The 72,089-nt window shown below is 35.9% G+C and overlaps 2 protein-coding genes and 1 long non-coding RNA gene across 3 annotated transcripts; all 3 read left to right on the forward strand.

Annotated features, from left to right (window-relative positions):
* The first annotated feature begins 22,435 nt into the window (after positions 1–22,435).
* Positions 22,436–23,730, forward strand: LOC145821235 (uncharacterized). The gene is made up of 2 exons (XR_014363264.1): positions 22,436–22,774; positions 23,444–23,730. It is a non-coding gene; the product is annotated as an uncharacterized LOC145821235 (long non-coding RNA).
* A 2,025-nt stretch (positions 23,731–25,755) lies between these two features.
* On the forward strand, positions 25,756–27,791 carry LOC145822131 (cytosolic invertase 1-like). Its single transcript, XM_082918730.1, has 3 exons — positions 25,756–25,863; positions 26,516–26,587; positions 27,447–27,791. Exons 1-3 carry the CDS (start codon positions 25,756–25,758, stop codon positions 27,657–27,659), a joined length of 393 nt encoding a protein of 130 aa, XP_082774856.1. The 3' UTR covers positions 27,660–27,791.
* A 6,434-nt stretch (positions 27,792–34,225) lies between these two features.
* Positions 34,226–36,399, forward strand: LOC114263443 (transcription factor bHLH93). The gene is made up of 4 exons (XM_028203985.2): positions 34,226–35,004; positions 35,088–35,258; positions 35,359–35,526; positions 36,087–36,399. Exons 1-4 carry the CDS (start codon positions 34,420–34,422, stop codon positions 36,171–36,173), a joined length of 1,011 nt encoding a protein of 336 aa, XP_028059786.1. The 5' UTR covers positions 34,226–34,419; the 3' UTR covers positions 36,174–36,399.
* The last annotated feature ends 35,690 nt before the right edge of the window (positions 36,400–72,089 follow it).

Genomic DNA, 72,089 nt, shown 5'->3' on the forward strand with positions numbered 1-72,089 from the left:
ATTTTAGTGATTTTGGTACTTGGGAGGAATTTTGGATTGTCACATCCCAAACCCACCTCTATGGATTAAGGGTCGTAACCGGCCAGTAATCTGTGATCACCAAAGGCCTTCCTATACAAATCAAAAAATTAGTCAAGGCTAGTGGAAACAATATTCAAAAACACCAATAGTCCAATGAGCTGTGCATCTATATGAACAAATATTTACAAGCAAAAATGTTAATTTACCTACATTCAGTACATAACTTATAACTTAACATCTTATACATAACATATGCACATAACAAAAGTGTACTTCACAATCAAAAGCTTGACAACGGCCTTCTAGGCCTAGCCTCAACTCCGAGGCACTCAAAACCACGCGGTAGGCTTCAAAATGATGGCTCAGCTGAAGACTCCTTCTAGACTTGTCCTCTAGAACGCTCACCTATACATATATATATATATATATATATATAAATAGTGAGCTAAAACACAGTGAATAACATTAAAGTAAAGAAGTAAGTGAACAAATTCCACATTGTAATGGATACAGAAAACCATACCATACATATCAATCATATCAGTCTCAGATCAAAACAAAATAATGGTACATCCAATAGAACATATCACATATCGTCTTACGACTAGAGTAATCGGTTCCGGATACCGATTAAACACATATTACCACAATGATGTGGCTAATAAGATCTCGTATCACATATACGTCATGGACCCGCATTTACATGTTGTCCCCCATGACTCAGGACTATCTGTGGATGCCATAATAGAGCAAAATAAGACATTCATTCACGTATCAAAATAACATTTCAGAAACCATAGCTTATCAAATAACAGTTTAAACATATACCTTACAAACATATCTTTGCAGAAATGTTACTCACAGTAGGCTTCTAGAACGGTTGGTCAAGCAGTCCTTGACTCGTCACCTACAATCACAAATATGCATAGCACGATACACAATCATCTTAAACATATTTAGTTCACTTAAGCTTTTAAATGTGGATAACTAGAATTATGAATTAATTAGATTATTAATTTCCTTTAACTTCTAATTAAAACATGTTTAGCCATGTATTAACCAAACTAATTAAATATAAAGACTCTAATCATATACAAACCCTTATTAAGTTCACTAGTTACACAATTAAACTTAAATTAGGCTCATACACATTAAATTACAATTATTCAGTCATGTTTAAATTACTGAATCAGAAACTCATAAACATATAAATTTCGCAATTCAACTTCAATTTCAAGCAAATCAGGGCCCAAAACCTTCCATAAACATGTTGAATTTACCATCTGTAGCTTCCAACAAACTCATAACTTTAAATTGAAGCTTAATTCCATGGGAAAAGATCAAACCCTTGAATTTCAAGGCAAAAACATAATTCATGCACCTTAGAGTTCCAATCTTTGAAATTCATGGAGTTTATTCTTCCAATTTCAAGAACCATGCAAGAAAAACAATTGTATGAACATATTTTCATGAATCAATGCCATGCGTGTAGATAGATAAGCTCAAAGTCTACAACTTCTTCCTTAATTACTCAAGAACAACTCTAAACATGCAAGGTTTCTTCTTGATTAAATTTAAATCCTCAAAATCCATGATATTTCCTTCAATTTTGAAAACCAATGCATGAATTGCAAAGTATATAAATAAATCTTCATGAAATCATCCATGCATGATAAGTTTAAAAACTAATTTATCTTATTCCTTCAATTTGAGACATATTCATGTTAAACTCTAATTCTCATAGCCAAAACTTCTATCTAATACATGAAGTCATCTCAATTCAACCTATATTTTAGAAGATGAGGAGTAGATTTACCTTAATTTCAAGAATTTGGAATGAAAACTCACCTTAATTTGATGATTAATGAGCTATCTTCTAGTTCTCCCTAAGGTCTTCTTCAATTCTCTTTCGTTGAGTTCAACCCAAGAACTCTCTCTTTTCTTCCCTCTCTTTACGTGTGGGTTGTGTAATAGCTTCACCAAACCAAGTACTCTCTCTCTCATTTGTTGTTTATTAGGGAGATAAAAGGATGAGTAGGAGTTTCATGTAATTACCATTTAATATTAAACTTAATTTATCCAAAATTAATAAATTATTTCTAATTAAATTAAATTAATCGTCATCACAATAAAGTCTCAATTACACTAAATTAATTTATGCTAATGTGTATTAAGCTCTAATTCCTATTCAATTATTTAATTCTAACTTATTAAAATTAGCGAATCAGACGGAATCAATTTTTAATTGAACTTCCTGGATAACTCTAAAAATTCCAATTAACATATCCTTATACTCAATTTTGATTTCTAAACCCATTTATGTCGTCAATTTTAGTTTCAAAGCCGAGCTCACAACGGATAGTTTCTCAATTTAAACAGATATTTACAACGAATCAAATTAGATAATTCACAATTAATCACTTCGCACATGTCATAATTAAAATTCAATACATAATTAATCACTTATAATTACAATTAACATTTTGGGGTCGTCACATGGATGAAAATGAGGTTTTGCCCTAAAACTTCTTGAATAATTATTTTGCATAAATAATGAAATTGGTATGGGAAACATGAAATTGGAGGAATGTTTATATAAATGGTGGAGTTGAACATGCATTACCTCTCACCTATGAAAATTTGGATAATTTATCTATTTTAGAGATTGTATATCTGTTTAGAAATATCTATTTTGAGCTATTGGTGGAGGATAGCCATGATTGTTGTAGAAATTGCATGAGGATTAGGTAAATTGAAACTAATCTCTTATTGGTTGTCATTGAATATGACTGTGTTTTAATACATTGTATATGGATGATGTTTGAGAGGAGAAAAGGGATGTACTCCATGTTTAGGATAAGAAATGGGATGGACTCCATTAAACTAAGTTGGCCTGTGCATCCAAGGTGAAGGTCCCAAAAACATTACGTATAGATGGGTGCCGATTCCCGCAGACGAAATTTTCATAAAATGGCAAATAGAAGCATTTATGTGATAACTATATTGAATTGAGAACCTTTGAGTTGTATCCTTAGTTTGGTTGTTTGTAATAAATGGAAGTAACCTATGAACTGAGATAAAATGAGTTGTGATATAAAACTTGGCATGACATAGTTTGCAAAAAAGTGGTAAATAATTTTGTTACCGATATTGTATATACACATCACATTTATGTCTTTGTTAAGATTTATATATTGTGTTAGATTGTTTCTACTAAGCTTTGGCTTACCCTATTTAGAAAAACCATTTTCAAGTGTTGGAGATATGCCTCCGCCTCGTAAATGTATATTAAACTTTGATGAAGGAAAGTATGTCGTTTCATTTATACTACTGATTATGAGATGGGTTGATTGTAGTTATTTTAGGACGTTACAATTCGTTTTATATTCAATCGCACAAACCATCTAGTTATGCTATTACAACAGTGAAAGATGCCCTTCTCCCAAGGTCCAACAGTTGGAATGTACCAGCCCTTAAGTCTACAGCATCTAAGGAGAAACTTGAGCAAATCACTGTCATTTCTATGTTGGTATGCAACAAGGAGGACTGCCTCGTATGGCATCATGATTCTAAAAGATAATACATTGTAAAATCAGGTTATCATGTGGCCATTAAATCTCAATTTTTGAACTCTGATATCCCTTTGCCCTCTTTACACGTCCCAGCAGATGTTTGGAAACTGATTTGGTCTTTGTCCATTCCTCCGAAGTTGAAGCACTTTTGGTGGAGGGTATGTAATAACTACCTTGCCACAAAACAAAATTTGTTTCGCCAGAGGTGCTCTACTGATCCCACATGCTCAATTTGCCTCAAAGAAACTGAAACAACAAAACATATATTGTTTGACTATGTATGGGCCCAAGTTGTTTGGTTTGGTGGCCCAGGGCCAAAGATCGAGGCTGGTGATATTACTTTGGTCATCCCCTGGATGTGCAAACTTGAGTAATGCCCTAAAGAGGACCAACGAGATCGCCTTGGACTTATTGTTTGGTATGCTTGGCATATTTGAAAATAGCGGAATGGATTTGTCTTTAACCATATCCTTGTGGACCCACACTCGGCCATCTTCAAAGCTGTAAAGGACCGAAATGAATTTGCAAAGGTCTTTTTCTCCACCTACACCCAGTTCAACTGTGAGCCTCCTACGTTGGCTGCTACAGGATGGACACCTCCTCCTTATAGCTGCCACAAAGCAAACGTTGATGTTGTCATGCAATCTGGCTCCTCAATTGTATTTGTTGCTATTCTAATAAGGGATTAGGAAGGCTCTTTGGTTTTTGGAGTAGCCCGTCGGGTGAAGGCTAGCTCAGCTTTGCAAGGAGAATGTCTAGCAATTAGATGGGCATGCCTTATGGCCCAGGCTCTCAACCTCTCATAAGTAAAAATTATTAGGGATAACAAAATGGCCATTACACTTTGTGTCTCTAAAACTAATCCCTCTTGGGCTTGTGCTTCTATTATACATGATATTCATTTTTTAGCTCGACATTTTGACCTATCCTTTTGTTGGTTTCCTAGATCTGTGAATGAGGCAGCCTATTGGACTATTAGAACGTCCCTAAAGGGTTTTTTGCCTTCCAATTGCGTCTAATGTCCCCCTATAGCCTTGCAAAGGGCTTTGTCCATAAGTTCTTAATACAAATTTTCTTATTGTTCAAGAATAAATAAATAAATATATAATTCTATTCAACTTTTTAATCTATGTTATCAATTGCATTAAATTGACATAATATAAATTATTAATGACAAAATTAATATAATTAAGACTTTAAGAATCAAATAAATTGATACAAAAAACAAATTATATACACCATACATATAATTTATATAGTTTTTTTTTAAACAATTGATAGGAGAAAAATAGAAAAACGGGAAATTCCATCGTGAAACTCAACCATCACCCCTCATAGAAAAGCAATTCACCCATTATACTAACCTCTTACTAGTATTATATATATATATATATATATGTTGTGTTTTGATTTATCTGAGATCCAAATTCTAATTTTAAATTTGAGATTCAAATACTAACTTAATAAATTGAGATCTTTCTTCTTCTTGTCAATGAATGTGTCTTTCTAATCATTTCACTTAAATCGAAACAAAGTCTTAATAAATTGAGAATGTTGGTAAAAATACCAGAATAATTATATTTTATTGATAAATAATGCAAAAAGAAAATGAGATACAAATAAATCAAGCTGAGGTACGAATATCTCATTTTCTTTAAGCAGATCAAGTCCACTGCGGTAGGAAGAACCCAAATACCAATGCAGCAGTCACGAAACTATGACTTGTCTCTTTCAAGATACAATAGGCCAACCACTTGTCGTATGGTTCAAGCCAACTCTGCACAAGATGGTGAATCCAAAGTTCCACCAAGAAAAACACCCTGCTTTGGCTAGTAATCTCTCAAGTGTAAAAAATAGTTGGTATACAAAAGAGTAAAAGAGAGGAACAATTTATAAGCCACTAGGACCTTACAAATTACACCAAAAAAATAATGGCCATTAAACCACCACCAACCCCATCATGACCTTCAAATATCTCTATTCATGAACAAAACAAAAGGTCACCAAAAACAAATGAATCCCTATTCACCAAACAAAATGAGATTCATGAACAAGACAAAATGTCATATTAAAAAAATAAATAAAAGATATTAAAATGGTCCAACAATCCCCCACTCATTTTAATATCAACAAAGACAAGAGAGATTACCAAATAAAGATAGACTAGTATGCATCATAAAGGTGTGCTCTGCATTGAACTTTCATTAGTGAAACAGCAACATCTACTCCAAAGTCAGTAGTACTCTCAAACTTGAACTATGACTACTTAGGGGAAATAAAGTATTACTACTCACACATAACAATCTAGGTGTTGACATGAGCTTTTAATAGACAGCACATTACGGCCTTGTGCTTATCCCAGTTTTCATGAGCATATTTGAGAATAAGCCTTATTCTCATAGAAAGCGGCCTAACTTTTATTCTCACATAGGTGAAATCTATCAAGGATGGTCCTGTAATTTACACACCCCACTCAACAAGAGCTACATAATTTCATTAAGAGTATAAAAACTCAACCCTCCAACATTACAGGACAAATACACTTACATCATAGGGGTGGACAACAAAATATTAAGGAGTGCATTTTTTACAACCACCATATGATTCGTTCTTCCCATTGAACCTAGTTACAGGATCTCTGGTCCCTAGGTTGGGCGTCTTCATACATGGTTTATGATTTTATAGGTTTCAAACCCATCTCGCTCGATGTATTCCAGACCCTATCTCTCACCAAGGCCTTGGTTAACGGATTCGTAAAATTATCACAAGATTTTACATAATTCACAGTTATGATGTCATTACTCAAATAGGATCTCACATAACTATGCTTCCTTCTAATAGGTTTGGATTTACCATGATAAAAATGGTTGTTCACTCTACCAATAGTAACAGTGCTATCACAATGAATTAACACAAGAGGAATTGGTTTTTCCTAAAAAGGGATTTCATATAACAAATCTCTCAACGAATTCGCTTTCTCACATGCTGAAGCTAACGCTATAAGTTCAACTTTCATTGTAGAATTAGCAATTATAGTTTGTTTTTTAGATTTCCAATATATAGCACCACCACCTAAGGTAAAAATAAAACCCAAGGTAGAGAGAGAATCACCTGACAAAGTATTCTAATCAGCATCACCATATCCCTCAAGTATCGTAGGATAGTTGTTATAAAACAAACCATAGTTTTTATACCGGATAAATATCTCATAATTCTTCCTATTGCTATCCAATGATCTCGACTTGGCTTGCTAGTAAATCTGCTAAGTACGCATATGCAATGTCAGATCTAGTATAGTCAGTAGCATATCTCAAACTACCATTCATGCTAGCATATTCCTTTTGATTAATCACTTCCTTTTCCTTTGTTACAACAGATAAATGTATACTTGCGTCAAAAGGAGTAGCAACATGTTTCCTTTAAAATTTTCTCAACATAATGCGACTGATCAAGAAAAATGCCATCATTAGTCTTGGTAATTTTAATTCCCAAAATAAAATTGGCTTCACCAAGATCGTTCATATCGAAGTGGCAATTAAACATATTTTTAATCTCATTTATAATATACAAATTAGAGCCAAAGATAAATTAGATTATCCACATATAGGCTAATAATCATATGTGCATTCTCACAAGTTTTATAATATGCACTTATCACATTCATTAGTCTTATAGCCATTCTCAATGTAACAACCCTCACCACTGTTTACCGATAAACTACCGACTACTGCTAAACTGAAACTGATTATGAAAAGTAATTGAACTGATTGAAATACTGAACTAACTGACTGAAATCTGAAACTGATTGATTGACTGTATCTGTTTAAATGCATTATCTATCTGTTTGACTGTTTGATTATCTGTTCATGTCTTTGTGTTTAAATTGCGAATTGAAGGCCTTATCGGCGGCCGAACCAGAAATGGATTAGTGTTTTACGATCATCATAATTTATGTGATTTTATGGTGTATTTATCTGAAATTCGATTTGGTATGGTTAAATTAGATTAAATAACATTGTATTACAAAGTACTTGAATTTACCAACTTGCCATCCTTGGTGGCCCACTACCTCAACATATTGAGCCTTGTACACACTTAGACAAACATTTTCTTCAGACATTTTGAGAGTTCTTGCCGACTAAGAGAGAGAGAGGGAGAGAATTGAGTTCCTTCTTGTGATTGCTTTGAGAACCTAAATAATTTGAAGGTTGATTTCAAAATTGTGCTTCCATTCTTGAACTACAAGACCTAAGGTAGTGTGATTACCCTCTTGTTTATGAATTGAGCTTGTTCTTACATGATTCATGTTGAAGTTAGTGGATTGAGTCTTGAAATAGCTTCATATGTTGATTTGAGTTAGAATTCATGCATGCATGTGTTTATCCTTGCATTGTGAGGTTTGATTTCATGGAAATCTTGCATGCATGTTCATATATTTACAATGGACCATGTTTTCATCTTGTTTTTGGAACAATTGGCTCATTAGAGCAAGTGTTTAAAGCTTGAAAGTGGTTTAAATTCATGCATGTTGCATTGAAGTTAAGTTCATGAAAATTGGTTTTAATTTGGGTTGAATTAATCTTCCCTTGGGCTTTGATTTTACAAATTGAGCTTTGAACCATGTTATACTATGTATTTGCAAATGTTTTCCAAGAAATGAGCCCAAGAGGATGGAATTTATTGCTTTGAAAGTTGAATTTGAGCTCGAGGTTCAAATCTGGGAATTCCAGATTTTGAACTCACGCTCGAGCGGGGTGACTGGCGCTCGAGCGTGGAAATCGTGCTCCCAGTATTTTGTTCTGTTTTTAAGTCAGCTCGAGCGAGGTAATTTACTCTCGAGCGAGATCTTGTGTCTTACGCTCGAGCGGATGTCGAGCGTCCAATCGAGCGTGATTTTCACCTATCTAGCACTTTTGACTGTTTTGCAGTACGCTCGAGCGTCCAAGTCTGAGCTCGAGCGGAGACCTTTGTCTGCATTTCCGCTCGAGCGGAGTAATCGACGCTTGAGCTGAAACTCTGTTTTCTGAAAATGCTTTTGAAGTGCATCTTTGCATCCTCATTTCATCCTAGGCATTCTTAGGCCTAGTTTAAGGTATCTTAATGAGAATATAGATGTAGAACCACACCGAGTCAAGGTAAGGATTAAATTATTATCTTTCCCAACTGTGTAGCTTAGTGTGTGTTCAATCTGTAAACTGTGTAGGGTTGGCGACTGGGGACGCGCTCTAGCCTAACTGTAGCCCAGAACTCTGTGAGTAACAACTGTGTAAAGATATGTTCAAAAATGATTATCTTCTGAACAATTGAACTGTACGGTTTCTGAATTGATACTGTTAATAGAATGAATGTATGTCCTCTATTCTGAACTGTATTGTGGCATCCTTAGCAACTACTGTTACTGACTGTTACTGTTACAGAGATCTCTGTCGGTTCCCTTGTTGGAACCACTACTATTTACTGATTGATGGCCATCATTGACTGTTCGGTCTTTCAAGACCTACTGTTTACTGTACTGTTATGCTAATGGATGTACCACATATGACTGTACTGACTGAACGACTGAAATACTGACTTAATGAACTGTTTTCATTACTGTAAGGACATTCATTCTAAACCTCTTTACGCATTATGTTATTCACTAGACTTTAGCTCACTGTTCATATATATATGTAGGTGTACAGGCACCAGACCGCGGCTAGAAGCGTCGGGGTAAGCTCCAGTTTTGTCAAGCCAACCACTGTGCCTCACTGCGAGGTTCCGAGCCTGTCAAGCTATGGCTTAGGGGTGTTTTAATTTCCCCCGTCTGTCTCTGTATCTGTTTTGTAGACTGTATAGACTGTTACTGTACTGTTTAATAGGGATTAGGTCCCTGATCTGGATGATTATAAATGTTGTACATACTGTTCTGCACTGTGCATTTGTATATATGAAAAGTCTTTTTGGCATTCAGACTGTCACAACTCATTGGACATTGTTTATTTACTGTGTTGGCTTCCGCCAGGCCCCTGTACTTTGTTTTACTGTATTATTGTTAAGCAGGCCTTCGGTAATCTCGGATTACTGGCTGGTTACGGTGCTAAACCCATAGGGGCGGGTTTGGGTCGTGACACTCAAGCATGCAAGAATCAAATTTCTCATGCCACTGTTTAGGAGCTTATTTTAAACCACAAAGGGATTTAGTTAGCTAACGCTCTTTGCTTTCTTGGCCAGGCTCCACAAAGCCCTCAGATTGGTCCGTGTAAATCTCCCCATCTAGATCTCCATTTAAAAATGTTATTTTCACATCCATTTGATGAATTTTTAAATCATGAATTGCAGCCACTGCTATTAACAGTCTAATGGATGTAACTCTAATAACCGGAGAAAAAGTATCAAAGAAATCAAGATCAACTTGTTTCTTAAAACCTTTAGCGACAAGCCTCGCTTTTTATTTATCTATAGTTCTATCCGGTTTAAGTTTTTTACGAAGGACCCATTTACACCCAATAGTTTTACAACCTGGAGGTAAATCCACTAGCTTTCATGTTTTATTTGAAAGTAGTGAATTTATCTCATCATTTACATCCTCTCTCCAAAAAATAGCATCAGCTGATGATAAAACTTCTTACACCGTAAGAGAAATTTCTTCCACATTGTAAAGATAATAGTCAAGGCCAAAAAAAATTCCAACTCTAGCTCGTTTACTCCTCCTTGATTAGATTTGAGAATTTTCTTGTTCTTGAAAAATTTGAGATAAAGTAGAAGAGCTAGGCATGGATAAAATATTTTCAGAAATTATTTTACCCTCTCTGTTTCTAGATTTGAAAGGAAATTTATTTTTATAAAAATAGCATCACCTGATTCAAAAATAATATTATTTTCCATATCAAAAAATTTATAAGTTGTACTGTGCAACGCATACCCAAGAAAAGCACGGGTGGTAACTCGTTCACCCAATTTAGGTCATTTAGGATCTGCAAGCCTTATAAAAGCTAAATAACCCCAAACCCTCAAATAACCTAGATTTGCTTTATGCCCCTGCCACAACTCATAAGATAGAATTTTAGTCTTTTTGTGTGACACTCTATTTATCACATGACAAGCTGTCAAAATAGCCTCGCCCCAAAGATTTGAGGGAGCACCTGAATCAATAAGCATAGCATTCGTCAAGTCAATTAACGTTTTATTTTTTCTTTCAGCTTCGCCATTAGATGAAGGTGAATATGGTGGAATAGTCTCACGAATAATTCCCAATGATTGAACAAAATAGTTAAATCCAAGAAATTCATACTCGCAGCCTCTATCACTTCTAATTCTCTTAATCTTTTTACCGAATTGATTTTCCACTTCAAAAAGGAATTCTTTAAATTTCTCAAAAGCATCACTTTTATTTTTTAATAAATATACGTCTGTGTATTTTGAAAAATCATCAATAAAAGTGATAAAATATCGATTACCACCCCGAGTTAAAATTCCTTCAAACTCACACAAATCAGTATGAAATAATTCTAGCAATTCGGTATTTTTCTCAACACTTTTATGAGGCCTCTTGGTAATTTTTGCTTTACTGCAAATTTCACATTTCTCAAAATTTTTTGTCACTTTAGAAATTAATCCTAAACTACTCATGATTCTCACATATTTACTATTAATATGACACAAGCGAAGCAAGCATGTCAAAAATTAATAGAAGACAATATATAAATGAAACAAAGTTTACCTTCGTAGTGGAATTGTCATTACCCTCTTGTGTTGTTAATGCATCTTGGCCTCTAGCCTCCTCTTCGACTTAGATGCGAGTGATCAACGCCTCTAAGGAAGTCTCCTTTTGTTTATGACGCATGCGCTTTTGGAATTCTCTCCAAGATGGCGGTAAGTTATCAACAAGTCCTACAACTACTAAGTTGTCACCAATCTTGATGCTTTCAAATCTTACTTCTGCAACTATCATTTAGAAATCTTGTGTTTGCTCCACAACAGATTTGCCATCCACTATTTGAAAGTGAAAAAAACGCCTAGCTGCATACTTTTTTGCTTTTGCCCCTTCAGTATCATACTTAGTCTGTAAAACTTTCCAAATTTTCTTTGTGGAAGTGTAAGTGGTGTCATAGTAATCATAAAACTGATCAGTAAGGTAATTTAAGAGATAAAAATGACATTTATACTAATCTGTATTGTATGAAGCCACTTTTGCTTCATGTGCCTTGTAGTTTTCATTATTGATCTCTTTAAAATTGTTGGCAAAAATACCAGAAAAATTGTATTTTATTGATAAATAATGCAAATAAAATGAGATACAAATAGATCAGACTGAAGTATAGATATTTCGTTTTCTTTAAGGAGATCAAACCCACTACGGTAGAAAAAATCCAAATACCGATGCAGCAACCACGAAACTATAATTTGTTCACTCCAGGATACAACAGTCCGACCACTTGTCGTATGATTCAAGCCAACTCTACACAAGATGGTGAATCTAAAGCTCTACTAAGAAAAACACTCTCCTTTGGCTAGCAATCTCTCAAGTGTAAAAAGTAGTTAGTGTACAAAAGAGTGGAAGAGAAGAACAATTTATAGGCCACCAGGACCTTACAAATTACATCAAAAAAATAATGACCATTAAACCACTACCAACCCCATCATGACCTTCTAATATCTTCATTCATGAACAAAACAAAAGGTTACCAAAAACAAACGTCCGTTCACCAAACAAAATGAGATTCATAAATAAGATAAAATAATATTCATAAATAAGACAAAAAGTCATATTAAAAAATAAATAAATAAATATAAGATATTAAAATGATCCAAAAGAGAATTTCTTCTCCTTGTCAAAGAATGGGTGTTTCTAATCATTTCACACTTAAAAAAAACATTATATATATATATATATATATATATTTCTCTAGCTTCCCTTTGTCATATTCACAAGTTTAATTAGAACAGGAATCAAATTATTCCTCCTATAATATTTTAAGAATAAGCTAAGTTTTCGACAAGATGAAAACAAAACAACAATGATAGCCCCCTCTCCAAGTTAATTAAAATTATGATAATGAAAATGATGATAGTTACAAAGAGTGGTGGTTTATTATGCTGTGAAATCAATTGCATAAACCATCGTGGATACTCTAATCTTATCTTCATTTGGTTTTTTAGGTTAATTATACTTTATTCCTTTCAATTATAAATTATTAAATATTATTTTACTCTCTTAATTTTAAAATTATATATTTAGACATCTTAACTATCAAATTTATTTCATTTCATTCCTTCCAAAAGGGAGGTTTTTATTCTGTTTTTGATAGTTGAAGGGTCTGAATGTATGATTTTAAATTTGAAAATGATAAGGTTTATACTCAGTGATAGTTAAGAAAGGTAAAGTGCAATTAATCATTTTTTGAAATAAAGTGATATTCAATAATAGTTAAGGGAGATAAAATGTAATTAATAATTTTTTTTTAATTATAAAAAAGTATGTATTTGAGCAAAGTTTGATTTTTTTACTGTGAGTTGAATTTAATTGATGTCTTGAGTTCTGACACTGAACCGAAAATTATAATTTAAATTCCATCAATTTGAAAGAAAAAGAAAAAAAAAAAAAACTATTGACTGCATTCACAATTAAAACAATAATATTATGTAATTACATTTATCTATCGTATTTTATTTACTATTCATGTATAATCACTGCATTATTTACTTGACATATCAGTTCACATAATAAATCGTAATTTTCAGGGGTTCATAAATGAATTTTAATGTATATGATTAACATACCGTCAACCAAATATACACCATATGCAATGATATGGACATGGCTCTATGTTGCAACCATCTAGTCATGGTTTTTTATTGGGTAAATTACAAATATACTTTCTGAGATTTACTTAAATTATAGATTTGTCTCTTATAGTTTGAAAAATTACAACTACCTCATTGTTAGTATTTTTTATTTAACAGAATTAACTAAAAAAATGAAATTCATAATTGTTCTCCTATACAATAATAAAATTACCTAAATTATTAATTGAAACATATTTCTAATATCATTAAAAATTATTAATTGACTTGATAATTTATTAATAAAAATGACGATTTGTTATGAAATTATAAACCTCAGAGAGTGGAATGTAATTTCCAAAACTATAGAAGGTGATTCGTATTTTAATCAAATTTTAAGGGGTGTATTTGTAATTTACCTTTTTTGTTCGATTCAAGCCTACCTACCAAATATATATATAAAATAAAATAAAATAACAGTTACAATGTAGGGGTGCTTGAAAAAAATAATAATTATTATTAAAATCCTAAAATTTTCAAGAGTTTGTAATTATTTGTAAAAGAGTAATATTAGGTTTCACAAAAAAAAAAAATATCAAAAAAATTTTATGAAGCTTTTAAAAATAATCTAGCGTGATAGTTAATAACATAAGAAAAGCGGCTTACCTTATTGTAAGTACATTTTAATTTTGAAATCTTAGTTTGCAAATAGTATAAACTTAGTTTTGTCGCTTTATGATTGATAAGTTGTAACTTAATGTATGTGATTGCATAATATACAATAAAATACCATAAACTAATTTAAGAGTGAAGAACCTTCATATTTTTTTTTTTTTTAATATTTCTTTCATAAAGCGTAGCATTACTCTTTTTAAAAACTACACCTGATTTGTAATTTTCCCAAATAGTAACAACAATATATTAGGTGGTTTATATTTTTATTGTGCATCTATCTATATATTATATAAGCAAAATAAGGTATCTAGTGAGAAGGTTTGTGAGAGTTCCAAAGTCTAATTCCACAATTGCTAATTTTTGTGATTTAAAAAAAATTAAAAATAATTCTATTGGTTAACAAAATAATTATAGATTAAAGAAAAAAAACAAAAAATCACTTAAAATTTTGAATTACAGGTTCTTAAAATCTCTCCCCTAATATTTCTCTATTTCTTAAATCCTATCTCATAACAAAATAATTATACATTAAAAAAAAAAATCTCATCTAATAACAAAGTAATTATATATTTTTTTTAAAAAAATTATAAATTAAAACGAACGTAAAACCACAATTGCTAATTTTTGTAATTTTAAAAATAGTACTATTGGCTAACAAAGTAACTATAGATTAAAAATAAAAATAAAACATAACAACCTAAAATTGCTATTTTTTTTAATTTTAAAATATTTAAAAATAATAATATTGGCTAATAAAATAACTATAGATTTTTTTTAAAAATAATTGAATTACAAGTTCCTAAAATCTCTCCCCTAATATTTATCTCTTTTCTAAATCTCATAATCTATCTATCTATATTGTATATTATAACAACGTGACTTTTCATCTTAGAGGCTCTAAGTATTTCAAAACCTTAAATCTAATTTTTTTGAATTTTTTATTTTTATAAAAAAAATTAAACATTTATTGGCTATTCCAAGGACATAAATATTAACCTTCAAAATTATTTAATGCAAATATCTTACCAGTGAATACCCACCCAACCCCCCCCCCCCCAAAAAAAAAAAAAGAGAAAGAAAGAATGAAAGAAAAAACCACACAATTCTCAACCCCCTTCTTCCTCTCAAAATAAATCAAGCCTTTATTTAAAAGAATATAAATCTTATGCAATCTTCTCTCTCTTAAAATAAATCTAATAAAAAGGAAACTATCTCACCTCCTATAACATGTATACTGCTAATATCTTTCTAGTCTGATCTATACAAATCTAAAATTAAACCTAACTTAAAACAAAAATTAAACCTTATATCTAGATTCTCTCTATTCTATAATTAAACACAAAATTATTCCCAAATAAATTTAAGCATATCTATACTCTATATATATATATATATATATATTTAAATCTCATAATTTATTATTTTTAATTTTGATTCCATGATTTATAATTTAGAAAATGAAATATGAAAAAAATTATTCTTGTGCACTCTTTCTCTAACCAATTCTTTCTCTTACCCAAAAACCTAGCCATCATACATTATACTTTTTCTAAGTCATTTATGTCTTTCTCGCCCTATAAATATTACATTCATGAAATGATGAAACTCGTTATTTTACAACTTTTTTTATAGCGATCCCGGTTATCCCTTTACTGCTCTGTTGTATTCCGGACTCGGTTCCGTGAAGTTGGTAGTGGCATCTATCTTGTTGTCGTCCTTTAATTCCACTTGATTGAGTTTTAGGATGTTTTGAACAAGGTTGTTACAGGTTGGTTAGACCTTGGTTTCAATTCCTTGTTGTTCAGTTTTTAGGCGATCCGCTCGAGCGGGTCTTCTTGCGCTCGAGCGAGGATTGCATACCTCCAGTATTTTGTGTTCCTGCAAAACTTCTGCAGATGTGAATTCTACGCTCGAGCGGGTTTCTTTACGCTCGAGCGGTGGCGCTCGAGCGGGTTTGTTGGCGCTCGAGCGGGTAGTACCTTCTGGGTATAACTTCTGGGAGGGGGAAATCTACGCTCGAGCGGACTGGTTTTCTCGCTCGAGCGGGCCTTATTGCGCTCGAGCGTGTCCAGATTTTTGTTCTTGACGCTCGAGCGTTGTGTTTTCCGCTCGAGCAGGAATGTCGTATAATAGAGGGCAACTGGGCATTTTTGAATCACTTTTCTACACTTCCTCTCTCTCTTTTACTTTCTAAAAAGATATTTTGAGAGCCTCTCTCTCTAGAAACTCCCTTCTCTCTAGGGTTTGATCTAGTTAGAGTACTTTCCTTCCCTTTGCCCTTTGTAAAAGTTGTGTTGATCGTCGAGGGCTTCGTTTTGATCCGTGAATCTTGGAGTTTGGAGCATTTTAGTTTTCTACATCTTCTCCTCTTGGGCTCCGAATTTGAGGTAGGGATTCCTACTCACTTTTATGGTCCTTAACATAGATTTTTTGTGATTTTGATAAAGTGTTGAAGTTAGGAAATTTTGGGACTTAGGGTTTCAAAATGTCAAAGAGGGTTTTATTATTTTGATTCTAAAATGAGTATTTTGGGTTTCAAAATAGTGGTATTGAGGTTGGTTGTTGATATTGGGACCTTTGGGTTAATATCAAGAGTTGGGGGTAAAAGCCCTAATTTGTTGTTTAAAATTAATTGGTATGATTAATTTAAAAAAATTGTGAACTTATGGAATTGAGTTGAAAATAATGAAATTGGCTCATTATGTTGTGAAATGATGGAGTTGGATTTATAAATCGCTCGCTTTTGAAAACATTGATATTTTATCTGTTGGAGCTTTTATTATCTGTTTAGAAATAATTGCTTGGGCTACCGGTGGAGGGTAGTTTTGATTGTTGTAGACAATGCATGATGATTAGGCAAACTAAAACTAATCAATTGGATATGTCATAGTGTATGACGGTTGATAGAATACATTAACGTTATGTATTGATTAATTGTGTATATGACCTTTGTGTATATATGCATTGTGTGTGGGAGGAGATAGGGGATGTACTCCACGGTTTAGGGGAAGATAGGGGATGGACCTCTAAACCGGATGTTGTTTGGGAGGAGATAGGGGATGGACTCCACTGATACAGCTCGTATGCTTGTTAGATAATGTGTTGATACAGCTTATATGCTTATCATTGGAAGTGTTGATGTAATGCCCCGACCCTTTACACGTCATCGATATTGTCCGCTTTGGGTCACGCCCGCACGGATTTGTTCTTCCCAGTGGGTCACCCATCCTAGAACTACTCCAGCCTAAGCACGCTTAACTGGGGAGCTCTAATAGGGATTTCACCACTTGGGAAAAGGCCTCGATGCTATATAAGGGTCCAGGTTTTTACTTTTATAGCCCAGAAACTCCCCCTCCATTCCCGATGTGGGACACCGGGGCCTTACAATCCACCCCCCATAAGGCTGCATGTCTTCGTGCAGTAGCCTGCCAGCTCGCAAGCCCGCCCACATGCACCGAGAGACGCTAGGGGCCCACACTCGGTACCTCGGAGAGTCGGCTCTGATACCATTTGTAATGCCCCGACCCTTTACACATCATCGATATTGTCCGCTTTGGGTCACGCCCGCACGGATTTGTTCTTCCCAGTGGGTCACCCATCCTAGAACTACTCCAGCCTAAGCACGCTTAACTGGGGAGTTCTAATAGGGATTTCACCACTTGGGAAAAGGCCTCGATGCTATATAAGGGTCCAGGTTTTTACTTTTATAGCCCAGGAAAAACCTGGACCCTTATATAGCATCGAGGCCTTTTCCCAAGTGGTGAAATCCCTATTAGAACTCCCCAGTTAAGCGTGCTTAGGCTGGAGTAGTTCTAAGATGGGTGACCCACTGGGAAGAACAAATCCGTGCGGGTATGACCCAAAGCGGAAAATATCGATGACATGTAAAGGGTTGGGGCGTTACAGTTGATACAGCTCATATGCTTGTCATGGGAAGTGTTGATATAGCTAATATGCATATCTGTTGAAATGTGGATATAGCTTGTATGCTTATCTGTTCAAATATTGATATAACCTGTGTGTTTATCTATTGTAAAAATGGAAAATGTTTAATATGAGTCTTGGTCTCATATAAGTGGTTGGCCAGGTTCTGAGCCATTGATGGGAACTGTGAAATTGATAAGAAATAGAAATGGATTATGAATTGGTTTATGAAAATTAAACATTTATCAATTACTAACGTCTTAGTCATTGCTCATACTGTGTTTAGCATATCTTTACTGGGCTGTGGCTCACCCTATATGGGAATATCATTTTCAGGTACAGGTAGCATGCCACCTCCAAGGACATAGCTTGGGACGCTAGAGGCGGACACACTTTTGTTGTCTTATTTGTTTTGATGTATTACATGTAAATTCAAGCCAAGGGCTTAATATGTAACCGAGTTAGTACTCTCTTTTGTAACCAAGTGTTAACTTGGAAAGCTGTAAGCCCATAGGGCATTTGCTTTTGTTGTTAACATGTAATATTTTTTTGGTAATGGAACTCTGATGAATAGAAGAATGTGGAGTTTTTATATATCAATGCATGTCTTTATTGATGGGTTTAAATGTTGTTTTTTTGAGGGCGTTACATTTTTGTTATGAGACAATTTAGAGGTTAGTTTATATTAGTCTATTATATTATTTAAACAGACTATTTCATCTTTTAGGTATGCCATTTTTGTTTCTTCTTCTTCTTATTCTATATATATTTTTTTAATATTTATTATTTATGACCATCTTTTGTTTTTATATTTCATATTTTGTGTGTCATTTCTTCCTCCTCTCTACCAACCATAATCTGTTTTTTGTTTATAACTATTTTTTGTTGGTTAATATTGCTTTACTAGAATTTTTATACTAAAATGGCATAATAGGGCCATTTGTATAATAAAAAACATGTCACTCATTATAAAGTGATAGATCAAAATCCAAACAAAATCATTATTGATAAGTTTTTTGTATTGATTTTATATTTGTATATCATTACTTTTTTTATACAAATTTTTTTTTACTTTTAATATTTTTTGATATCATGATATTTGTTAATTGAAAGTTGGTGCACAATATTATTTCAAAGGCATATAATAGTTTTTCAAAGCTATAAAAAGAAAATATTATTTTTAATCTATTTTTTCAAAACTATTAAAGGTTAGTCAATTATTTAATTATTTATCTTTAATATGTGCAACTTCTCTCTTCATTTATGGTATTTCTCTCTCTACTCCACTGTGAGTTCATATATTTTTAGAAAAAAATCATATGTAATTTAAAATTTTGGATATTTTTATATAAGAAGTTAAAAAAATAAATTTTGAAATTTAAAATATAGCTATCACTACAAGAAAACTGGGTATATGAGACGGAACTATTTGCGACGGCACACTTGCCGTCTCAAAAAGTCACTTTTTGCGACGGCAGAAAATGCCGTCTCAAAAAAGCAGAGTATTTGCGACGGCATCATTTGCCGTCTCAAAAAAGCAGAGCATTTGCGACGGCACTAAATACCGTCGCAAATACTCTCATTTTTTGAGACGGCAAATAGTGCCGTCGCAAATGCTCTGCTTTTTTGAGACGGTAAATGGCGCCGTCGCAAATACTCTGCTTTTTTTAGACGGCATTTTCTGCCGTCGCAAAAAGTGACTTTCGTGTTTTTTTTTTAGTGAATATTTTTAAAATTTTAAATATTTTTTTTAGATGTACCTTACTTAGATGTATCTACAAAATAAAAAAATTATGAAAAAATATTTTTAAAAATTAATAAATACATAAAAATACAAAAAAATGGATTGAATTATTGTATTTTTGGTATTTAGTGAATTTTTAAAAGATTTTTTTTACAATTTTTTTAATTTTTAGGTGTATTTATGTTAGGTGTGTCTACAAATTTTAAAAAATACTTAAAATATTTAAAAAATTCAGTAAAAACAATATAACACGGAAAACAAGAAAGTTTAATTTTCTCAAAAGAGTTTTTGGAAAACTCTAACCTAGCATAGTGATTGTGGTTTTGAGATGGCTTCATATATATACAGTCACAAAATGGTTTGAATAAATTCAACGGTATTTTTCTGTCGCAAAAAAAATTAAAAAAAATAATGTCGTCAACTCTTTTGATATACCATTTCTCTTTTCATTCATTTTTTCATCTTCCCGTCTCTCTGTCTCTATCTCTCTCTCTCTTCTCTTTATCTCTTTCACTTATCACTCTTCTTTCTATGTCTGCCTGTTTCTCTCTCTCATTCTCTCTGTGTCTCTCGTCTATCTCTCTTCTCTCTATCTCTCTCATTTCTTTTTTCTCTCTCTCTCTTATCTTTCTATCTCTCTCTATCTCTCTCGCTCATTTCTCTTCTCTTTCTGTCTCTCTCTTTTTCTGTGTCTCTCTCTCACTCATCTCTTTTCGCTCTATTTCTCTTTCTTTTTGTCTATCTCTCGCTTATCTCTTGTTTCTCTCTCTTTTTCTATCTCTCCATCTCTCTCTCTCTATCTCTTTTTCTGTCTATCTCTCTCTTCCTGTCTCTCTCTCACTCATCACTCTTTTCTCACTCTCTCTCTGTCTACTTGTCTATTTGTCTATTTCTCCCTCACTATGTTCGCCTTGTTCACTCTCTTACTCCCATCTTCTCTATTTATCGAGCTCCTTCTCGATTTATCGATCCACTATAAGAAAATACACTTTTAGCAACCACTTTGTCTATCTCTCTCTCTCTCGCTCATCACTCTATCTCTGTCTCTCTCTCTCTCTATCTCTCTTCTTTATCTGTCTCTCACAAAATTAAAATATTTTTAAAATATTTAAAAAATTGATTTGAATTAAGTTTTGAAAAGAGTTTTGAATTATCTGTCTTCTTTATTTATTGAGCTCCCTTTCGATTTATCGATCCACTACAAGAAAATGCATTTTTAGCGACCACTTTGTCTCTTTCTCGCTCATCATTCTGTCTCTTTCTCTGTCTCTCTATCTCTTTTCTCTAGTCGTCTCTCACTCATCTCTCTTTCTCACCACCCATCTTCTCTACCACATTTACCACTACTGCAAATGCCATTGAACTACCACCACTCTTCTCTTTCTCTCTTTCACTCATCACTCTTCTTTCTCTGTCTGTTTGTCTATCTGTCTGTTTGTCTGTCTGTCTGTGTGTCTTTCGTTCATCTTTCTTCTTTCTATCTCTCTCATTTGTCTTCTCTCTATGTCTCTCTCGCTCATCTCTCTCATCTCTTTTCTCTTTCTGTCTCTCTCGCTCATCTCTTTTTTCTCTCTTTGTTTCTCTCGCTCATCTCTCATCTCTCTATTTTTCTATTCTCTCTCTCGTTCATCTCTTTTCGCTTTCTTTCTATATGTCTCTCTCATCTCTTGTTTTTCTCTATTTTTCTATATGTCTCTCTCTATCTCTTTCTCTCTTTGTCTCTCTGTCTCTCTATATCTCTTTCTCTCTTTATCTCTCTCTCACTTATCACTTTTCTCTCTTTCTTTCTCTCTCTGTGTCTGTTTGTTTGTCTCTCACTCTTTTGTTTCTCTCTCTTTCTCTCTATGTGTCTGTCTGTCTGTTTGTCTCTCTCTCCCATTGTGTTCACATTACTCACTCTCTCCCTCATCGCTTCTCTATTTACTGAGCTCTCCACTACAAGAAAATGCACTTTTAGCGACAAATTGTGTTCACATTACTCACTCTCTCTCTCATCGCTTCTCTATTTACTGAGCTCTCCACTATAAGAAAATGCACTTTTAGCGACCATTTTGTCTCTCTCTCGCTCATCACTCTGTTTCTGTCTCTCTCTCGCTCATCACTCTGTTTCTGTCTCTCTCTCGCTTTCTCTCCTCTATCTGTCTCTCACTCATCTCTCTCTCTCTCTCACTACTCATCTCTTTTACCAACTTCACCTCTACGACTACCATTACTACTACCATTGCCACCACTCCACTGCCACCACTACCACTACTACCACTACTTGCCACTACTACTACCATTACCTCTCTTTCACCTCTGCCACTCCATTTATACTACCACTACCACAACTTCACTACTAATTTCTTTCGATATCACCACCACTACCACCATCTCTCTTTCACCTTTTTTTCATTAAAATATTTTTCATTAAAATATTGCCCCTACTTCTACCAAATAAAAAATAATAATATTTTTTTTCATTAAAATAAAAATGAAACAAATAAATTTTCAATCTTCGTAACTAAAAAAAAAAAATTTTTTTTTAAAAAATTCATTAACTAGAAAAAATATATATTTTAACAAAAAAAAAAAATTTTTGACGATAGCAACCCCAGTCTAAAAAAAAAATAAAATAAAATAAAAAATTAGACGGCGTTATTTTGTTATTTAAATTTCATTTTTGACCCTTAAAAATATATATATATATATATTATTTTTTTTTTGTTCCCGCCCCTCATTTTTGACCCTTAAAAAAACATTTGTGGTGTGTGTAGGGTTTTTATTTGAGAACACACACACACACAACACAAACACAACAAGCCGGCCGTCTCCTCTCCTCCTGCTCGCTCTCTGTCTCTCTCTCCATCTAGGGTTTCGCCTTCCTCTCTCTCTCTTTCACACAACGACGGCGCCGATCATCCGTCACCGCCGATCCTCCCTCACCGTCGCTCGTACCTCACTGTCGATCCTCCTCCCTTACCGCCGCTGCTGCCTCCCTCTCTCTCTCTCTCTCACAAACGACGTTGACGGTTGCTCGCCCCTCACCGCCACTCCTCCCTCACCGGCGATCTTCCCTCACCGCCGATTTCAAAGGGTATCTCTCTCTCTCTCTCTGTCGGGATTTCGGATATAGGGGGTTTTCATACACACACACACATATATATATATACACATCTGTGAGTGTATATAGGGGGGTTTTTGATCTGTTACATATATATATATATATATATATGATCTGTTTTTTTTTCTTCATCTGTTTTTCCCATACAGATCTGCCTAGTACTTCAATTTCTATCCTTTAAACTTTACATTATACATTAGCTTAGCATACATATCCTTTCTATTTATTTATTTTAAATATATATATATATATATATATATGAGTTGATCTTTTATTGAGTTTTTGATCTGTTACATATATATATATGATCTGGTTTTTTTCTTGATCTGTTAAATAAATATATATATAATTGATCTTGGGAAATATAAATAAATAAATAAATATATATATATATATCTGTTAACTCATGAGATCAGATCAGATCATCTCACACAAAATGTCCTAAAAATGAGGAAATTGTTGTGTTGTTTGTTTCTACACAATTTTGGTATTAGAGACCTACTTTGATTCACCGCTTGGCTTGATCAGCGAGGTTGCCTTCTTGGTTGTTTTTATGTTTAGGGTATCCTGTTAAATTTTTGGTTTGTAGGATCATATTTATACGAACCGTTTTTCTTAATTATTCTTTGGTTGGTTATACAGGTGGACATACAATGATCCTCTTTGGGCAAAGTACAATGCAAAAATGGCCGGAATGCATGCACCTATAGCAAAACCCAAAGGAAGCAAGAAGCTTAAGGATTGGGAGTCTCGGTGAAGCGGAAATGTTTCTTGTGCTGCCAAAGCACCCATACAAGTCCGTAACTTCTTTCTCTATGTTGTTTTTAATTGGATTCGCATTGCAACCTCTATAGGCTTTTACTTTGTTAGTGCTATTAATGTGTGAAAGTACTATTTTTGTCATTAATGTAGAACTTGTGTTACTGTCATCATGTTTGCAGTTGGTACTTTTGAAAGATGAATATTAATATGAATGCCATATATGCAAGTCTAGAAAAAATGAAATGAACTGTTTCCAGGAATGCATGGTCTGAAAGCATATTAATATATATATATATATATATATATATATAAAATATACATTTTAATATAAAAGAGATGATAAAAGTCACGCGGGAGCTAACCTATGGCCATGAGATGAGTGGATTTTCCGGTGAGATGAGCTCCATACAATATTACCTGGACCTGACTACATCAACACTTGATATTTGATAAAATAGTACCAATATAAAAAGATGTTAAATTTCAGAGTTTAATTGGCTTTACCAACTAGAGGGAATTGGACTCCTAATATTATAGCCATGTAATTTTTTTTGGACAATTTTTAATTGTGGAAGTGCATACCATATGTATTTACGTAAGTTATCTTATAAGATTGCGTAAGTTTTCACAAATGTAAGTTGATCTATAAAATTTTGAAAAATCACAATTTACGTATATTTGTGAGTATTTATGTAATTTTGTGAGGTAACTTGTATATATTTATAAGAATTTATACAAGCATATATGGTATATACTTTATACACCTAAATACTTTTTATGTACTTATTGTTGTTATTAATAAGAGCAATGAACGCAATGACTAAGGATGTAATAATTTTCTCCATATTATCATTAGACATGTCTTATTTTAAGATTCAAGCAATGGCTATGGATGTAATAATTTTCTCCATATTATGATTAGACATGTCTTATTTTAAGATTCATCAATTGGAATCTTATTTCAATATAATTTTATTTTGGTAATGACATGTAGTAGTTCTTTTCCATACATGAAGTTTTTCGTTCTATGATCTCAATCAATGTGTTGTTATTTGGCCATCTTTTTGTGTATTCTTAGGCTTTTGCAGGTGTGCTTATTTTATAGAAATCAAGCTGTTCCTGTGCCTCAGTAGTGATTCTGCTCATAACATATGGGTTTGGAATCTTATAGTTGTGATTGCTTTCTTAATTGTGTACATTAATGGTTAACTCACATGTCACTAGATAATTTTTATTTATTGCATTATATGCATCCCCCTAAACCTCTACGAAAGTACCAATCTGGTCAATTAATGATTGCTGCGATTATTTATCCGGGGCTTCGAGCCACAGTATAATGCTGCATTTTGACTTCAATATTTCCTTTTTTGTATCCCAGAAATTATGTTGTCCAATATATTATAGAGTTTAAGACCCATTCAGCTGCTGCCAGCTTGATTTCTCAGTTTGAAGGCCACTACGTTTACCTGTCCATGCAAAAATTCAGCAGCCATGTGGTTGAAAAATGCTTAAAGTTCTTTGAAGAGAGCCGCCCAAGAATTATCCATGAATTGCTTTCAGTGCCTCACTTTGAACAGTTGCTGCAAGACCCTTTTGCCAATTATGTCATTCAGTCTGCACTTGAACATACTAAGGTATGGAACCAACCAACACACACCTCTAATGTCATTAACTTGCTTCCATATTATCGACGTCAAGGAAAATGTTTGAGACTCCTAAAAACGTTTCCCCAATTTTATACCTACAATGATGTGGCATGATAAGTGTCAACTTTTAATTTGTTACACACTTGAGGTTCAACTCTCTTGTCTCATTATTGTGGGTCTCTAGCATTTTCTCCAACATTAATTTGGCAGGAAAATCTGAAAGTTTGGTGACTATTTGGCTGATTCTGGATTTTTCACATTGAAAATTGGCCAATTTTCTTAAAAATTCAGTTTCACAATCCAATTCTTTTCTTTTTATGTTTTTTGGAGAGCTTTTATTTGAATTTGGAAAAGGATATAAAATTCAGGCTTAAAGTTGGCCTTAGGCGCCCTTAGTTCAGGATTTCTAGATATGTCATACTTTTGGGTCAGGAGAGAGAAAAGAACCACCCTGTATCAGGATTTCTATAAAATTCATCACTGGGGTTTAGCTGGCTCTCGGCTGTGCTTACAGCTTGAAAGTGCTAACATTTTAAAAAATCTGACATGTCAGGTGTGCAATCATATTTGGCTGGGCTTACATTCGCATTAGTTGCTTCACCTTGCAGCACTCCTGTGCTGGCAACCCTGCTTGGATACATAGCTGAATCTAAGGTACTTTTAAATGTTTATTGATATCAATTTCCATCTGAATTATTACCTTTTCGGACTGCTTTATACTAGTCGTTCTGGGCCTATAATGATGGGTTAGCACTCTTATATGAAGCAAAAAGTCTGCCCAAGAAAAATTTTGAGACCCAGGAGGGGCCATGGCCCCCCTTCATCCAAACATAGGCCCACCCTTAGATCCATCTTTTAAGTTGATAGTTTGCATAATGTTGTTCTGATATTTTGTTCTGGCCCTAGATGTATGTATGACATGATACTAGGAAAGAAGTAAATAAGAAGTTACAGGTTTCCACTGCCTAATGAAAAAATAAAGATGAGTTGGGAAAAGTTTTAGTTGTTGACACATGTATGGAAATGTAAGCATGGGGAGACATGATTGGTTTTATGAGGTGTACCATTGAAGTATTATAACGATTATTCAGTGAATTTACTATCATTCCTATTTTCATGTCTTTGTTTTTCTATAGTTATATTTCCTTTTGATGTAATTTTGTTTATTGTATGTTCTGCTTTATTTTCTATTGTTTATTATTCAATTTTTATCTGCATTATTCTACTTCTTGACAGATAGAAACGGTGACATAAGTTCACTGTTCTCGTGCATATATATATATTCTCTTTCAATGTCTGATTACAGGACGGTGTTAATATCTTGGCTGTTAATTATGGTTCTCCTGGTGCATGTCCATATCCTCGGCAATTGAAACTTGTAAGTTTGGGCCAACATTTTTTTACTCTCTCTCTCTCTGTCTCATGGGTTATTGTGATTGCAATTTTACTGCATTTGTTGAGAAAGAATGCAGAAGCTACATTAGATGTCTTTTTTCTGATCTCTTTAGGCTGCTGCAGTCAACACTTCTCCAAGAGGGAAGAAGCTGACCCAATTAGCCAAACTCAAGTGTTTGGAATCGGTTTCAGGGCTACCCTACTGGGGGCTTATATCCCCTTAATAAGCTTGTTCTTAGAAAATATGGTATCTAACAAATTTTAATCTTGGGAATGATTAGATTTTTAACTTTTCAATTTTGATTGTGAGGTGTTGTGGCTCAACATGATGTTTTAATTTGTTATGAATTCATTTGTTTCAACGATGTACAAGAAAAAAATTCATATTTTTCAGCTCTAAAGCGAATTATATCAAATCAATGGAGTAGATAGGTCAGGAGGGTCAGGCTTTGGTTGGCCAATTATAGTGGTCCTTGGGTTCTGTATCAAACCTTCTAACATGACTGATAAATTGGTCAGGTTTTGGTTAACATTATGGTTCTTACAAAGATTTCTCAGCCTTACAAAACCCACTTGGAGCCTCTGTTGCGATGAGCATCCAGTTTTTATTGTTCTCCATGCTGTATGAATATTATTTGAGCATGTTTGACCCAATTTTAATTGAGCTTGGTCTGATCTAATTTTGGAGTTTTTATGGCAGCATGAACTGCATGGCACGGAGTGGTGCTTGCTTGAGTCTTAACACTTTTTTGGCAAATTGACAGTATCATTTCTCAATTACCACTTAGCTTGCTTTCATATATTAGATTATAACTTCTGTTTTTCAATTACATTTGGAACAGGGAATATATGGTTATCCAATTGAGATCCAGGCCCTTTTCTTTTTTGCACTGAGGTGTGCACAACAAATGTTAAAACCAGAGGGTGGTGGCAAGGAATTGATTGAGCGGATTGACAAGAGGATTACAGCCCTGAGCTTCCACATACAAAACTGGCTTGATTTCACTCAATTGAATATTGAATTTGAACATGTACAGTTTAATTATTTTTTGTAAAATATTGAATTTGATGGTCTAATCAATTTTTATTTTTATTTTCTGTTATGATTTCACTCAATTGAATATTGAATTTGAACATGTACAGTTTAATTATTCTTTGTAAAATATTGAATTTGATGGTTTAATCAATTTTTATTTTTATTTTCTGTTATGATGTTTTTGTGAATGGAATGTAAATAATCAGCTCTTAGAGAGTGAGAGACGGCACTACTGTCGGAAAAAATAGAAATTTTTAATATTTTTATTAATTTTGTTATAGGTTTTATTTTTTGCGACGACATTATACTGTCGCAAAAAATAGAAATTTTATTATTTAAAATAGAAATTTTATTATTTTTTAATATTTTTTGCGACGGCATTACACTGTCGCAAAAAATAAAAAATTTAATATTTTTTATACTTTTTGCGACGGCACCACACCGTCGCAAAAACAGTAATTTTTTTTTAAAAAAAGATTATTAGCGACGGTATTTTTTACCGTCTCAAATAACATTTTTAGCGACGGTAAAATAGGGTCGTCGCAAAAAAGTTAAGAAATTTCAAACGTTATTAGCGACTGTACGGTTCCGTCGCAAAAGGTAAAAAATGCCGTCGCAAAACATTAGCGACGGCACTTACCGTCGCAAAAACTCTTTTGCAACCCCTGCAGTTGCGACCCCCCTATTGCCGTCGCAAAAAGTCATTTTGCCGTCACAAAAAGTATTAGCGACGGCATTAAGAGTATTAGCGACGGTATTTTACCGTCGCAAAAAATCAATTTTTTTGTAGTGTATACAAAACCATATCCTTTTAAATATAGCTATATTTATAATTAATTTTAATTTATCTATTACCTATCCTTATTTATATTATTATATAAATAAATATGTTGTGCGATAATCAAAGTTGAAAGTCCTAATCTATTGTTTTTCAAAATTTAAAATTGTTAAAATGCAAATGTTGTAATATCATTAATTTCTTCCTATTATAAATTTTATTTTAAATCTTATAAGATTTGTTCAATGACTAATATTCAATTTTTGTAAAAAAAAATTCAATATATTCCTTCCAAAAGTTAATATAGCAAGTCTATAAAATCATATTTTAAAACTCAAAATTATTAATATTTTTATTTTTATTTATTTTTGTTTTAAATAAGCATGTTAAAGTATAAATAGATATCCAAATAAATTATACTTATTAATAAATATGACATTAGTTTTAATTGTAATCACATCTCTTTATTGTCCTAATTCATTTTTTAACTTTTTTTTGATATTTTAAATTATATGTTACGATTACTTTTTCTTACTGATTAAGTTTTTAAAATTTCTTTAATTATTTTTCTTTCAAAAACCGATATGACAATTTTTTAAAATTCATATATTTGTATCCTAAAATAGTGAAATATTAGAATTATGTCATTTTTTTTATTATAACAAATCATAATTTTAATTATTAATTGTTAATTCCACAATTTTAAACTATTTATACTATATATTATAGTAAAGGAACATTTGAAATAAAACTCTTAAACTCATATATAAAATTTTATTTATGAGAAACAAAATATAAAAAAATTAAATATAATTATTATATTTTTAATAAATAATATATTATTTTATTCTGTGTATAGAACGGGTCACATGCTAGTTTAAATTTATTGAAAAGACTTTTTTTAAAAGATAAAGGAAGGCTCTTAGATTGAGACCCGATTGGATATATGTTTTTGAGAGAATTATTCTTCATATATCTTTAAAAAAGAAATTACATATATATGGAAAATTTTATGTCTTTAATTATTAAAATGGATAAAATTTTTCATTAATTTGTAATTATTTTTATAGAATTATACTGATTTATAATTTCTCCAATATTTTTATCTCTTGTAATTCTTATTGGGTAGAGAAACTTTATTTTAGATATATTTTATTTTTACAATTGGTACGAGAGAATAAAAGAATGAGAAGTTGCATAGCACAATTTTGAACCCAAGCATCACACCTAATAAGGGATTGTCTCATCTACTGAGTAATTTTTATAGTCTTTATTTCTGTTTATTATGTCATGATTAATTGGAACTGTTTTTGCTTAATTTTGTCTATTGATATTAAAAATAATTAAATCACACTAGACAATTAATTATTTAAGAAGTTCAACAGTGCACCAATAACCATAATATTCAAGGAAAAACTCCATAATAAAAAATTAAAAAAAAAAACTATAAAAAAAAACTTGATAATCAATAAGAATTAATCGATAAAACTCTCATTTGAGAGCGTATAAGAATAATCAATTGAACTAAAGTCACTTGATTGATCAAGTAGGCATTGAAACAATTGAAAATGAAGCATAGAGAGACTATAGTGCAATTAGGGGAAAAAATGACATAGTAGACCCATCGTATTGGAGTATAAGATTTAATTTGATTTGGTTTAGTATCAACATATTCTTGTACTTGATAAGACATAAAACATAAGCCAAAAATGGATCAATAAAAGAAACATTATATGTATAGTTTTGTGTATTTAATTAATTAATTATGTGTCATGCATTCTTTGTCCCCTACATGAATTTTAGGGCAAATTGCATATATCTCCCTTGAGGTTTGGCTGAATTATAGATACTCCCTGAGGTTTCGAAAATTACATCCCGCCCCCTAAGGTTTGTATTTTCATAACAATTTATCCCCTGAGGTTTAAATTTCATAACAAATTACCCCATAATTTGTTATGCAAATATAGCATCCAGGAGGAAATTTGTAATTTCTCAAACTTCAGAGGAGTATTTGTAATTTAGCCAAACCTCGAGGGAGTACATGTAATTTGCCCATGATTTTATATATAATAATTGCCACATTTCTTCCAGGGGAAGTGTAAATGAGATAGAGCTAATCAACCCTAACTTCTGAAACTGGAAAATTAAAGACAAATGGATATATAGATTAAAAAGTAATGAAAAATGTCTCGTAACTCAAATTTTGTGGCTCAAAAGTGGCTCAAATGGTCAAAACGACATCGTTTTAGCCATTTTTATGTTGTTCTGTACTCAAAACGACGTCATTTTGGCCATTTGAGCCACTTTTAAGCCACAAAATTTGAGGTACGTAGCATTGTCGAAAATTAATGGATCTATCAAAGAATATTTATACACCATATACTATAACATGAGTGAAGATTGAAGGAAAGAACAAAAGAGCCATCAACTCCTTTGAAATTGTGAAATCAGCTTGGATCCTTTCTTATTTTCTCTCTCTACAATACGTTAACGAATGATATAATTTAATGAATTATTATTAAATTAAAATAAAATAAAAAGAGCTGAGCTCCAAATTAGAAGTACAGTCTGTTGCTTATGGACAATTGTCATGTCGGTATGTTTTTATAAATTAATGGTTCAAATTTTGGTTATTTGTTTACAAAATTAATGTTACGTCCAACTTAAAAAGTGACTCAATATTTAATGAGCCAATAGTAAACAAAATTTAAACCTTTAATTTATAAATAAATAAAAAATTAATGTGTCACAATTTTGAAGTTTGGACAACACTCTCTAATACATACTGGAACTAAAAGCCATTGTTATATTAAAAAACAAAATTTTAAATTTTAAACTAAAAAAATGATGATTTTTTTTATTATTGATATATTTGAAGGGCACATTATTTCTGTTTTTTATTATTGATATAAGTGAAGCCCAAATAACATGAATCACCATGTTTGGTTAGTTCTATTTTTTTTTTTTAGTATTTTTTAAAATATTTTAAGTAAATTTTTTATTTTTTAAATATACATAATCTATATACAGTTAAAAAGTATAATATTTGTGAATTTTTTTTAAAATCACTAAATACAAAAAATATGAAAATTCAATACATTTTCGTATTTTGTTGTAACCCATGAATTTTTTTAAAAAAAATGTACATCAAGATTAAGTGAGTCTAAAACGTAAAAAAAAAAAAATTAAAATAATTGATTAAAACAATTTTAAAAACTATTAAAAATACAAAAATACGAATTGAAAACTGAAAAAATTATTATATGTTGTATGCCACTTAAGTTTTAAAAATCATGTTTTAGAAACATTATATAATAAAAATTAGTGGCTAATAGAAGGTGAATAGTTCGAATCTCCCGACCTATGTATGAGTCTTATTCCTCATGTATTAATTGGGATTTTTTCTCCCATATTTAAGAGTTTCTTCGTAAAAGTTTGTATTGTATTTTATCTTCATTACTATAACTGTAATCTATTGGGTTTCATTATAATATCTTATATGAATCAAATCGGAAAAAAAAATTAGTGGCTAATGTGTCTGTAATTTAAATTAAAAAATAAATAATTTATTTTATATTATAGCTTCGTCTAGCTAGGACTTTTGAGACTAAAAAAGCACTAGATACAAAATAAATTAATAAGATAAAATATTATATCTAAATTATAATCATTTTTTTTTACAAAAATAAAAGAAAAAATCAACATAAACAAATATTTTAACCTTAAATTAAAAAAATCTCAATTCAAAAAAATCAATTAAAAAATCCTAACCAAATGACAAATATACGTCAATCAAGTAATAAGAATATTTTTTTAAAAAAAGATTGGAAACTCTAAATTAAGAATTTTAATAGTTTTAATTAATGTATGAATCTTATGTGATGTGATGTTTTGATCTTAACTTCTTTTTTTTTTTAATTTTTCACATTATTAATACTGTTTTAAAATTCTTAAATTAAAGAAAGGTAACATTTCTGTATTTTTTAATGAGACCCATATATTTAAAAATTGTTAAAGTTGATAAAAGCAAAAATAGTGTATTATTTTTTTATATATAAATAGTACAGAAGTTTGTGCATACAAAGAACCTGACAAGGTCTATGATGCTAACTCAATCCTTTTCGGTTCAGACAGAAATGTGGGTCAAAGTTTTCAGAGACTTCCAAATTAAAAATTGTAACACTGTTTCATATATCTGATTTCGGTGAAAAAGACATAAGATTACCCAGAGCAAGAAACAGAGATGAAAAAAAGCAGATTCCATTTCAGTCTATTAGTCTCTCTAGGCCCCTATTAAACACCCTCATAATGCATACCATAATTCATTTATAATTAAGAGCTAGCCCCCCCCCCTCTTTTTGTTTATGTCCTTTTATTTATTTTTTATTTAAATAAATAGTTGTTTTTTTTTTTTATATAACTTTTATTTACATATGATATTCATAAAGTTGTTTAAATAAGCTTTTATTTACATATGATATTCATAAAGTTGTTTATAAGTAATAAATCTCAAAGTTTTGGATTGGGAAGGAATGCTCGTAGCTTTAGCTGTGCTAGGAGCACTAAATAATTTCACTAAAGCATTATTTACAATAAACTAAATATATATATATATATATAGATATATTTATTTTGATAAGCGTATTTATTTAGGTCATATTATTTTTTATTTTTCTTTACATTTTTTTGTAAAACGTCAAAATATATTATTTAGATTATCTCAAGCAACTCCTAAATGTATATATATATATATATATAAGAGAGAGATTACCACACAAAAAAATATTAATGGCTTGAGTTTTATAACAAAATAAGCACTGAATTTTTAACTTTATTAATTTAAATTTTAAAATTTTAATTTATTTTTAATCTAAATTACTTATTTATTTCGTTAAGTAAAATTGATAGAAATATGAGTATTTTAGTAATTAAAATCAATGAAAAATTTATTTTAGGCATTTTATGTATACTTACATTAAGTTTAATGATTAAAATATTTTTTTCATCGATTTTACTTAACGAAAATAGACAAATAATTTAAATAATTGAGATTTGAATTGATAAAATTTAAAACTTACAAAGCTAAAACCTTGAATATTTTTTTTTATTTTTTATTTTTTGTAATTGTCCCAAAAATATAAATGTGAGACAGAGTAGGTTTCATGTGGGTTTTTTTTTTTTTTTTTGAACAGGATTTTACATGTGGGTTGGTCAAGTAATGTTTCATTCTATAAATTTTTTATATACACTTAAGCTTGTTCTTTTTTATTTGTTCATCAGTAAGGAATGTTCTGAATGGTTGGTGGATATACTTTTTTATATAACTGTTCATAATTCAAATCTTGGGGTCAAGCCACAAGAAAGAAATTTCTTGTAAATTTCTTAACAACTTATTGGGATTCTTGTATTTTTTTTTTTAATGCTAAAAAAACGAGTCAAAATATTTGACATAATTTTTACTTATAAATTATAACGAGACAATAAGTAGCTAAAAGTAAATTGAAAAAAGTATTTCTATTTAGTAATTACAACACTTAAAATAAACCAAACCAAATAACATACATTTTCAATTAGGACAATTTTTAAGTGTGCAAGTGTATGTCATATTTACTTGCGTAAATTATTACAAATATACATAAGTTGTGATTTCTTAATTTTTTATGCGTTAACTTATATATGTTTATAAAAATTTACACATATAATTTTTTATGTACCTTACGTATATTTGTGAAAATTTATCCAATTTTATAAGATAACTTATTTATATTTATGACAATTTATACAAACATATATGATATACACTTTACATACCCAAACACTTCCCTTCTAATTATTAAGATTTAACTTACAAAAAATTGCATCCAACATGACTACTCTTGCACTAGTAGGTGCACCTCATATATAATCAAGGTATGTTCTTGGATGATTAGCATTCCCCCAAAAGCCCAAATACCTTTTTAGAGAGAGAGAGAGAGAGAGAGAGAGAGAAGGGGGGAAAGAGATGGAGTATAATGAACAAGGTTTCTTAGAGGAGTTACTAGCTCTAAGAACTGACTCATTAGAAGCAACCATCCCCACAGTAGGAATGAGTACTGGGTTCTACAACAATGGATGGAGCACTGATTGTTTCACTGAAAACCCAATTCCCGTACCTCCAAATTCTTCCTTTGAAGACTTCTCTTTGCCACTTGATCACCAAACCCTAAACTGCTCATCATTCACTGAATTCTACTGCCCATTTGGAGATGACTTCTCAGCTCCAAACAAGCTTCATCACACCCCACAATTCCCAACTCAAGAGGACTACTCTGTCTCAATGATGGATGATAACAATGAAGAACAAAGCCTTGTTGGGAATAATGTCCTTCACAATTTGGAGTTACAAGCTTCAAATTGCAAATTGGAGCCAATCCAATCCACCCAAGTACCGGTTTTCGACACGGGTTTGTGTCTTGAAGAGAGAAAGAGCAAAGTGAAGAAGGTGGGTGGGCAGCCATCAAAGAACCTCATGGCGGAGAGGCGGCGGAGGAAGCGGTTAAATGACCGGCTTTCGATGCTCAGATCAGTTGTTCCCAAGATAAGCAAGGTAAAACTGGAATCTCAGTCGTCCTTTTTTTAAAGTTAAAATGTTGTTAGATTGTGTAAAATTTATGAATTCTGTTTTAATAGATGGACAGGACATCAATACTTGGAGACACAATAGACTACATGAAAGAACTATTGGAGAGGATCAACAATTTGCAAGAGGAAATTGAAGTGGGTTCTCCAAATCAGTTGAACTTATTGAACATTTTCAAGGATGTGAAGCCTAATGAAGTTTTGGTCAGAAATTCACCCAAGGTATGATCTCAATTTTTAAGAACTTGGCAATAAAAAATATGAAAAGAAAAACCAAAATTGTATTTGATTTGTGAATTAGCATTGTTGTTTTTCTTGACAGTTTGATGTGGAGAGGAGGAATGTGGATACTCGAATTGAGATCTGTTGTGCAGCGAAGCCCGGTTTATTGCTATCAACTGTGACTAGTTTAGAAGCATTAGGCCTCGAGATTCAACAGTGTGTTATTAGCTGTTTTAATGATTTTGCAATGCAAGCTTCTTGCTCTGAGGTACATATTCTTGCAATTGCTCTGGCTTTGATTTAACTTTGGTGATGCTTGCTTATTGAGACTGTTTATGATTTTTTTTTTTTTTCTTTTCTTTTAAATTTGTGTCAGTGTCTAGTGAAAGTTATGGAACTTAAATATTTTTTTTTTAAAAAATGATTATCTTGAAATGGGAAAATGGGTGCTTTTAGATTACAAGTCTTTAACTGGAAAGAACTAAAATAAGCAATTTTTTTGCTTAAAATGCCAATAATAATAATAATAATAATAATAATTGTTCGGGATGCTTCTTCATATAAAAATATATTTTTTTTAAAGTAAATTTATAAAAAGGATGATTTTATCCTCAATATTTTAATAATTTCCGTTGTGTTCCTATAAGGACTTCCCAATATAAGAGTAACATGTAATTTCTCACTAAAAGCAACTTTGAAAAGACGAAGCAAAAAAAAAAAAAAAACTATTGCTAAACAGACCCAAGTACTAATTTTTACAAACAAGTTACACATATATGTATGTATGTATGTACTGTTTCCTTGTGCCTAATTTTGTTTTGGTGATAGGAAATGGAGCAGAGAGCAATGTTGAGTTCAGAAGACATAAAGCAGGCATTGTTTAGAAATGCAGGCTATGGAGGAAGGTGTCTTTAGAGTTGCAATTAGAGTGTTAAGAGAGAGAGAGAGAGAGAGAGAGAGCTTGTGATGGATCCACAGGGGATTGATTTATGAATCTCTGTAATTTCAATAGCTTTGCAAGTTAGAGATTGCAGTGCTTTTGCCTTCTAAAATAATAAGTGGTTCCTTTTTTCTTTTTTTTTTATATCAAAACAGTTTCAAGAACTATTTTGTGTAATAATATGTCAGATTCAAGTGCAAATGTTTTCTAGTGCAATGTTTCTTTGTTTCTCTCTCCACATGTCCAACAAAATGTGTCCTCTCTTTACATTTGTTTTTGTGAGATGGGAATGTTTTGGGATTTTATGGGGCACAACAAATGACCATTTCAAAGACCAAGTTACCCCTCATCTCAGAAAAATTATTTTAGTGGGTACCCATTGTGACCCAACTTCTAAGTATGTGGTGGATGTTCGATTTCTTAGTGGGAAAACAGATTTTATATAAAAATAATGATGCGACAGATTCATTCATTTTATTGTGAAATATTTGAATATTTATAAAAGGAGATATAATTAGAATTCTAATGAATTTTAGGTCAAAGTGAAAATAGAAAAAAGTTTTACTATGAGGAAAGTGTGATATCCCATGTGGTAAATCACATGGTGTGATGTATAATGGTAAATACTGAAAGTTTTATCACCTATAAATAGGTAAGTTTGGATGGTAATGAATATATAGAAAAATTGTGTATTAAATGTGTGATCCTTTATTTCCTCTTCCATTGTGACTATTTTTTCTTTATTTTTTTTAGTTTTATAATACATTATCAACATGACATTTTAGCCAGCTGAGAAGACCATGCTACTGGGTGGTTGTAATAAGTATAAATAAATTTTAAAACTAATTTTATATTTTCTTAGTATATTTACGTGATACAAAATATATTGTTTTTGTTAAATGTAGTAAACATGTCAAATCTTTCAAAATTGGAATCTCAGCTCTTGACATTTCTGAAAAAATTATTTATCTTGGATTCTTGATGTTGAGATCCACCTTGAGCAATGAATCTTGGAGATACTATAAAACATGAAAATGAAACATCCCTACAGAATCACACAAGGGCAATGATATTCAAGAATTAAAAAATGAGTACCTCGTGGTAAAAAATCCACTAATTTTGTAGAATAAATTGAAGGAGAGAAACGAGCACCAAAAGACCGTAATCCTTCCAAAAGACCATTATGATTGGTTGCACCTGATGTTGCAAGATTATAAATCAGTTAGTAAGTACAACTCTACTCTATTTAAAATAATCTCCCAATTAATGTTATGTGGATAAAAAATTAGTAAAGAAGATATGTTTAAAAAAACATTCTCCACATTTCACGCTGATAATGTGCTCCTACAGTAAAAATATGGAGAGCATCATTTTTCAAAGTATTCTAAACTGATTTCATGCCTTCTTGTGGCTGAACAAATTAATCAATTATTATTGAGAAATCATCTATCCAGTCCAACCAGTTCTGCGCTATTCCCTAAAGTGAATGAGGTTGCATTTCATGGTCGTCGACGAAAAAGAGGTCACAGTTTTGGAAATGGCCAAGGTAAGAATAATTATAAGATCCGTGGGGGACATATTCAAAATTATTCAAATAAAAATACCATGTCATTCCACCAAAAGTGGAATCATTCTAGAACATCACAAGAAAAGGGAAAAGGTTTACAGAATAAACCTTCTAAAAATTATGAAGATGCATGTTACAAATGTGGCATAATAGGGCATTGGTTGCGTATCTATCGTACGCCTAAATATTTGGTGGATCTTTATCAAGCCTCAATCAAAGAAAAAGGAAAATGAATTTAAATGCATTTCACAGATCATTATGAACCCATTAATATTAATTATCTTGATGTTTCCAATTTCTTTGAAGACTTTGAAGGAAAAATTGATCATTTAATTGGTGATGGAAATGTTCATACTAATTAACTTGATTTTCTAGATATCATAACGTATTGTCCTATTTTGATTATGATAGTGAAGCTTGTATTTTTGGATTTAACAGATTGGATTTTCTTGCTTTGAGTTTTGAGAATAATGAATTTCAGTTTTTTATAGGCATGACTTTCATTAATACATTGACTAACTCCAAAATGATTAGTGATGATATATGTCTAGTGGATAGTGCAACCACACACACAATCTTACGTAGTGCAAAATATTTTATACAATGAATCATGGGAAAAAGCTAATGTCAATACAATTTCAGATTCTGCAAACCTAATTAAGGACTTTAGAAGAGCCACTATTATGTTGTTAAATGGAACAAAAATTTGCATTGATGAAGATTTGTATTATACCAGACCCAGGAGAAATCTGTTAAGTTTCAAAGATATAAGTCATAATAGTTATCATATTGAAACTATAAATAAAGGTTAGAAAGAGTATTTATTGATCACTTCAACTAATTCTAGCCAGAAGCTAGTATTAGAAAATTTTCCTACATTTTCATCTGAATTATATTATACGACAATAAAAATGATTAAGTCATATATTGTCATACACTAGAAGTGCTCTGATCCAAAAACATTTATGCTATTGCATGACTGACTCGGGCATCCAGGATCTATAATGATGCGTCAAATAATTACAAATTCACATGGACATCCATTAAAGAACCAGAAGATTGTTTTACCAAGTAATTGTCCATGTTCTTCCTGTTCACAAGGGAAATTAATTACCAGACCACCATCTACAAAAGTAATTATTGAATCTCCATCCTTTTTGCAAAGAATTCAAGGAGATATATGTGGACCCATACACCCTTCTTGTGGACCATTTCATTATTTTATGGTTTTAATAGATGCATCGACTAAATGGTCACATGTTTGTTTACTTTCTATACGTAATGTTGCATTTGTCAGACTCCTTGCTTAAATAATTAGATTGCAAGCATATTTTTCAGATCATCTTGTCAAGATAATTCGTCTTGATAATGCCAGTGAATTTACATCCCGAGCATTTGATAATTATTGCAGGTCCATTGGCATTGATATTAAACACCATGTTACATACACTCATACCCAAAATAGTTTGGCTAAATCTTTTATTAAAAGACTTTAGTTGATTGCTCAGCCTTTGCTTATGAAAAGTAAATTACTTGTTTCAGCATGGGATCATGCTATATTGCATGCAATATCTTTGATTCGTGTCAGACCAACTGCATATCATGAGTACTCGTCATTATAACTTGTATTTGGTCAACTATCGAATGTTAGTCACCTTAAAGTGTTTGGTTACACAGTTTATGTTCTTATTGCACCTCTACAGCGCACTAAGATGGGCCCACAATGTAGACTTGGAATTTATGTTGGTTTGATTCTTCATCAATCATTAGATGTCCAGAATCTTTGACTGATGATGTGTTTAAGACACAATTTGAGGATTGTCATTTGGATGAAACAATTTTCCCATCATTAGGGGGGAGACAAGCCACAGCTTGAAGCTCGATAGGAAATTACTTAGAATACTTTGACGATATCTCATCTTGATTCTCATACTAATCAAAGTGAACTAGAAGTTCAAAGGATCATTCATTTGCAAAGTATTACAAATCAGTGACAAAAACTTATATACCAGCAGCTAATACCCCAGCAAGAATTGATGTTCCTGTTGGACAATCAGTAGGCATAGTAGCAAATGAGTCTAAAGCACACTAGAAGTATGGAAGACTTATCAGTGCAAAAAACAAAATTCTTCGAAAGAGAAAAACTCAAGAACAAACAGTTGGTACTCTAGAAAAAACCATAAATAGATCTCTTGGAGAGATCATACTCATAAATGAAAACACCCTTGAAGAGGTTAGAACCGCAAAACAAGCTATAATAAGTCTATCAAAATCTCCTACTTATGAACCTCTAGAAGAAGACCCTCCAGCAGAGAAATCTCCTGAAGAGTTATTTCCTGAAATGGAAAAGGTACCTAAAAATAATGAGATCTCAATACATTATATGAGTACAAGAGAAGTTTGAGATAGAAATAAGATTGTTGTCAACAACATATTTTCGTTTAAAGTTGCTCTTGACATTACCAGAAGTAATGCTGAAAACATTATTAAAAGTGATGATAACAATAAACCACAAACTGTTGAGGAATGTCAACAGAGAAATGATTAGCCAATGTGGAAAGAAACAATACAAGCATAGTTAAACTCGCTTACAAAACGTTAAGTGTTTGGATTTGTAGTCCAAACCTTTGAAGGGATACAGCCTGTGGGATATAAATGGGTGTTTGTTCTCAAAACGCAATTAGCAAAATGAAATTGTAAGACATAAAACACAACTTGTTGCACAAGGTTTCTCGCAGAGACTTGGTATTGATTATGAGGAAACATATTCACTCATAATGGATGCAATTACAATCAGATTTTGATTAGCTTGGTAATAACATAAAATTTAGATATGCATCTAATGAATGTAGTTACAATATATATATATATATATATAGAACACTAGATAGTGACATATATATATATATAAAACTCCCTGGAGGATTTAAAATACCAAAAGTATCTAATTCAAAACCCAAAAGTGTTTATTCAATCAAGCTACAAAGATCTCTATATGGTTTGAAACAATCTGAACGCATGTAGTATAATTGGCTCAATGTATATCTGTTAAAAGAAGGATATGTGAATGATCCGATTTGTCCATGCATTTTTATTAAGAAATCAGAATTCGGATTTGCAATTGTTGCAGTATAAGTTGATGATTTGAATCTTGTAGGAACTATAAAAGAGCTTACAAAAATTGTAAAATATGAAAGAAGGAATTTGAAATGAAATATCTTGACAAAACAAAATTTTGTCTCTGTCTGTAGATCGAATATTTGCCAAATAGGATTCTTGTACATCAATCAACATATACAATAAAAGAACTTTAATATAGATAAAGCTCATCATTTGAGTACTCCTATGGTTGTTTGATCTCTTGATGTGAAAAGGATGTTTTTTGATCTCGAGAAGATAATGAAGAACTCCTTAGTCCTGAAGTACCATATCTTAGTGCAATTGGTGCTCTCATATATCTTGCAAATTGTACCTGTCACGCTTCGAATTAATAAGGTTCGGCTCACGTGGATAAACCACCCGATGATGAACAATAGATAACAACTCTCATGCAAATGAGTATTATATAGCCACACAATATATGTATTTATCAAATTTTATACATTCCTAGATACAAAATCTAAGTTGAATAGATGTTCTGTGACTAAAACATATACAGATGTTATAAAATCAAATTAAATGCCTTGAGGCTTACATCATATACAATAGTGTAACCCTTACAAAAATGACACACGACCAACAAATAACATAAATGGCCCTTGGTCTACAAATAATGGAACTACCCATCACAGTTCCGAACACAGCTTTACGTCTCAACCCGCATCTACACATGTACACCTGAAAAACATTTTTAGCCACGTAAGGTGAGCATAAAGCTCAGTAGAGAATATTTCAAAAACTAAATATGCTGCACCAGCATAAATGATCATGATGCAATACATATATATACAATATGCGCAAATGTAATTTCAAATCTATTTGATTTCTCAACAAAATCTTTTCTTTTCCAGTTACCAAAACCTTATGTTTAACTAAAATGTTTTTCGAGTTCAAAACATCTATTTGATATAAAATCCCTTTCCAAAAGCCAATCTAGATATCTCAATACCAACCAGCAAATACATTACTAAATCAAACGCGAATAAATCGGTAGACAACAACAAATACGTTGTTAAAACCATTTTCCAAACATCTTGTTCCAAACCAACATGATAGTAAATAAAATGGGTAAATCTCAGGGCTAATGTTCGTACAAGTAACTATATAAGTCAAAAGGTCATTTTTACCAGTGCTAACCGGAAGGCTCGATACCTACCGTACGGGTTTAGGTCTTTCACCATGGACACACAAGCCAACTTAATTATGCTTTAACACCCCTTCATAGCTTTACCACTTTATTTACCTTTTTCCAATAGCACAACACGTGTAGTTCAAAATATTGTTTTTCAAAACAATGCAAATGTTTCAAAACATATTGTAAGAATTTTCAAAACCTCTTTTCAAAACATATAGCTTGCTTTCCAACACAAGCCAAAATCCATGATTTTATAGTAAAATCTCATTTTCTTTCGAAATCACTTTTGAGTAAATAAAAGCCACCATGTCAATATATCTCAACACCAATACAAGATCATCATCTGTTTCAAGAACTCATTTGAAAATCTCTCTTTTACATTTCAAATCCAAACCCCAAGTTTAACCCAAAACACTTAAATCCACAGATCTTTTGAAATAACAAATAACAAGGGTAGAAATCATATCAAATGACTACCAAATATACATAACAGAATAGGTCACAAATATGCTACCGAACTCATATTGAGTTTAAGAAATAGACCCTACGTCTTGAAGTGAAGAGGAGAACTCAAAGAAAACCAAAGTCGAAGAAACCACGAAACTTAGATCAAAAGAAAGCCCTTGATGAGATCTACAATCTTTCTCAAAGGACTAAGGTGAAAAGATGCCTCTACGCGAGTAGATTTAGAGATCTAAGTGGAAAAATGTGAGTTCCTAAGAGAGGGAGAGGCATTCACGGCTTAAAGAGGGAAGAGAGAGAGAGAGAGAGAGAGAGAGAAAGAAGTGAATGAGAAAAGTGTTTTTGGGGTCTATTTGTAGTGGTAGAATAATAGCCTTAAAGTCAAAGAAAATAATAAGTCAAACCCCTAAAAAGTAGAGCTCAAAACTGAACCAAAAATCTGGAAATTAACTCACAAGGGTCGACCCTTTAGATAGAGGTGTTGACCCTTCAAGAAGAAAAGCTGAGACACTAATATGTGTAGAGGGCAAGGGTCGACCCTTGAAACCAGTGGTGTTGATCCTAAATTTCAGAATGTAACCCAGAACAACATAACAAGGGAAAGGTCGACCCTTAGAGCCCATGGTGTCGACCCTATAAACTAGCAAAAATACTAGGGACAGGGCAATAAGGTGGTGTCGACCCCCAGGAAGGCTAGTGTCGACCCCATAACAAATTTTCTAAGTTCCCAAAGAACTTTTCAACATAAACAAGCACGAATGAACAATCCTAACAAGTCTAAATCGAATCGTACTCCTCCAAAACCAAAATACAACAATTCCAAAGACTCCCAAAATGAAAATAAAGGAGTTAAATACACTCTATAATAGTTTAAAGGATACAAGTGCTACAGTACCAGGCCTAATATTGCATTCGCTTTCAATTTATTAGTAAGATGTAGTTTCGCACCAACCCGAAGGCATTGGAATGGACTAAAACAAATATTACGTTATTTTCGTGGAACAACTGATATGAGTTTATTTTATTCAAATAAATCCAAGCCACGGTTAATCGGATATGCAGATGTTGGATATCTTTCTGATCCACATAAAGCTAAATCACAAACAGGATATGTTTTTACCTTTGGGCATATTGCTATATTTTGGCGATCAATAAAACAAATATTGATTGCTACTTCTTCAAATCACTCAGAGATACTTGCAATTCATGAAGCAAGTCGAGAATGTATTTGGCTTAGATCCATGATCCATCATATTTAAGAAAAATGTGGATTGTTTTCAACAAAAAATAGTCCAACCATATTATATGAAGATAATGCTGTGGTATCATACAGATCAAAGGACGTTATATCAAAGGTGACATGACTAAACACATTTCACCAAAATTCTTTTACATACATGAGCTCCAGAAAAATAGTGATATTGATGTTCAACAGATACACTCAAGTGATAATCTGGTAGATCTATTTACTAAAGCATTACCGACTGCAACATTCAAGAAGTTGGTGCATAATATTGGGATGCGATGTAAAGACCTATTATGCAGCATTGAGGGGAGTCATCAATTTTAATAGATTTGTAGATTGTACCCTTTTCCTTCGTCTAAGGTTTTTTTTCACTAGATTTTCCTTAATAAGGTTTTAATGAGACAATCTAAACAAATCACATACAAGAATTTTGTACTCTTTTTCCTTCACTAAAGGTTTTTTTCCCACTGGATTTTCTTTGGTAAGGTTTTTAACGAGGCATATTCTTAATATATGGTTATCTAAAGGGGAGTGTGGTGAAATATTTGGATAACCATCAAAAGAAATGCAATTGGAATTCTAATGAGTTTTGGGCCAAAGTAGAAATAGGAAAAAGTTTTGCCATATGGAAAGTGTGGTATGCCATATGGTAAACCACATGATGTGATTTATAGTGGTGAATACTGAAAGTTTTACTACCTATATATAAGTGAGCTTAGATGGTAATGAATATATAGAAAAATTGTGTATTACACGTGTGATCCTTTATTTTCTCTTCTATTGTGACTCTTTCTTTTTATTTTCTTTAGTTTTATAATACATTTTGATGGGCACACCCCAGGAGGGCCCAGCCCATGACATGGCCCAGGAAGGCCCAATCCACCTTTGTCCTAAGCCCCTAGACAGTTGCGCGGGTTAAAGCCCAGTAGCTAGGAGAAGTTGATGCTGGCCCAAGTCCAATAGCGCTTGGACACCTGTCAGAGAGGGAGTCAGCCACATAGCAAACAAAGATCCTGCAGAGTTATTGAGTCCATACATCGGCCATTAAATGAGGCCGTCATGGCATTTAATGCAGTAGGACCTCTCACGTCAGAGTATGCAGAATCACCATGATCAATGGAAACTAGACTATAGACTTTCGGCTAATGAAACAGTTTGGAGTGGACAAGGAAATGATTAGTATGGGATTTAAGGAAGCTTCCGATATACTTTTGGTGACAAGTAATGCTCTCTTTCCCCTTCTTCTTCTCTCTCTCAACTCTCTATATACTCAATTATTTCTGATTACCTTCCGTCTAACTTAATCATCGGAGAGTCCACGGGAAGAAACCACTCCAGTTGTGGTGCCTCCCCACCGAACCTTCTGTAAGCATGCACCAAGAAAACAAAGACCATCAGACATGTGGAGCACGTGGATCAGTCCGACCCATCTCCCATTAACAACATTGTATCATCACATTTTAAATTAAAAAATTCATTTAAGTGATTTATTACTCGAACACTAGAGTGATCTAGTAGCCCAGAAAGAGCCTAGATGTGTTTACTAGTGCACCACCATACTACACTTAGTTGTACACATTTACAGAACCAACATTATCTATTCATTCATTTCAAATTAAAAGATCTATCAAAGTGACTTATCATTTTAAAAATATTATTTTGTATAGGAGTATTAGTTTTTTAATAATTACTAAAATGAATAGAAAATAACCAAACCTTAAATTCATTAGAATGGGAAAAAAATACAGAGGCCTCTCTTGATAAATGCAGGGTGGGTGACCTTTGTCATTTCCCAACATGCTTTGCACAATTATGTTTTAAAGAAGAGAGATAGATTAGCTAAACATATAACAACATTATTGAGCTCATTTTTGGGCTATTGTAATTGATGTGAATCTTCTGATATGATATGATCCAAGGGAGGGACTAGAACATGTTTATTGAAAAAGCAAAGTTATGTTGCATAAAGCACACAACAAGAGGAAGAAGCCAAGACATTTCCAAACAGAATCAAGGAAGGTGCTTGGATGTTTCCAAACACAAAGATGCACCCAACAAAATAAATACAAATGAAAAAGTCCATATAAAACTTGTTCCATTTGGTTTTTTCCTTATATTTTAAGGGCACAAATGATTAGCCAAAGTCCCAAGGGTGTTTATGCATCAAGAATACCCTGAAGAAGACTTGGGTGTTTTCCATTGGATCCCCAAATTTCATAGTTCTTAGGTTTTTACCCAAAGAATAACACAAAAGTAATGTTTGTTCATACATTTTGTAATGTATGAATGTATGGGTCCAACTCAATCATAATTGAACTTGTGAATGTTTTGAGGGGACATCTAGTGGGCCAGGACAGCCTCAGCCCAGTCCTACTTGGCTAGTGACAAGGCTTGGTTCAAAAAATTATATTGTAATTGTGGGACAAGTATATTTGGTGTTCAAAATTTATTTTATTAGTTTAAATTGTAAAATTTATTATTTTTATATTAATTTTTTGAGATAGTTAAACACATGTCACGATATAAATGATTTGGAATATTTTGTCAAGACTATTAAATAACTTCTCCTTTTAGTTCCATTAATCTAGGTTGAATTTATGTGTATATATATATATGTGTGAAGTTTCCTATTGAGCTGGTGCACAGCGTATTTTTTTTTTATAATTTTATTTTATTAAAAATTGGGTCAAAATATTTGGTGTTACTTTTTCTTATAATTTATGAGGTTGAAATAATTTTAATAATTTAAATAATTAATTGGGTCAAAAAATTTTAATACTATTTTTCTTTTTAATTATTATTTTAAACTTTATAAAATAAAACCTTACCAAATCAACAATGCTGTAATCACACCTACACATGAACGAAAACCATACCAAATCAACAATGGTGTAATCACATCTACACATGAACATGGAGGTCCACACACACTCACATCCTCTCTAAGGGTGTGTTTGGAGATAAAAATGATTGTGATTATATCTTATTTTATTTTATTTTTTTGTACCAAATGGACAATGAGACCACTCTTGGGCTTCAAATAACCACCCATGCAATCTTTTGGTCATAATTCACCCAATGAGTATTTTTCAAAAAAGACTTATTAGTTGATTCTATTTGCACTCAAATAATAATTCAATACGCTTAATTAAAGCATTGAAATTTTAGTACCTATTATATCTTAATATAAATTTACTAATAAGGATAATACACATTAAACTCTAATATATATATTTTTTTCTCATAGTACGCCAAAATTATTTATACGTATTTTTCATATCCAAATCTCTTTATCTTCTTTCTCACTCCAAAACTCTAATTCACCCTACCAAAATTTACCATTATCATCAATATCATTATTTCTTATTGTGTTGTTACTTGTCTGATATATATGTTACATAAACTTTCCTCCTTGATGACGTCAATTTTTTGTTAATTACCCAAACATCTATCTGTATGGTGACCTGCGACATTTTGTTGCTAGGGACCAAATATGAGGTTTTGAGCCTATTGACTATGCCCATTAGTATGTTTATGAGATTAGATCATTAGAGAACATTCAATGATGGATCTCGGGAATGAGTGGATGATCAACCATGGGTAACGTATCCATGATTGCACACATACATATTGATGAGGGAATTCAATGCTTCGAAATTAATTTTCAGAAATAAATTATCAAAAAAGTTTTTCAAAGTAGTGTAATTTGAGATTTTTTGATTTGTTTCTAATTTGAGTGTATCTTGAATAATAATTTTGAGGAAAAAAAAAAGAATTTAGTGAGAGTGAATTATAATTGTAAATAATTTAATAGAATGTATTGAGTAATTGAATATATTTAATGATTTTTTGGATATAAATAAAATCCGCCAGACTTGTTGGTCATAAATTATAAAAATGTTTTGGCCCAATTCTACGCCCAGTAAAGGGTAAGGAGGTTTTTTAGTAACAAATGGGCTAGAGCTAAATATTGAATATTTGGGCTTTCCAAGGCTTGTCAGTCATAGATTACAAAAAGGTTTCCGCCCAATGCTTGGCCCAGTACGGGCTTTATTCCTGAAAAGGATAAGGAGATGGCCTAAATATTGAATATTTGGGCTTGTTTCGTATATTTTGGGATTTGCACTTAAAACATCATTTAGTATATTTAATTTTTGGATAAATTATTGATAAATTCCATTTAGAAGTGTTTTAACCCAAAAAGTCCATGAAGGAATTTTTTAATCCATTTAATCCCATGTATGTATAGTTTTATTCCATAAAATCATTTTTCTTGATTTACACTATTTTCTTGGACACTATAAATATTTTTTGAACGATTAGCAATTTTGTGATGTGAACATTGATATTTTAAAATTCACATTGGTAGAATATAAAATTGGCCCGTGGGCGGCCAAAACCCGCCCGCGAGCCGGGGCGGGCCCGGTCCATTAACAATGTGAATATTCATATTGACATGTTAACATTCACATTAATAGAAGTGTAAAATTGACCCGCGTCCCGTGGCAGCGCGAAACCCCCCCGCGGCTCATGGGCGGGCCCGGTCTGGCCCGTTGACAATGTGAATATTCACATTGACATGCTAACATTTATATTGATAAGAGTATAAAATTGGCCCGTGGCCCATGGCTGGCCAAAAGCCCGTTCACCGCCCGGGGCGGGCCCGGCCCGGCCCGACCCGTTGACAATGTGAATATTCATATTAACATGTTAACATTCACATTAATAGGAGTGTAAAATTAGCCCGTGCCTCGTGGCTGCCCGAAACCCGTCCACGGCCCATGGGCGACCCGGGGCGGGCCCGGCCCGGCCTATTGATAATGTGAATATTCACATTGACATGTTAACATTCACATTGATAAGAATATAAAATTGGCCAGTGGCCCAGGGCGGGTCTGACCTGGCCCAGGGCGGGTCTGACCCAGCCCGTTAACAATATGAATATTCATATTGATAGGAGTATAAAATTTGCCAGTGGCCCAGAGCGGGCTCAACTCGACCCGTTGACAATGTGAATATTTACATTGAGATGTTAACATTCACATTGATAGGAGTATAGAATTGGTCAGCGGCCCAGGCGGGCCCGACTCGGGCCGTTGACAATGTGAATATTCACATTGACATGTTAACATTCACATTGATAAGAGTATAAAATTGGCACGCGGCCCATGGATGGCCAAAAGTCCGCCCGCGGCCTGGGGCGGGCCCAGCCCGCCTCGTTGACAATGTGAATATTCACATTGACATGTTAACATTCACATTGATAAAAGTGTAAAATTGGCCCGTAGGTCGTGGGCGGCCCGAAACCCGACCGCAGCCCGAGGCGGGTTTGGCCTGACCCGTGACAATGTGAATATTCACATTGACATGTTAACATTAACATTGATAGGAGTGTAAAATTTGCCCGTTGTCCGAAGCTTGCCCGCGGTACGGGGTAGGCCCGGCCTAGGCCGTTGACAATGTGAATGTTTACATTGACATGTTAAAATGCACATTGATAGGCATGTAAAATTGGCCCGCGGCGCGTGGGCTTCCCGAAGCTCACCCACGGCCCGGGACAGGCTCATTTCAATTCGGGCCCGAACATGTCCAAGACCATAGGTTAGGGCCTAGGTCATCACTTTGAAGCCCGGCCCGGCCCATCGGCCCGCTGAAGGCCCATTTAAGGCTCAGTCCGAGGCCCAGCCCGCCCGAGGCGCAATGTATTTTTTTGTGAAAAATAATAAAATTTTGGTAGAAAAAATTAAAAAGAATTAAAAAAAAAAATGGCCAGGCCCACCCAAGCCCGACGTAAGCTCGAGGCTAGGCCCAAGCCCACCGGCCCGACTCGAGGCTTGATCCATCGGCCCGTCCAAAGCCCGAATACCCTTGTGCCAGGGCTAGGGCCTAGGCCTAATTTTTTGGCTTGTGGGCCAGCCCAACCTGGCCCGTGAAAGGCTTGTTTGGGCCCAGGCTCGAACTTAGTCCGAGACCCTAGACTAGGGCCTGGGCCATCACTTTGATGCCTGGCCCGGCCCATCGACCTGGTTAAGGCCCATTCAAGGCTCGGTCCGAGGCCCGGCCCGCGCCGAGGCCTAGTGTCTTTTTTTGTGGAAAATAATAAAAGTTTGGTAGAAAAAATTTTAAAAAATTAAAAAAAAATGGTCAGGCCACCCATAGGCTGTGGGTGGGTTTCAGGCAGCCATGAGGCATGGACTAATTTTACACTCCTATCAATGTGAATGTTAACATGTCAATGTGAATATTCACATTGTCAACGGGCCGGTCCGGGTTCGCCCTGGGCCGCTAGCCAATTTTATACTCTTATCAATGTGAATGTTAACATGTCAATGTGAATATTCACATTGTCAACAGGTCGAGCCGGGCCGTGGGCGGGTTTCGGGCAGCCACGAGGCGCGGGCTAATTTTACACTCCTATCAATGTGAATGTTAACATGTCAATGTGAATATTCACATTGTCAACGGGCCGGCCCGGCCCGGGCCTGCCCCGGGCTGTGGGCAGGCTTTTGGCCACCCATGGGCCGCGGGCCAATTTTATACTCTTATCAATGTGAATGTTAATATGTCAATGTGAATATTCACATTGTCAACGGGCCGGACCGGGCCCGCCTCGGGTCGCCCATGGGCCGCGGGTGGGTTTCACGCCGCCACGAGACGCGGGCCAATTTTACACTCCTATTAATGTGAATGTTAACATGTCAATGTGAATATTCACATTGTCAATGGGCTGAGCCCGTCCCGGCCCGACTCGAATTTTTCCGGGCACCCATGAGGATCGACATAGGCCGGGCCCCTACACATTGACGATATGAACATTCACATTGACGGTGTGAACAGTCACATTAGGGGTATTTTGGTAATTATGTCACCTATAGGACTTATTGAAACATAAGAAAATAATGTGAACTAAACGAGACATAAGTAGATGGAAGGGGTATTTTGGTCTTCTTATCTCAAATAGGACCTAATGGAATAGTCAAAAAGAATATGGGTTGGATGGAATAAAACTCTTAGAAAGTGGATTTATCAAAAAAAGCTCCCTTAATTTTTCAATACTTTCTATTAAATTATGAGTAATTTGATCAAAAACTCTTTCATTGGGCCATTTTTTGGTAAAAAAAAACCGTCTATAAATTTTTTCTTTATAAACCCTCTCACCTAAAGACCTATACTTGATGGAGGGCACAAAAATATTTTTCTATTTTTTTGGGACAAAACTTGCCCTTTCAATCCCTCAATAATACAAAGCCATTCATGTCTCTCTCTCTCTCTCTCTCTCTCTCTCTCTCTCTCTCTCGCTCTCTACCATTCTTAGCTCTCTCTGTTACTTTCTCTCTTCCACGTAATCTCTCTCTCTTCACCAATTGAAATTGCTTTTGGAGCTGAACCAGAGTTTTTTGAAGAAATATATCGATTTTTCACCGCCTCATGTTACAATGCTACTAACTGAGATTCAAGAGTAACCGAGCTTGATAAAGATGTATGAGATTACAATGAAAAAATTGCCATAAAAAATAAAAACAAAATAGTATTTATGCTCTTTAAGAAAAGCTTAAGGAATCAATTTCCAATAACAAGCCCTTCAAGAAGAGACAATTTTCGATATTTGATGGTACATGTATCGTTATTGTTGATTTGTTGTTGTATAGTTGTTGATTTGATTTGTTGTTTGTGTTGGAACAATTTTCTATGTAAAATAAAATAACTTAAAATAATCAAACAAAATAAAATAAATCTTACAGAATTTATTTCGTTGAACCGAATAAATAATTCAAGACCAAGTCGAGTGTGTGACACTCTGTCCTTAAGACAGATTCACCCTGCTACGGTGCTTACGGTTGAGTGGCGTCTATCTCTTAGGATACAATGATCTTCAAAAACTTGTAGTAGCACTCCACACAAATTTTTACGGCGAATCAAACCTTGTGTTTTATACTCTCTTAATATTATTCTAAAACTAATAAATGAAGAATAAATGCAATAGAGCAAATGGACAGCAAAGAGACCAAATTCAGACTGATTTTTCGGATTATTTCGACTGATTTTTTCCGACCCCAAACTGCTGGAATTAAGACAGTTTATGTAGGCAAAAATCCTAAGCCCCGAACAGGTTTCACAAAGAAGTGAAAAGGTGCAACACTATTCAAAATTGATTTAAGCCCGTTGCACATGGAACTGAATTCCTGCCAAACAATTTTGAAAAGTAGCCGTTGGTGGGCTGATGGAATAGATTTCCAAACCTGTAGAACTTTATTATTATTTAAACTATTTCAAATATATATATATATATATATTAAACTATTGAAATAGTTAAATAAATAAATAAATGAAGAGGTACAAACTTTAGGAAACTTTTTAGGAACCTAAAATTTGAAGTTAAAATTAAATTAAATTCTCACAATTACAAATTTTAGGAAACCACTTAGGAACTCAAAATTTGAATTTAAAATTAAATTAAATTCCTACAATAATTTTTATTGAAAAAATTCAAATGAATTTTATCTAAAAAATTAATGTTAGACCCGAAAACGACGTCAACTTCCCATTCACTCATAAATGGTTTTGACGTTCCGTATTCACCGTGTGACTTGCCACGCGGCAAGGAACACGTCACCTCTTCGGACCCACTCCAAACAACGTTTGGGGCCCACTCAAATTTGGGCTAAAAAATATGCCTATATTAAACCATTTTTCCAATAATCCCCCGCATGAATGGAATTTGACGGAGAGAAAATGCAACAACATGATCTAATTACAGAAAGTACAGAAATTGAAAATATTCTGCAAAGGATAGGTAGCTTTTGGCTTTGAACCTTCCCTTGTGAGACACTATTGGATTTACTAGCTAATTAGTGAACATGATGTCTTGAACTGTTCAGCCGTTGATGTAAACCAAGACAATAGAACTCACACAGTATATTCCTAGACACAGTTTAGTTCTCACTATTGTGTTCATTTTGGCCCTGAACAACCTGGTCTTTCATGAGTGCTCTAGAGAATTGTAGCCCTTCATAAATCTCATAGAACCGGCCCAGTTCACACTCACATAGGTGATTCTTATGAAGAGTATCCTACTATACTCCACTAGGTTTACCTGGATATAAGAATTATTAAAATTTTACTTAACCTCAAACGCTACAAACATCACTATTTCATCAAAGAAATGGATAGGAGTTGGACTCCCCAGTGATCCTTCTGAGTCATTCACAACTCGGTTGTCCCTTTGAACCTAGATCTTGGGATCTCCAGTCAACTAGGTTGGGTTGCCGTTGTGGTAACTCTTATTTAATAGGCTTAAGTCCCATTCCCCTCGATGAATTCTCAACTAACTCTCTTGCTAACCCTTTGGTTAGTGGATCCGCTATGTTGTCTTTAGACTTAACATATTCTATGGAAATAATTCCATTAGAGAGTAGTTTTCTCACGGTGTTATGTCGACGATGAATGTGTCGTGACTTACCGTTATACACATGACTCTGTGCTCTACCTATAGCTGATTGACTATCGCAATGTATGCATATAGCAGGCACCAGTTTTGGCCAAATTGGAATATCTTCAAGGAAGTGGCAAAGCCATTCTGCCTCTTCCCCTGCTTTGTCTAAAGCTATGAATTCATATTCCATAGTAGACCTAGCAATACAAGTTTGTTTGGAAGATTTCCAAGATACAGCCGCCCCACCAAGAGTAAAGACATACCCACTAGTGGACTTTGAGTCTCTAGTATCCGATATCCAATTTGCATCACAGTATCCACAGTATCCTTCAAGTATTGCTGGATATCTAGTATAATTCAGCCCAATATTACGAGTAAATCGGAGATACCTTAGAACCCTTATAATTGCTTTCCAGTGTTCTACTCCCGGATTACTCGTATATCTACTTAATTTACTTACTGCATAAGCTATAGCTGGGCGAGTACAGTTCATCAAGTACATTAAGCTTCCAATAATTTGGGCATACTCTATTTGAGAAATACTTTCCTGTACATTTTTAGAAAGATACAAATTAACATCTACAGGTGTTCTAGCAAGATGATCATCATCTTTACTGAATTTGTCAAGTATTTTCTCAATGTAATGAGATTGTAACAAAGCATATCCTTCTGATGTTTTGGTAATTTTCATACCAAGAATTAAATCAGCAATGCCCATGTCCTTCATGTCAAAATGTTTATTCAACATTTTTTTGGTTGTTTTAATCATATCATTATTATTACCAATGATGAACATATCATCTACATAAAGACATACAATGACAAAACCTTTGTCTGTGTTTTTAATATAAACACATTTGTCACACTCATTAATTGTAAATCCATTTGACATCATTACCTTGTCAAATTTCTCATGCCACTGCTTTGGCGCTTGTACACACTTTCTTTTCTTTCCCTGGAACAGAAAACCCTTCTAGTTGTTCCATGTAAATTTCTTCCTCTAACTCACTATTTAAGAAAGCGGTTTTAACATCCATTTGATGAATTTCTAGATTGTATAGAGATGCAATGGCAATTAGCATTCTAATGGATGTTATTCTAGTAACCGGTGAGTATGTGTCAAAGTAATCAAGACCTTCTTTTTATCTAAAATCTTTGACCACAAGTCTTGCCTTGTATTTGTCAATTGATCCATCCGCTTTCAATTTTCTTTTGAAAATCCACTTGTACCCAAGAGGTTTACAACCTGGTGGCAAATCCACCAATTTCCAAGTGTGATTTTGCAAGATGGATTCAACTTCACTATTGATAGCTTATTTCCATAAAGGAGCTTCAGGACTGGATATAGCCTCTTTAAAAGTTAAAGGCTCATTTTCTAACAAATATGTTAGAAAATCTGAACCAAACGATTTTGAGGTTCTAGCATGTTTACTACGCCTAGGTTCATCTTCCTCATTTTGATCTAACTTTTGTTTTTGATCATGTTCTTGATCATTACTAGTAATAGCATCAAAAGATCTTTTCTTATTACTAGTCTCTTGTCCAATCTTATTTGGAAATACATGTTCAAAGAAATATGCATTCCGAGATTCAATAATAGTATTTACATGCATTTCGAAATGTTCTGATTTATGAATAAAAAACCGATATGCACTACTATTCTTGGCATAACCAATGAAAATGCAATCAATGGTCTTAGGACCTATCTTAGTCTTTTTAGGACTAGAAATAGCCACTTTAGCCAAACACCCCTACACTTTTAAGTATTTGTAGGATGGTACTCTTCCATGCCACAATTCATAAGGTGTTTGATTCACTTTCTTTCGGGATACTTTATTAAGTATATAATTAGCAGAAAATATTGCTTCCCCCCACAAGTTCTGAGGTAATCCAGAACTGATTAACATGGCATTCATCATTTCTTTTAAAGTCCTATTTTTCCTTTCAGCAATTCCATTTTGCTGAGGTGAGTAAGGAGCGGTGGTTTGATGAATTATTCCATGTTTGTGGACGTGCCCTCGAGCTTTATGCCACCACAGTTCGGACTCCCTTTTGTGTCACGGTTCTTAGTTTGAACCAAAGAGTCCAAATCCGACAAATCGTTTTGAGAAACAGATTTTTAGAAAAGAAGTATCAAACATGGACTGCTTTGCCAGATACAAAGTCGCCACCTAAATATTTTTTTAATGGGGAAATTTAGGAAACCCTGACTCGTTTGCCTAAGGCCACGTGTCCGTCATTACCAAAGTTGCCTCGGCTCGGGAACTTGGGTACGATTGGGGAAGGTCAGCTATGAGCACCCCTTCTCGCCCGATCCGAAGATCGGCCTCTACTAATCATGATATCCAATTTTGAAAACGTTATGTGTTCTTATACCGGTTATTAGCCTAGAATTACTATGTGATGCGCACGGCAAGACAAGTATAGACTAAATTGCCTAAGTCGGAACGAAGCATCGCATTTTTGTTTGTTTGGAAAATGGTTTGAATTTTGCTACTCGCGAGTAGGCTAAAATACGGATTTCGATGAATTATCCCAACTCAAACAATCCAACCTTCACTCACAAGCATTCAGGCAGTTCATATCACATAAGCATCTAGCCACATGGTAAGTATGCTGTCATGTTAACATTCACACTCATGCAAGATACTACAGCATAAAAGCTTACCGAGTACTCCAAGCCAAAACAAGAAACTAGTTAGTAATCATGCATGACCCTAGTTAATGCTTAAGATGGCTAATGCAACACATGCAAAATGCAACTAGAAATAGGCTCGGCTATTCTAAGAATGACATGTGAGATGTTACAACTAACACGTATTCAACTTGGAATTGAAATACAATGCAGTTAGTATGATGCGCCGAGCCCGGTGCATGCAAGATAAATGTATGGATGCACGCATGCATAGCATAAGGTATGCTAATTTAAATATGCCCTAATACTAACCATCAAAGCAGGTAAGTAAAAGGGAGAAAGAAGTGGGGGTTAAAAGACATGCACACACGCACCCACACTTATTACAAATTTGCCCTCGCTCGAAGGGACCGAAAGAATAATGCAATTTAACTAACTATCAAGCTAATTAAATATTACAGACAATTAACTAGTTAAGCAAATTAACTAAGCTAATTAAGCATTAAAAGCAGCCTCAGGAAGAGGCCCAATGCATGCGCGCTCGGTTCCGCTCGGAAGTCCACTGCCATGCACAAGTTGCCTCTGTTTTCCTTGTTCTACTCCCCTAAAAATTGCACAAATCCCAAGGAATGCTCCATGGACACTGTGGATCACCGCCGACCAAGTGGAAACCCCACCGACCATGTCCGGGTGGTCATCGACCATTTGTTGAGCTCTTGCCGGCCAGCCAAAGCTTCCTGCAGCAACCTGTTTTGACAGCAGCAGAGGACAAAACATGGCATGACAATGTATTTCAAGCAATGTTTGCACCAACCACACTCCTTATCATGTTTATGACTCAAAGAAAGATGGTCCTCGATTCTCGGACCATCAATTGCGCATTTCAATGCGTGATGGCCTAAGAAACCAAGTGTGCCATTTCAATGTCGAATGAAATGCACTTAAACAAACAAATGGCCCAACCCCTATCATACTCAATTCAAGAGGCAAAGCTTGCATGCCAATGCCATGCAACTTAGGCATGTGAGCTAGTATGCAACATGAGCATGCAAATAAAGATGCAAGGATGCAACTAACAAGCATGCAAAGTTTAATGTCAACATGCACACATGCAAGGCATATAACATGTTAGACAACTTAGCAAGAAATGCATGCCAAATGCAACACCATTCAAGCATGCAACAAAATGTCTTGAATCAAGTATCTAAACATACAATCATGCATGTAAACATGGTTCATCACTTAGGCATAAAGAAGCAACTTCTAAGCACACTTAAAAGAGGCTAAACATGGGCATATGGCAAGCAATATAAGCTCTGAAAATCATGAAAAAGAGGTGCCAAACCAACTAATCAAAACAAGCTAAGCATGCATAAAAGCTTGGAATTAGCCCAATGACTTAAACCATGATCATGTGACACATGAAACAAATGATCAAAGTGAATCAAAACAGTCTCAAATCATGCAAAAGTAGGCCCCAAAAACCACTTAGATGGCATCTAAATGATCTAATCCTAGAGGCATACACAATAGCACAAAAATGGAGCATGAAACACCAAACCTGTAACACATTAAAAGGGCATCATATGCAAGCATACAAGCACACCACAAGGACTGAAATGGCATGGCAAGTGGTTCCAAACCACTGAAATGATGCAATGATGGCATGCTAGAGGGGTCAATGCTCAAGGCATACAAGAGAGATTACATGGTAGCTATACAAAGAAAGGCATGGACAACCCAAATGACCAAAAACAGACCTTTAGCATGATAAAACAAGCATAAAAGCTTCACAAAACTAAGCCAAAAACATGCTAGAAACAAGGCTCAAAGCACAAGGCATGTTAAGGCAATTCATGGCATTACAAGACATGTATGCTAAGCAAGCATGGTGTGTCTAAACCAAGTAAAAATAGAGGTAAAGGATGGAAAAATACTACCAAATACCTACTAAAACATGGCCAACATGAGTTCAAAAATGGTGCTCACACTTGAGGCTTAAATGACACATTTTAAAGACAACAAGGAGAGAGGGTGGCCCTCTCCTTGTTAGGACCTCAAGGCACCATCCTCACCACTAAAATCCCTCAAGATTTCAATGGTGAGGAGGCCCAAACAAGGTGGTCCCGAAGCTCAACCAAAATGGCACAAAATGGGGCCAAACAAGCCCTAAGAGGGGTCAAACAACCCCAAAGCTTAAAACACTCTTAGACAAATATTTAGAGCAGGCAAAAAAAAGACTTTTATATGTTATACACAAAGACTAAAAATAGTTACAAGATAGGTTAAAAAGTTATGCAAAAATGGGGAATAAAGGGTGAAGTTCTTACCCTTGTAGACCTCTTTCACAAACAATGCTCCAGCTGGTTCTTTGAGCTCAAAACCAGTCAAGAACTTCAAGAACAGCTCCCTAGCACCTCAGTAGCCAAGGTAAGGTGTAATGGTGGGTGTTTGTGTGCAATAATAAGACCAAACACACACTTATACACAAAAGAGAGAGAGATATAGAGATGGGGGATATGCAAACCCTAACCCTAATATTAGAGCCCTCTGGAAAAATGTTGTAACCCTAATGGAGGGAGAAGAGGCTCCCTCTTATAGACAATCCCTCTTGTAAAGCTTTCCAAACAAACTAGTCAAGAGGAAGAGCCCTCCATACACGTGTATGGAGGGGAGCAAAGTGTATGCCAGCTAGCACAGCTGGCATAAAAATATCTGCAAAAGCAGATGAACAGTGGTCGGCCAGCCAAAAATGCAATTTGACCAAAATAGATGGCCGGTCGACCATCTAGAGTGCTGGTCGGCCAAACATTTGGCCGATGACAACAAAACACAGCCGGTGGCCTCAAGCCATGGCCGGTGGGGTGTGGGGATGGCCAACAAGCCATTCCCTGCCCTCCAAAGCAAAAACACAAGTGTTTGGTGCAAACCCAAACACAAAATAGTCGAGTCGAGAGATCTTGAGGCAAGGTACGTTGCCGAGACCTCCGGGACCTCAAGACGAACACAAACAATGATGATCACCGAGTGTTCAAACGGTGACGTCCAAGTCTTGAGGACGGTCAAAAATGGGGTGTCTACAGTTGCCCCTCTTTGACAGAACTCGAAAGTCATGAGAATGACGGAAGTGAGTGTCAAAACCCGGAGACGACCCATTTTTGACAAGGCTGAAGACTTAGACAAAGCATGCAAGACAATAAAGATATGCGCCCGAAGGCAGGGGCAAAATGCAACTGATAATGCAAGAAGCCGAGCATAACTTATGATCATACAATGCAACAGTTTTAAGCTAGCAAACACAAATCCAACTACACTACAATGCAGAAAGGATGTAAGAGAATTATGCAACTCTCGATATGTCTCACTTGGATAATACAATACCTGTGCGGTTTGTCTGGTTGCACCAGCTTCAAATGAACCGTACATACAATATTGTGCCTGAAAGAGAATGAAAACTCAACAGGTACAACATTGTTAGCAACATGCATAACATGCAAAATGAATGCAAAATGATATGTGATATATACAAAACTATGTATAATAGTGCAAATGAGAATGCAATGCAATTGAATCATGATCAAATCATGAGCGGTTCAAAACCACACATATGTCAAAAGGATGATGGAGATGCAAAGTCCGTCTACCATAGAAAAGGTGCCACAACCCTTAAACCAACATACCAGCGTAGAATAGGCGCGTACACATGCAGAACTATGAGTGATGTAGACGAACACAAGAACAAGTAATTGGGTGGAATGACATAAGTGGGGAAATGTCCCGCCGAGGAAAGACCAACGATCCTAATGCTGGATGCAAAAATTACACTACAATGTAATATATACAATGGATATGGCATGCGGCCAAACCAAATCTTGCCTAGGAAAGGCATGGACACATACAAGCCGCGTCTAACACAGATACGGTGCCGTCACCCTCAAACCAACATACCAGTGTGGAATAGGTGCGTACACATAATATCATAACTGTGCTTCGACGTGAAAGATATGGGCACATACCAGACTAAGCTCAACATGGAAAGGCGCAAGCCGTAAATGGAGGGGGTGATGCAGTGAATGCATGCAAGCTACAATGCAATATATACAATATATAATGGATATTTACAATGGAATCTGCTGGGGAGAAGTGCAATGGATGCAAATGTAGTATTCACAGCGGATAAGGCACGCGACCAAACCTTGTTTTGCCTAGGAAAGGCATGCACACATACAAACCAACATTTAACACAGAAACGGTGCCGTAACCCTCAAACCAACATACCAGCGTGGAATAGGCGCGTACACGAAAGTCTCAGATCTGTATTTCAACGTGAAAAGTACGAGCACATACCAGACCAAGCTCAACCTGGAAAGGCACAAGCCGTAGGTGAGAGTGATGCAGTGAATGCATGCAAGCTACAATGCAATATTTACAATATGCAATGGATGAAATATATACAGTGGATAAGGCATGCGACCAAACCTTGTTTTGCCTAGGAAAGGCATGCACATATACAAACCAACGTTTAATACAGAAACGGTGCCGCAACCCTCAAACCAACATACCAGCGTGGAATATGCGCGTACACGAAAGTCTCAAATCTATGTTTCAACGCGAAAAGTACGGGCACATACCAGACCAAGCTCAACCTAGAAAGGCGCAAGCCGTAGGTGGGGGTGATGCAGTGAATGCATGCAAGCTACAATGTAATATTTACAATATGCAATGGATGGAATATATACAGTGGATGCATGACATATGCAGTCTATACAATGGAATGCATGACATATGCACTATTTACAATGATGCATGACATATGAAATATATACAATAAAATGCATGTTTTTGTTTTGTTATTTTTTTTTGAAATGCATGACAAATGCATGAAAGGGAAAATGCATGACGATGCATTTTTTGTTTTTTGAAATGCATGACAAATGCATGAAAGGGAAAATGCATGACGATGCATTTTTTTTTTTTTTTTTTGGAATGCAAATGACGCATGTGTTTTTTTGAAATGCAAATGCATGATGATGCATGTGAACTTGAATGCGCGACAACGCGCGTCTTTTGATGCATGATAATGCAAACGAGGTACGCTTGACGACGCGACCCAAAGAATGTGCATACTAATGCAAGTATGATGACATGCATGACAATGCGAGATATGTGCATAACGATGCGAATGAAACGACATATGTCCCAACGCGCGTTCATATCAAAGCGTTGTAAAGCGACACATGTAGGGCAACTTTCGAATCTTGTAAAAGACAGAAGGATACAAAAGGATACATCGCACCCGTATTCGAGTGCCACGCACAGAAGACACGGTCCGAGGTCAAAACGGAGACCGATTGAGCTTTAGAAATGCACTTTCTTGCACTGTCTTGAGCAATGAAGGCCCCAAACCACACATCCGACCCAAACAAGGGTGTAGGAGGCTCACCGGCCATTGTAGGAGGTCACCGGCTATCCATTGGCTACCAAAAAGGTTCACCGGCCAAAAATTTGGCCGACCGGCAATGCCTGAATCGGGGCAGTTTGGTCTTTTGGCCTCGGGTCTTTTAAAATAGGGCCTCAAACCCTATTTTGTCACTTCCCATTTGTGCGAAAATCCTTTCCCTCTCTCTCTAGAGCATTTTTCTCCCTTCCATTCACCGTTTTTTTCTCGCTTTTAGGGCCCGTTTTGATATTCGATTCGCGTAGACCATCGCGTTTCGAATGTTTTGAACCGAACGAAACTTCGTTTCGGTGTCTCTTTCTTGATTTTCAACACTCGGGGCTTGTTTTCCTCAAGTTTTTCTTGATTTTCATGCCTTTTCCACACTTCGGCTTTTCCGGCCATTTTCCACCCTCCCTAGGGTTGACTTTCCGTTGAATTTCCGCATTCTCGCTCGGTTTCCGCATTCCCGGCCATTTTCACACTCTCTTCGAGATGGCAGACGATATTCCAGGTGGTGGGACTTCCCCAGAGCATGAGATGGATCCAGAGGCCGATCTCCTCCCCTTGAGCGTCCGCCCGTTCGATCCGGCGACCTACCGACCAGCGATTCATGTGCTTCCTCCTAACGGACTTTGCCAGTTCTGGAGTTTTGACAGGACGGTGCCTTCAGAGCTTCTCCTGTGCGAGCCGGAGTCGCATCTATCATACGGCGCTTCCGAGGTATATTCTTTCCCGTTTCATTTTTCGCAATATAGAACATTTAACTGCCATAGTTGATCTTGTTCTTTAACTGCTTAACTCGGATATACCGATACACTATATGCTGTAGTTGACTGTGAACACATTTGCACTTGATATCTGTTTGAATCTAAACACATGCATACATGCTGTATTGTCACTAAACCACCCAAACACACTGACACATCACATGTTGTAGTTCACTGTAAGCACACCGGCACCCGATGTTTGTTTGAACTTGAAAACGTGCACACATGCTGTATCTGCACTGCACCACTCAAACACACTGACACATCATATGCCGTAGTTCACTTCGAGCACACCGACACCCGATATTTGTTTGAACTTAAAACGTGCACACACGCTGTATTGTCACCAATTCTGAATGCTCTTCAAGACTGTACATTTTATATTGCTTCGCAATTGTTTTGCTTAATCACAGGGAGATTCCCATGCCTCTGGGAGTATGGAAACGTTGCCGTTCGGGACTGGTACATGGAGCTGCCAGGTGCGGTCCGTCACATCGTAGACCAGGCCGGCTTCAACGCCTTCTGCAGAGGACTCTCCTGGCTTACTGCGAGCAGGCCTCTTCTTGCCGCTCTGGTGGAGAGGTAGTGGGACACCACCGACTCATTCCACTTCTCGGTCGCGGGAGACATGACGATGACTCCCTATGACTTCTCGATGCTCACCGGCATCTGGGTAGGGGGTGATCCGATCCCCTTTGACACCGACATGGACGAGTGGGAGGCCACTCAGATTTACTTACTCGGCGAGATGTCGCCTCTCGCATGCCCCGGCTTCGTCAGATATTCATGGTTCGAGGTCCAGTTCAGGGTTCAGCCAGCCTTGGCTGAGGAGGCACCGATGACCCAGGAGGAGGTGGAGCAATACGCCCGCGGCTTCTTGATGTTTCTGCTGGGGACGACCATGTTCGCCGATCGGGCGAACATCGTGCCTCTCTGTTTGTTGAGTGCGCTAGTAGACGTCACGCGGATCCTGCGCTACGACTGGGGCGGCGCTGCCTTGGCCACTTTGTATGGATACATGAGCTCAGCCTCTCGTTGCAGCGGGCAGTTGCTCGAGGGCTACTGGCGGGCTTGGGAGGCACGTCTTCTTTTTCTGTTTTTCGTTTCTGCTCTACATTTTCTGTACTCTGTACACTGCGCACACTGCAGTCTACTTCATGCTGGCTGTATACTGCACACACGGCACACATATACTCTATTTTACACTGACTGTACACTGTACACTCTGCTCAATACACTGCACAATATACAGCTCTGTGATTTCTGTTTTATTCTGCATTTCGCTTTATCTGATAAGCATACTGATACTTACTCTGTAGTTGTGGGTCTACGCCTACTTTCCGAGGCTTGCGCCAGTGCCTGACGAGGAGACCCCTCTTGTCGTTCCATTCTCCTGACGCTTCGACGTGAGATGCGTGCGGAGACCGCGGGAGACCTTCATCTTCTTCCGCCGTTACTTTGACAGCATCACCCCTACGGAGGTATGTTCAACCTTTAGAGTTTATTTAAACTTCGCTTTACACTGTATTTTCAATTACAGTAGATAACAAACTGCATGCCATTTATAGATCACCTGGCAGCCTTGGGCTCCATTCCCAGCTGCGATATGGGAGCGATTTGCCGGTGCCGAGGAGACTGCACGCTTCAGGATCTTGCTGGAGGGGCCGGTCTGTCGGGCTTGGTACCTGGGTGAGCGTTTCCTACGCTAGACCCTGGGTTTGCCAGAGCAGATAGTCCCGGTTCACCCTCCTGAGCATATGAGGGATATCGAGAGGTTCACCCCTGAGCAGATGGCCGATTATACGATCGGCTGAGATGCGACACGCTTCAGAGGCATAGGCAACTACTCAGAGTACATTTAGACGTATATCATACGGCCTTTGAGCAGCGGCCGTCAAGCCGAGAGAGAGAAAGTCCTACGGCGTCAGCGGCTGGAGTAGGAACAGGAGCGGGAGCGGGAGCACCGAGGGTGGCTCGGGCCCGTGGTAGGAGCAGAGCTCGGAGAGGGCAGGGGGCTAGTTGGCCAGCACTGCCTGTGACGATGACATGCCGAGGACGTGGTGGGGCGACTTACCAGATCCCCATTGCTCCCCCTCCGGCTGATCACGAGCTAGTCGGGTTCTACGGCTTGCCTCCGGTATGTACTACTGCATTTTGCATTCTGCACCGTTAGTTCATTTCAATTCATTTGATATTCTGCAGAATACTGATGCTTCTAACACTTTTGCAGGCTTCCTCCGAGTACACTCGCCAGTCCCTGGAGTTGACCACCTCGGTGATGGGGATGCTTCAGCAGAGCCTCGACCTTCTGGCCATTTACAGTATTTCGGTATGTTCTTCTGACCACGGTCTCAAACCATACACAAACTGTTTCACACAATCTGATGCACGACACAACACTTGATATACGGCCCTTACGGTATTTGACACACTGTAGCCCACAGACTGTTCACAGTACTACTCACGGCATTCATACACTGTACTCATACACTGCATTCTGCATTGATACACTACTCAGGGTATTCACACACTGTATACATATACCGCATCCTACACTAATACACTGCTCACAGTATTCACACTGTATTCATACACTGCATTCTGCACTGATACACTACTCACAGTATTCACACACTATTTTCATACACCGCATCTTGCACTGATACACTGCTCACAGTATTCACACACTGTATTCATATACTGCATTCTGTAGCATACTGATGCGTTTGCCATTTGTACTTTTCAGCATCCCTTCCAGATTCCTACTGTAGGAGGTGCTCCAGCTGGACCATCCGTTCCTGTTCGAGGGGGAGATGGAGAGGGCAGAGTATACCCCCGTACCAAGGCGGGGCGCACTCATATTGAGAGTAGCTCACGGGCACCAGTTCCTGACGATGATGAGTCCGAGGCGGAAACGGAGGCGGAGGCAGAGACAGAGTCATCTGAGGAGGAGACCGAAGATGGCACTGACTCAGGCTCAAATCACGGCGCTGATGACGATGCTCGTGGACCTTCGTCCAGGAAGAGGACGAGGACAGACCCTTAGGCCGGAGGCCGCTTGACATTGATCCAGATTTTTGCTACTTTTATTCTTCTTTTCTTTTGTACTTTTCTTTTTTGCTGGTAGCTAGAGTACCTCGTACTGCCGCGAGTAGGTTTTTGTTTTTTTTTCCAAAACTTTGTACTTGAAAAAGATGATGAAGTGAAACTAAGTTTTTTGTCTGAAAAATTGTTACATTTGTACATTTTATATATTGCATCGCATTGCACCATGTTACACCTTAATGTAAATGAGATTGATCTCTTGTCTGAAAATCAAACATTTGTATTGTAATAACCAGGTAATGAACCAGCTAACAACAAAACAACTTAAACAACCCACTGCTCAGTCTGAACCCTCGGCTCATGCTCTGCTGGGGATTAATCTGCATATAGTGAATCCTAAACAAATAGTCCAATCTGAAAAGACGGAATACAAAGGTGGAATCGGCCGAAATTAAAGCACACTCAGATGCAATCTGAAACCCAAAAGCTTCAGAGAGGCCCAGGTTTTTCTATTCACACTTATCGGGGGTGGACCCTGCAGTTGTATGAAAGAACCAAATCATGTTTTTGCACAGTGGAGAATGACACAGCACTCTGAGCACAAAACGATTAATTTTTGAAATTGAAGAAGGGTTTTTCAAACTGGGGTAGTGAGCCTACAACTAGACATAGCGAGAACGACTCAACAGCGGAAACAAAAAGGTAAACAACCTAAACACAACGAGACACACTCGGAAAAGACTCAAAACAAAGGTTAAAGTAAACAACACAAAAGACACGACATACAGACGTATTAACGAAGACGGGGGACCTCAGATCACGAGGAGCCAGTTTCTCTGGGTATTGTTTCCCACCGTTCCTCATTTGTGTGATTCTCACATCACTCGGCTCTCAGGCTCGGTTTTTCTCTCAACTTACACCTCTCTATTCTTTATTCTCTCATTTTCTTATCCCTCCCCGGGGTGTTTGATGGATGAATAGGAAGTTGTGGGTTCACACCCGATACAGTTAGCTCGCGGCTATTTCTTCTGGTGGCGTTTGGTCGATGCCCCAGACAAGGGAATGGAGTATCTTGATCTGTTCCGATTCGTGCTTCGCACTTGGTTTGATACCTCGTTGTTCGGAGGTTGAGAGAGCTTTCAGCCCTTTAATGACAACTTCAGTTGTGCTTTCTTCTAGCGAATAGAGTGCCCTTCTGGCAAGTATGTTGACTACGGGGGAAAGACAGAACACCTGACTCAACTGCACCCCTAGTTCATCATTTTGACCATTTTTTGTTTTGGTTTCTACGCAAATAATTTTGATCAATATGAGAGTTAGATTAACATACTTGTGCGATTTTTGATTTGAAAATCATGCAAGTCAGGCTATGAGCACTGAAAATTTTCCTTTTTGGGTTGGAGAAAATGGTCCAGTTTTGGAAAATGAAATAATTTTTGAGAAAATGGTCAACCTCAGTAAAAATTCTCAAAAACTATTTTTGCAAACGGTCAATGCTCAACGAGCACGGTACTTACTCTCGAGATGTACAACCTCGGATCAGAGGCAATGGAAAATTGCCCCTTTGCTTGAAGAGAGCTGAATGGTAACGGAAAGTTGCCCCTTGTTTGAATGGCAACGGAAATTTGCCCCTTGTCTGGATAATTGCCGCAGCGTACTGTAGTCAGTCCTTATTAGTGATGATCGCAACCAAACTCTCGGACACAGAGAAGACGAAGATGGTCAAAACCAATATATGGACACAGTCACTTTGAAAGTGTTGGTGGCTGGACTTCAGGATGAAGTTGCCTACGTATCCCAAACATGGGAATCAAGGATGATCAAAACCATTACATGGACTTAGTCGCTATGAAAGTGTTTGGGGCTAGACTTTAGGATGAAGTTGCCTACGTATCCCAAACATGAGAATCAAGCCTTACGTAGTTCGGGTTAAGGTACACTCGGGTATTAACCTTCACTTTTTAGGCTCTAACTTTTGCCAAGGCGCCCGTTGCAGGTTTTCAACCTTGCAAGCTTTGTTCTTCTTTTCTTTTTCAATTCTTTTCTTTTCTTTTTTTTTCTATTTTCCTTTTTTCATTTCTTTTGCTTTTTTTTTTGTTTCTTTTTTTTGTATTTTCTCTTGCTCTAACTTTTGCCTGGGTCACCCTTCCGGGTTTTCGGCCCAGCGAGCCTCTCAAAGGGTAAAAGTGTAACTAGTCCATGCCAAATGGTTTTGAGATCCTGAAGTCATCTGAATCCAGGAAAATGACTACTGTATTGATTTGCTGAAGGACCCATCTTCGGCTCTTCGAGCACATCGGACATTTTTGCCCCTAGTTGGAGGGGTGCTTCTGTTCTAGCTTCACAAGCTTCTTCTGATGAGATATGATCTTCTTGATCTGACTTTGGTGCCTCTTGTTCGAGGGTTGCTTCTAATCTGGCCACACAGGCCTCTCTTGATGGTCGATCGTTGAACACTCCGAATTGTGGTTCAAGGTTTTAAAGAAATGGCTCCAGTCTTGAGGCTGAGAACGATTCTAAGCTGCACAATCTCAAAAGCGATTCCACACAGGTCCTCGCAGGACCGCACAAAACATTTTGTTTTTGAAAGTTTTTAAAGAAGCGACAAATCGCTCGCGCTGAAGATAGTGTGGAACCAGTCTGGATCAAGCCAGGGTCCTTCTCAGTACTCACGCTGACAAGCATGATTTCAATCATTAAGGGCTTAGCACGCCTCTCTTTCTCTCAATTTGATCAAAGTTTTACAAATCCCGAGGAATTCCTTCCCCTTTGTTTTCACCGCAGTGTTCAAAAAGGTTTTGAAAAACTTAGGTCAATGCAATGATTTTCAAGGTACAAGAGAGCAGGTGGAATGTACTGGTATTCCATTCAAATCCTCTGGCACAACTAGCTCAAAATAGCAGTAAGCACGGAAACATGATAGCCGCAGCTGTTTCATTCAGATTCCCTGGTTGTAACTGGCTCCACGGCAGAGACAGACTCAAAAGAAAGCAAAAGGATAATTACAAAACAAAAGGGTGTTCAAGACGACAACCCCGAAATCACGCGACAAGACAGACCCTTAAGCAAAAAGACTGACTCAAGACAATGAGACAGACCCAAAACAAAACAAAGAACTGACTCAACACCCAAGCCAGAAATTACAAAACTACATTCGCAAATGCTCCCGATAGTGCGTGCCAAACGCCACATCTGAAGTACACCGAGCGCCGCCCGCAGGTTGTCCAACCCCTGATCACATACTTGCAATATCCTCGAAGTCCGACAACTTATTGGTAACAGACTTTACTGAGGTAGGTAGGAGGATGACCTCATTGTCGATCAAATCTTGCACTTCATGGCGAAGGCGGAAACAACCGTCGGTGCTGTGACTGGTTTGCTGGTGGTACGCGCAGTACAAGGCAGCGTCATGTGTAAGAGGGAGATTCTTTGGGAGAGGTCGGGGTTCGAGGGGTTTAAGATGTCCCTTTTTAGCCAAAATTTGAAATGCCCTAGACAAAGGCATGTAGAGGGCATAAAAGACTCTGCGCCCTCGAGGCAGGTACTTCGAAGTCTGAAGGTTCTTGTTAGACGCACTAGCGAAAGGGTCGGCAGGCATTGCCTTGGCTTTCTGATCTTTTCCTGGAGCAGGGTTAGGAGCGGAAGGAACTGTCCTGGCCTGACGGGGCCTATCCCGATTTTTCGCCTGGCTTGAACTGCCTTCGGTTGGAGTGGGGAAAGCATCATCCCCAATCTTAGTCATGACTGCAAATACTTGCTGCTTATTCATCCCCCCAGCTTTCAAAGCCTCGACTGTCCACAACATTTGTTCAACGGGATCAGCATCTGTTCCCACTTTATTCTTACCTCTAGCCTCAGCCTGATCAAGGGTTTGGGTTACTACATCAGAGCGAAACCCGGTTGTTGTTGACATGTCGTTGCTGTAGCTGGAGGCAACCTCTGGTTGGCTGAGCTCGATCATAATCCGCCCCAGTAGCGGGGGCTCCTGTGGTACAAAATTCTTGGCATATGATGTGGCTGGTGGCGAAGCCGACATTCCATAGGCCAGATCGGCCACGGATCTCTGGAGGTCGCCGATCATTCCCATTAACTCAAACGTGGTGGGCTCACGAGCCTGATATAACTGGGGGGTCCAGATCGGGTGTGTAGCAGGCGACCTGGGCGGATGCGGTACATCAACATTGGTCTCATCCTGCAAGATGATCCCTTGGTCTAACGTGACTGCCATAACCACAATTTCCTCTAAACTTTGGGTCATCATAAGTCCGCTGAACTGAACGGTGACTGACGGATTAGATATCTGTCTTGCCTCAGCGAAGGAGAACACCAAGTTTCTGAACCCAAATCTCTAAACTGAAAGGGAAAATAAGCAGTAGTTCAGCCCAGACGGAACAGACACAGACATGACTGAATAACTGTACTCTACTACTGATCATTGTTCCCCAAAATCGCTGTCCCAAAACTGAGTCTGATACCCGCAGATATAACTGATTTCCCAAAACACTGATACTGATGCCCTCAGGCTTGATACTCAAACTTGCAAACTAATATGCATATTCCCTATAGAGATACACTCTAAAAGCACATAGCAAGTAAATGAGAACCAAAACACCCCTATGCTGGGGTAGGGTTTCCCTGTCTTATTTTGTCAGGAGCTAGGGTTTCACTACGCACGCAGCGGTTTCAAACAACCTATAATCGGGTAAACAACCTGTCTTAGTTTGGAATGGTCACTATGGATTCCGAATATGCACTAGGTCGAATGGTCAAAAGGGTGCCCCGGTAAAATCGGGGTTTGTGTTCCCATACTGTCAGAGCCCATAACCGGTTAGCCTTATGGTCATGCGTTGACAAGACAAGCCTCCGGCAAACCGTTCAGGAATGGAAGATGGCAAACACTGTGTCCTAGGCGCACCAATACACATGCAATGCAAAGAAACACATAAGTGAAATCAAAACAGGATATCATGAGTTCGAGTCAAGCTCTCTAAGTCCCCAGCAGAGTCGCCAGAAACTGTGGACACGCCCTCGGGCTTTATGCCACCACAGTTCGGACTCCCTTTTGTGTCACGGTTCTTAGTCTGAACCAAAGAGTCCAAATCCAGCAAATCGTTTTGAGAAAACAGATTTTTAGAAAAGAAGTGCCAAACATGGACTGCTTTGCCAGATGCAGAGTCGCCATCTAAATATTTTTTTAATGGAAGAATTTAGGAAACCCTGACTCGTTTGCCTAAGGCCACGTATCCATCATTACCAAAGTTTCCTCGGCTCCGGAACTTGGGTACGATTGTGGAAGGTCAGCTATGAGCACCCCTTCTTGCCCGATCCGAAGATCGGCCTCTACTAACCATGATATCCAATTTTGAAAACGTTATGTGTTCTTATATCGGTTATTAGCCTAGAATTACTATGTGATGCGCACGGCAAGACAAGTATAGACTAAATTGCCTAAGTCGGAACGAAGCATCGCATTTCCGTTTGTTTAGAAAATGGTTTGAATTTTGCTACTCGTGAGTAGGCTAAAATACGGATTTCGATGAATTATCCCAACTCAAACAATCCAACCTTCACCCACAGGTATTTAGGCAGTTCATATTACATAAGCATCTAGCCACATAGTAAGTATGCTATCATGTTAACATTCACACTCATGCGAGATGCTAAAGCATAAAAGCTTACCGAGTACTCCAAGCCAAAACAAGAAACTAGTTAGTAATCATGCATGACCCTAGTTAATGCTTAAGATGGCTAATGCAACACATGCAAAATGCAACTAGAAATAGGCTCGGCTATTCTAAGAATGACATGTGAGATGTTACAACTAGCACGTTTTCAACTTGGAATTGAAATACAATGCAGTTAGTATGATGCGCCGAGCCCGGTGCATGCAAGATAAATGTATGGATGCACGCATGCATAGCATAAGGTATGCTAATTTAAATATGCCTTAATACTAACCATCAAAGCAGGTAAGTAAAAGGGAGAAAGAAGTGGGGGTTAAAAGACATGCACACACACACCCACACTTATTACAAATTTGCCCTCGCTTGAAGGGACCGAAAGAATAATGCAATTTAACTAACTATCAAGCTAATTAAATATTACAGACAATTAACTAGTTAAGCAAATTAACTAAGCTAATTAAGTATTAAAAGCAGCCTCAGGAAGAGGCCCAATGCATGCGCGCTCGGTTCCGCTCGGAAGTCCACTGCCATGCACAAGTTGCCTCTGTTTTCCTTGCTCTGCTCCCCTGAAAATTGCACAAATCCCAAGGTATGCTCCATGGACACTGTGGATCACCACCGACCAAGTGGAAACCCTACTGACCATGTCCAGATGGTCATCGACCATTTGTTGAGCTCTTGGCCATCAATAATTGGTCGGTCGGCAGTATAGATGGCCGGCCGGCCAAAGCTTCCTGCAGCAACCTATTTTGACAGCAGCAGAAGACAAAACATGGCATGACAATGTATTTCAAGCAATATTTGCACCAACCACACTCCTTATCATGTTTATGACTCAAAGAATGATGGTCCTCGATTCTCGGACCATCAATTGCGCATTTCAATGTGTGATGGTCTATGAAACCAAGTGTGCCATTTCAATGTCGAATGAAATTCACTTAAACAAACAAATGGCCCAACCCCTATCATACTCAATTCAAGAGGCAAAGCATGCATGCCAATGCCATGCAACTTAGGCATGTGAGCTAGTATGCAACATGAGCATGCAAATGAAGATGCAAGGATGCAACTAACAAGCATGCAAAGTTTAATGTCAACATGCACACATGCAAGGCATATAACATGTTAGACAACGTAGCAAGAAATGCATGCCAAATGCAACACCATTCAAGCATGCAACAAAATGTCTTGAATCAAGTATCTAAACATACAATCATGCATGCAAACATAGTTCATCACTTAGCCATAAAGAAGCAACTTCTAAGCACACTTAAAAGAGGCTAAACATGGGCATATGGCAAGCAATATAAGCTCTGAA

The sequence above is a fragment of the Camellia sinensis genome, chromosome 3, assembly GCF_055761805.1.
Source record: "Camellia sinensis isolate YWXY chromosome 3, ASM5576180v1, whole genome shotgun sequence".
NCBI classification, from domain to species: Eukaryota; Viridiplantae; Streptophyta; class Magnoliopsida; order Ericales; family Theaceae; genus Camellia; species Camellia sinensis.

Excerpts from the sequence above, each read along its gene's own strand:
- LOC145822131 (XM_082918730.1), top strand. The coding sequence starts at position 25,756 with ATGTCAGGTGTGCAATCATATTTGGCTGGGCTTACATTCGCATTAGTT. Across the intron at positions 25,864-26,515 it reads GATACATAGCTGAATCTAAG|GACGGTGTTAATATCTTGGC; the intron begins GTACTTTTAAAT and ends GTCTGATTACAG. Across the intron at positions 26,588-27,446 it reads ATCCTCGGCAATTGAAACTT|GGAATATATGGTTATCCAAT; the intron begins GTAAGTTTGGGC and ends CATTTGGAACAG.
- LOC114263443 (XM_028203985.2), top strand. The coding sequence starts at position 34,420 with ATGGAGTATAATGAACAAGGTTTCTTAGAGGAGTTACTAGCTCTAAGA. Across the intron at positions 35,005-35,087 it reads TTGTTCCCAAGATAAGCAAG|ATGGACAGGACATCAATACT; the intron begins GTAAAACTGGAA and ends CTGTTTTAATAG. Across the intron at positions 35,259-35,358 it reads TGGTCAGAAATTCACCCAAG|TTTGATGTGGAGAGGAGGAA; the intron begins GTATGATCTCAA and ends TTTTCTTGACAG.